The sequence below is a fragment of the Taudactylus pleione genome, unplaced genomic scaffold (assembly GCF_031769625.1).
Source record: "Taudactylus pleione unplaced genomic scaffold, aTauple2 ptg000529l, whole genome shotgun sequence".
Lineage (NCBI taxonomy): Eukaryota > Metazoa > Chordata > Amphibia > Anura > Myobatrachidae > Taudactylus > Taudactylus pleione.
This window is the reverse complement of record NW_028284931.1, coordinates 4,781,143-4,853,231: the sequence shown is the minus strand read 5'-3', so window position 1 is coordinate 4,853,231 and position 72,089 is coordinate 4,781,143. Positions and strand designations below refer to the sequence as shown.

General features: G+C 43.6%; 1 protein-coding gene across 1 annotated transcript; it reads left to right on the top strand.

The window, feature by feature from the left end:
* Window positions 1-15,235: 15,235 nt before the first annotated feature.
* On the top strand, window positions 15,236-55,207 carry REST (RE1 silencing transcription factor). Its single transcript, XM_088450836.1, has 4 exons — window positions 15,236-15,442; window positions 25,814-26,692; window positions 33,460-33,543; window positions 53,109-55,207. The coding sequence occupies exons 2-4, from the start codon at window positions 25,816-25,818 to the stop codon at window positions 54,860-54,862; spliced, it is 2,715 nt and encodes a 904-aa protein (XP_088306962.1). The 5' UTR covers window positions 15,236-15,442; window positions 25,814-25,815; the 3' UTR covers window positions 54,863-55,207.
* The last annotated feature ends 16,882 nt before the right edge of the window (window positions 55,208-72,089 follow it).

Genomic DNA, 72,089 nt, shown 5'->3' with positions numbered 1-72,089 from the left:
AGTAAAACATTCAGATATTCATCTCGTTAAAACAGAAATGAAAACCATATATGAACTCATAAACCTAGAACCGTGTAATAGGAGTAACAAAAATTTAATTTTCAAGCCATTTTGATGTTCAGTGCTCTGTCGGTTTTGCAACATATACAGATTGTGACACAGTCCAATATATGTCAATATGTTTTAGAATGCTAACTAGTTAGCTATTACAAAAATATTGTTATGAGACAATATATACTTAAGCCTGTGTCAACATAGTTTTACCTTCAACTACACACCATAAATGTACTCAATTCCTATATTCATAATTGAGGCAACAGTGCCCTCTACTGTCTGTTGATATTTGTGTGTATTGCGAAAGATGACCTTTATACCTTTTAAAATGCCTATATTAGCTGTACTGTGTCAATGTGGAGGCAGCCTTATTCCTGGAACCACACTGACTGCAGAAGTGCCAGGAGATCCCGTTTGAAAATAATCCAGTTTCTACATGCTGAGAGAAATAATCCAGTTTCTACATGCTGAGAGAAAGGCTCCTGGATTTTGCTGATGTGATTGCTGTATCTACTGAATGAATCAACAATTGTAGCTAAGTATATTAAATTTACACTTTTATATTCATTTTGTTTGTTTAAGTATCATTTCTGGGAATCACCCATCTGGGATCTTTTAGATTGAACCCACTTGTAACAAACCTCTAGGGTTAAACAGTGACTTTGAGCTGAAATGGTTTTAATTAGGGATGTGCGCCGGACCATTTTTGCTGGATTTGGTTCTAATTCATCGTCCGGATTTGGATTTGCCAAACTGCGATGAATTTTCTTCCTAGAGTATTATTAACCTCAATAACATTTCCAGTCAATTTAGAACACCTCACAGCTTATAATATTGTTTTATTGTTTTCAACATTATTGGCCAAAGGTTGCAGTGAGCTGGCTGGTTACTAAGCGACAAAGCAGCGGCACAACGACACAGACACCACAGTATAAAGCACATCTATGACACATTGCCACACAGCAGTGGCAGAAATGAAAAGTAGTGCACCCACCCAGTGGGGTATGGCCAGCAGATTCACAGTACTTGTTTACAAAGTGGGCTATGGCCCAAGGAGTCACAGTGCACAATCTTATTCACATTACACTGCACATAGTGCCCCTGATTCACATTACACCATAAAGTAGTGTCTCTTATTTATGTTACCACACAGTAGTGCCCCTTTTACACAATGCCCACAGTAGTGACCCTTTTACACAATGCCCACAGTAATGACCCTTTTACACAATGCCCACAGTAGTGACCCTTTTACACAATGCCCACAGTAGTGAGCCTTATACACAAAGCCCACAGTAGTAATGCCCCTTATACAATGCCCACAGCAATAGAGTCCTTTACACAATGCCCCTAGCAGTGGTGTCCCTTACACAATGCCTCCAGCAGTGGTGTCCCTTACACAATGCCCCCAGCAGTGGTGCCCCCTATGCAGTCCCCTTAGTAGTAGGGCCCCCTATGCAGTGCCCCCAGTAGTATGCCCCCCAGTAGATTGCCCCCCATTAGCAGGCCCCCCCAGTAGTATGCCCCCCATTAGCAGGCCTCCCCAGTAGTATGCCCCCCATTAGCAGGCCCCCAGTAGTATGCCCCCATAAACAGACCCCCAGTAGTATGCCCCCAGTAGTATACCCCCCAGTAGCATGCCCCCATTAGCAGGCCCCCAGTAGTAGGCCCCCCCAGTAGTAGGCCCACCATTAGCAGGCCCCTCCATTAGCAGGCCCCAATACACACATAAATGACACAATCCCCACAGTAGTGACCCTTTTACACAATGCCCACAGTAGTGACCCTTAAACACGAAGCCCACAGTAGTAATGCCTGTTATACAATGCCCACAGTAGTAGTGTCACTTATACAATACCCACAGCAATAGTGTCCCTTACACAATGCCCCCAGCAGTGGTGTCCCTTACACAATGCTCCCAGCAGTGGTGTCCCTTACACAATGGCCCCAGCAGTGGTGTCCCTTACACAATGCCCCCAGCAGTGGTGCCCCCTATTCAGTCCCTTTAGTAGTAGGGCCCCCTATGCAGTGCCCCCAGTAGTAGTATGCCCCCCAGTAGTATGCCCCCCATTAGCAGGCCCCCAGTAGTATGCCCCCCCAGTAGTATGCCCCATAAGCAGGCCCCCAGTAGTATGCCCCCCAGTAGTATGCCCCCCATTAGCAGGCCCCCCCAGTAGTATGCCCCCCATTAGCAGGCCTCCATTAGTATCCCCCCCAGTAGTATGCCCCCATAAGCAGGCCCCCAGTAGTATGCCCCCCCAGTAGTATGCCCCCCATTAGCAGGCCTAAAGTAGTATGCCCCCCCAGTAGTAGATCCCTCATACACACATAAAAAAAAAAATCTTACCTGTATCCCCACTCCAGCCGCTGTCCGCTCTGCTGCCACGCGACGAGGAGGAAACCGAAAGACGGAGCTCCTGAGTGAGCTCCAGCCGGCTCCCTCCGTGCAGCAGCCAATGAGAGTCTGTGTGACTCTCATTGGCTGCTGTCACAAACACACAGCTGCCGCTGGCGGCTGTGTGTTTGTTCTGTGTAGGGCAGACCGCTATCACAGTGGTCTGTCCTACACTCGAGGAGCCCTGATGTCGGATTATCTAGCGAGAATCCGACATCAGGCGGCTGCCGTTCGGCCCCGAATGGGGATCCAAGTCAGGCGGGGAGAACACCCGAACAGGGTTCGGGTGGACTCGGATCCCCTATGTTCGGAGCGGTTCGGATTCCACAGAATCCGAACCGCTCATCTCTAGTTTTAATAGTATAATTCACTTGATTCCCTGTATGGATGATTTTAAATTGGGTTTTTATTGTTTTACTCTTACTCTCTGGTCCCCATTGTACATTTTTTTAATTTATGCTAAGTATTTTTTATATATTTATGCCATGTATTTTATATTATATAGTTTATTGTGTTACTGTCCCTACATATGGTTATATGTTTTTATGTTGCAAATTTCATTTTTCATTTTTGGCTTTATTGTATAACGGTTGGTCCTTTGTAAGAAAGCAAGAATCAATGTGTGTGTATTTTGAAAGAGGTTTGTTTCCTCTTATCTATTCTTCATATGAAATATTAGCCCTTAAAAATATTAATGATGTACAACATTGGGAAGGATTTCCGCTCTCACAATTCACGTGACCAAGGGTTTACAATGTCACATGTACATGTGACATTGTTTTTCCGAGTATAGAATCACGTGAGCAGAGCAATTCACGTGATCACATATGTCGGAGGATCATGCAGAGTCGATGACGCATTTCCGGGAAGATGCGTTCGATGAGGTGGAATGCAAATGGCGTCCCTGAGCCGACCAACAATTGAAGGGGATAATGAAATCCCCTTCGCAATGTGAAAGACAAGAGAAGCCCGCGATGTCCACCCAGGTCATCTCAGCATGGTATATCATACAGTTTGTTTGTCTGTTTTTTTATATAAAGTAATTAATAATAGACCCGCCCACAGGTACACCCCTTAGGGGAGGGATCTATACCCAGACAGTATATAAATCTTGATGGGGAACCACCACCTCACACCTTGATAAAGAACAATCGGTCGAAACGCGTTGGTATTAGGGGATTGACCCATATACCTATTGGGACCATTAGGACTAGGACCACTGCAAGGAGAGAAAAGTACCCGGGCTCATCACATCTATACCTCCAAGTGTGCCTTTCCTAAAAGGCCCAATTTGGTACGGGTAAACCCCATCTGGTGGTTTTTATTCTTTTAATATTGGATTGCACCATTGTTTTATTGTTTGCACTTTATTAAAATTTGGAAAATTGGATCATACACTATGTGGGGCTCTATTCCATTTTTTTGAGGTACTGCACTGTGAAGGATAAAGAGACCTTACCTGGAGTAATATATGACCAGGAGACGTATATTTGGAGGAACACATAGGGGATGAATAATCCATGATTCCCCTTGTGAGAGATTGACTGAGACGTTGGTGGATTCTCAATATACATTTGGAGTAACATTTAACTCAGTGATATACTGTGAGACTGTTTATTATGAATGCTGAATATCTACTTTAATCTTAACAATTAGGAGCGCAGATTATTAATTGTTGTTTATTGTTCAGATCACTCAGCGGTTGGTGTTTCTCCGCTTAGAATTATCTGCTGCACCTTGATTTGAAGGAGCGTGATCTTCACACATTTACATATTTAAAATTTAACCTTTATTTAATAATTATAAAATCACAAATTTGTCTCTGTACATGAACAGCGAAATATAAAAAAGATAAATATAAATAGTGAAAAAGGTAGAAAATTTGTATAAAATTACACTGTATGCCTTTTTATGGAATCTTCCTATGGTGCACTGTAAACCTAGATATCCGTCACTTCATGTGCTATAGTGTAATTCTGCAAATTGCATCAAAAATACTGTATATATTGCAGGAGTGTAGTTATACTCAGCATTAAAATTATGCTCATATTATACCATGCTTTGAAGAGAAAATCGCATCCATCATATTGCTGTATTAAAGTATTTTATGTTCAGCTTCGAAGTTTATACATTCGATAACTCTGTGGTTCTTTATATTGTGTTTCCTATACAGGCTTTATATCATTGTCAGTATGGTTTTTAATGCAATTATAAATATTGTTATGATATACCAAACAAATATGTATCAGAGAAAATTATAGTTCTCTGATTGTTTAGCCCCAATAAATTGTTACAGGATTAAATCTGTTTGAATACTGCAACATATTTAGTATCCATTTTGCTGCTATTGACTTGTAACAGCAACATAATGGATACTAAATATGTATACTAAATACGGTGCTGCAGTGGGCTAGCCTGTAATTGGCAGAGGGTCCCGGGCTGGAAAGCTCAGCAGCACCGCAGAAGATGCTTCCAACCAAAGAGGGAGGATACCGCCTTGTCCACTGATCCAGGTATGTCTTCCATACGAGGTTCAGTTTAAAAACCTTTTTCAGGAACGGATGTCATACCTTTAAAGAAGGGGGTTTAAATACCTCTACTCCAGATCCGGATGTCAGCTCGTCCGGTTATGATGTTTGTGCTCCAATTGCGGTCCAGCTTGGGCGAAAACCAGAAGTGACGCTTATCTTCTAACACATCTTCCGGTTATAGCGCTCATCTTTTTGGTTTCCATAGCAGACTACAATCCAGCTTGGGCAAAAACCAGAAGTAACACTTATATCCAATTACATCTTCCGGTTACAGCGGCCATTTTTTTGTTGTGCTCAGCTATCTCCGCTTTGTACTGAGGTTTCATGGTAACTTTACTTCAACCGGTGGCCATCTTTAATTTGGGCACATCTTTAGTAATTTTATTAAAATTCCAGATGACGGACATTTTTTAGGAACAAAGGAATAATAAGCCCGATATTCTCCATGTCTTAAAGAGTGGCGCTCCTCTCTCCTCCAACCCTTTGAACTACTGTCATACTTTTAATTCCCACAGTCTTACCCTATACCAGAGGAGAGAGTTTCTACACTCCATGTATTCCATGGTAGAGATCCTTAGATGTACATAAAATATGAAAGGACAAAATAGATAAAAAAACAGAATAAGAACTTTTTATAAAAAACACCGTCCAATAAATAGATATAAAAAACATTAATCTAAAAACCACTTTAATTCAAAATTAAAGTATTGACCCATAGGTTTCAATGTGTTAAATTCAAATATCCATCTCATTTCATTTTGGGCCAGTACTTTTATTATTCCAATTTGATCTAATTTGTTGAATCCCCAGAAAACATTTTATGTGGCCCTCACACTTAGCATGTGTGAGAGAAAAATGTTCCGACAGAGGGTGCAAAGATAATCCTTTTCTGATGTTATACACATGCTCCACCGATCTTGTCTTGAGGGGTCTGGCGGTTTTCCCCATGTAAATGAGTCCACAATTACATTCCGTGAATGGCAACTAATAAAATTTAATTTTATACTTTTTTTCCATTCACCTCTCGCTGTTATTTTCCTGTCAATACTTGGTTTAGTAGTAGTTTTACACATCAAACACAATCTGCATCTATGGAATCCCTTACTTTGCACTGTTCTGATGGTATTGTCTGGTAGGCTACTTCTCACTGACTTATTCTTCAAAGATTCAGCTTTTTTATATATAAAAACAGGCTTCGATGTGTTGTCCTAGGATTGGGTCATCCTGCAACAACCTTCAATTCTTCCTAATAGTCTGTTCGAGTTTATCTATGATGTGCACCATGTTTAGGAAGTAATCAGTTGACAGGAGAGGCGGTGTCCATTTGTTGAGCAAAGAGAGAGGATGGGAGTGTGAAGGGAGATGAGGTCAGAGATGTTAATGGGAGAGGGCTTTGTAAGTGAGTGTAAGAACCTTGAATTGGGTTCTGAAGGGAAAGGGGATCTAGTGGAGGGCTTGTAGGAGAGGGGAGACAGATGTAGTACATTTGGAAAGGAAGATGAGCCGAGCAGCTGTATACATTCAGTAGCAAATACCACTCACTATTTGATATGTAACTTAGATATATTAATAGACTAACTGCTTATAACATTTATACCTTTCATTATGATTCCAATGCTATTATACTACAATTATTTCCTCTTGCAACTATAAAAAAAAAATCTAAATGGCCATTCTTTCTATGGTATGCTTATTAGTCTGAACCCGGTTTCTTATAGAAAATCCTTAGTATAATGAAGTATGGTTTCTTTGCAAGTAGCTTCAGTAGGATCTTTTTTATTTAGTAGATATGGATTACAGTATAGTTATGGATGCATATATTATTATATTCCTCTATTTGTCATTTTAGCAGTAAAGTACTACATTATTGCTAGTCATAGACTGTTGAGAAGTTGCGTCTTAGCCTGAGGATATCACTAAACCAGCTAATATCTGAGTAAGGCTGACAAACTACTTTGCTCCTTAACACATTTGTAGAAGTGACAAAATTGTCGAAGGTTGCTGTGGCCGGCAACTGGGTGGTCGACGGGGGGCCCAAAAACGCAGACAGATGCACTGTGCTCCAGGGCCGACCTAATATAACTGTGAATAACGTTGCTCACAGACATATCAGGTGTACACACCTGCCGGTGCACTATCAATATATCGTCTGTCCATCGAACGAACGATATATTGACAAGAGTGTACCCAGCATTAGTCATTTGGAAGAGATCCCTTTTACATGATTTATGTAAATTGCTAGTGCTGTCCACCAGGGGAGCAGCAAATCAAGCTGAGCATGCTCAGGAGGGGGGGGGGGGGCAGAAGGAGCCAGCTGTGGGGGCACTGGACAGTCAGCAGAATGAGATGGCCCGGCATATGCTGGATCACTTCATTAGTCGATACACAATCAGCAGTGAAGTGACCCAATATACAATTGTGTCCCCATACATCTGGTGGTCTTGTGCATTAAACAGAACTTCTAGTTGCGCCATGACATGCCGTGACTCAGTAGTGCAGTGCATCTTTTCGTGCAACTCTTCCCTTCAAATGTGTCTTATTCACAAAGTGATGTGAATAGGAGGCAAAAGAGGCTTCTGCTGATTACAATGATATGTAGCATGCCTATATTCTGTGTGCGGCTGTATCTGCATGCGAAAAGCTACGTTACAGTATCACAGCCAATGTAGCATTTTGCATGCAGATAGGAACGCAATCGCACTCAGAATATAGGCATGTTCCATATAATTTTAATCAGCACATTGTGAATAGAACTCATTTTAAGGGAAAAAGTGGCATAAAAAGACGTTTGGCACTTCCGAGTTGCGCAACGCTCACGCATTATCTGTAACGCGACTTCTAACGCACAGGGATAGATGTATGTGGAGAAATCTGTATGCCAGATCACTTCACTATTATATACTCTATGGCAGGGCCGGACTGGCCATCTGGCACTTCTGGCAAATGCCAAAAGGGCCGAGGGCCAGATGGTCCAGTCTCAAAACCCGGCCTCCCAGCTCCACCTCCCAGCACTCTGCTCAGCCAGGATAATGAAAGACGGGGGTATGCCATGAGGCCAGGTCCCTGTGACTTGCACCACGTCCCTGTGAGGCGTAACCACACTGCCTTTTGCAGTAAGGTCATGCCCCTTTTGCGGGTACGCGCACAGGAGGATTGCCATGGCTGATCAGAAGCCCCAGTCCATCCCTGCTCTACGGGAACATCTTATATCATACATGCAGAGTTTTTCTCTCTCTCCCACTTTCTCCCTGGACAGCAATGATTGGCCGGTGTCAGAGAAGGGGGAGAAGCTGTCTTCCCTGTTTTTCTCCCCTCAGTCGGAACACTACCTGAGATGGAGAAAACAATTTAGAAGTGAAATAGAAATCTGAGCTTTCTGTGTTTCTATGAATAGCTCTGCAGGAGGCGTGGTGGTGGCAATGATGGGCGGTGCTGGGGTGGGGAAGCGTGATTGCGTTCCTGCCCTCTGCTATACAATGATGAGATTTCTGGCATTGTAAAGCTGAGGCGGGCTATGATGATGAGATTCAGCGCAAATCATCTCATCGGACCCCTCCGGATTGCCCACTTTCACTAGTGTATTTTCTTCATTTAATGAACATAGGGTCCTATTTAATAACAAGTGAAATGCTTTTTATCACTTGTTGCTAATCTGTGTTCACACTCTGATAGATATATCGCCCATTCCATTGAACGGGAAATATATCCATAGTTCATCGCCGGGTGTGGACGTCGTTCACGGACGTATACGATCTGCTGTGCAGCACAGCAGATGGCCAATATATCTGAAAGGGAATACGTTCAGTATCCCGGCACGCGGGATGCTGGCGCTTAGAATAGTGGTGCCGAAATCCCGACATCTGTCAAAATCTCGGTGCTGGCACCCCGACGGTGTGTAGCGGGGTTAGTGGTAGGCACTTAGGGGAGGTTTAGGCACTAAGAGGGGAGGTTTAGGTTTAGAGTGCGGGCAGGGGGAGGTTAGGTTTAGGCACTAGGGGGGAGGATACTTTCAGGCACCAGGGAGGGTTAGGGTAGGGACAGGGGGAGGGTTAGGATACCGACCAGTGGCGTAAATTCATCCCAGTCGTTCAGAGGCAAGTTAGTTTGGTGCTCCCCCCTCCAAAAAAAAGGAATATAAATATGGTGCATATATATCAATCTATATATATATTGGTGATAAGAAACTTCAATTATCGGGACTAGGACCTATAATTAATACATATAGCCACTTTGGGGCCCCATATTAATGTATATATAATTACATACAGTATATATTTCCCTCACACAGCTATCCCCGCCTCATATAGCTCTTCCCAGGGCTGCCATCAGAAATTGTGGGGCCCGGGACTGACAGATTAGGCAGGGCCCCCCCTCACTCCTCACTTTCCCTGATTCGCAGCAGTCTGTGCCCTTCTTTTTATTTTTTAAAACCCCTACCTCACTCTCCGAGTCCCAGCAGTCTGTGTCCTTCCTTTTATTTTTTAAAACCCCTACCTCACTCTCCCTGAGTCCCAGCAGTCTGTGGGCCTGATTCAGAGCTGAACGCTCTGACCAGAGCGCTTGCTCTGAATCAGGGCCCTCCTACCTGTTTTTGGAGCGTCCTCATGGACGCTTGCATAGCTGTGGGTTACCACCCACAGCTATAGCGAGTGTCCATGATGATGGTCGCGATGGTCAAAGACCATCGCGACCATCGGGCTTGCGACGAGACCCTGCGGTAGGGTCTCGCTGCCGCAAGCCCAGGAGTGATTTTGGCTCTATCAGAGCCAAAGTCACTCCCACTGACATCATTACTGATGTCAGTGGGGCCGGACTCAGACGGTAGGCGTTCCCATGGGAACGCCTCCGTCTGGCCGCCACGCCCCCGGCACTCCCACCAAAGGGGGCGTGCTGTCAGTCACCATCGACAGCACTCCCCCTTTGGTGCGAGACCCCGAGCGACGTATTTCTCGTCGCTCGCCGGGTCTCGCGCATGTGCACGACGGAGCTCCCTCCGTCGTGCGCATGCGCATTCTCACAACATTGACCCGCTAGCAAGTGAACTTTGCTCGCGAGCGTGTCTGAATGACCCCGTGTCCTTCCTTTTATTTTTAAAACATCCACCTCACTCCCAAAAGCCAGCCACCCCCGCCGCATGCCTTTTTTATTTTATTTAATTAACTCCCTCTCCCCCCCGGTTGTTGTGCACCACTTACCTTATTGAAGGATCCGGCTTCTTCCTCCTCGGACCACTGCAGCTCACTCCTCTTGATCCGCAGCTCCTCTGATGTCGTCCTCGCCCTACAGTGGCGCGCCGTGACGTCATGACGTCACGCGCGCTGACTCCAAAACAAGCTTTATTGAAAGCTTGTTTTGGAGTCTGTCGTACTGTAAGCTGGTGGAGGAGCGGCCCGAGCAGCCGGGTAGCCTCCTCCAGCTTCATCATTAAGTAACGGGGACCGGGCCGGAGGGCGGCAGCAGCAGCGGCGGGGGGGTCCCCTTCCCTCTCTTCTATGGGGTAGGCTGCAGGCTCTGCAAAGGTTAGGTGGTACCGACCGTGGTAGTAGCTAACGGCGCCGGGCGGGCCCCCTCCCGTTCAGCCAGAGGCTGGGCCCGGGACCCCAGTCCCGGCAGTCCCCCCTGATGGTGGCCCTGGCTCTTCCCTGCTCACACGGACCCCTCCTCTCATAGTTCTCCCTCATACAGGCCCCCCCCACTCACACACACACAGCTCTCTCCACTCACTCAGAACAGGTCAAGTGAGGGGCTACAGCTCTTTAGCCCCTCACTCTGCTCACACGCATCCACCACCTCACACAAACTCACTCACACACTCAGCTATTCCCAATCAGATCCCCCTCACATAGATTTCCCCACTCACTCAGAATCCCCACACAGTTCTCCCCCATCACACACACACCGCTTCACCCACACATAGATCTCCCCCTTCACTAACACAGAAAATTTTCCTTGTCTACACCGATGTCCCCTCCAGTCCTCACTATCATAGAGCTCACCTAGCCACGGGGGGAATCACCTGTTGAGCCTGCAAAACATTGAGAGATCAGTGTCTCCATACTGGGGGCCATGGTGTGGGCAAGAAGGGAGCCACGAGTGCCGCTCCACCAACACAACACGCCACCTGCCTGGAAGCACTGGTCTATGAATGTGTTTCAGGCTCTGCAGTTGTTCCCTGAGACTACCCTCCGCCCCCGCTTCTGGACGCAGAGTCAGATAGGCAATTAGGGTATGTGCTCACAAATTTGTGGTCAGCCCATACCTCTGTAACACCCCAAAAGTTTGTGCAAGTGATGCGGTATGGTGTCTCGACTCTTACCGGATCCTGGGTCTCTTAGTTCTTTCGCTTTGTTTAGAGAGGTAAGAAGGAGTATTCAGGCATGTATAGTCACCCATTAGGTTTCAAACACAAGGTGCAATTTATTTGAACAGATGATATTACACAATAGATAATCACTGGTAAAAGACAATTTACAATATATTGTTAACACTCCTGCTAGAGTATCACACTTGAAAATGAACAAAAGTTTTATTCAACAGGAATATTTGTAGGGTTAACTACTCTCTTTCTCAGGAACACAGTCCAGGTAGGCACCTGTCGGACTTAAAGGGTTAACTCAACAAAGAAAAGAAACACATAACATATTTGTGACAGTATCACATAACAATAATTCACCAAACACTTTGGTAATAACCGTAAAGATATATATCAACCCCAGTTTGTCTTAGCTACTCAATTAACTTTCCTGCATGCATGCAAGCTAAGGACCTCATTCAGAGTCTCTTGCTAGGGCACGCTCGCTCGCTGGGAGCGATAATCGCACATCTGCGTATGCGAATAATTCGCAGTGCGCAAGTCATTCGTTGCGATCTGATTTTGGTAGCTCGCAAGCCACTTTCAGGTCGCTGCTTTGAGTGACAGATAGTGCTGTTTGTGGGTGGCAACAGGGGAAGGTGCTTGTGAACGGGGGTGTGGAAGTGCGAATGCAGGCGTTTCTGACCGTCAGAACGGCGTTTAATGTTTGTGCATAATTAGCAAAGTAGCATCATTGCACACGTGACTTGGTTGTTTTGTAGCCTGAACTGCTTGCAGTGCTTGGGGTAGGTTAGGTCAACCCCAAGCGCTGCGAGCACCTCCGATGGCCCTCAATGTTCACGATTAATCAGACTCTTCCCAGAGATGATGTGTGCTACGAATGACAGGTGGGAGGCTTTATAGTCCAGCATACGCTAACTGCCGTCGTTCACTAAGACACGGAGGGCGTCCTTACAGCGCAAAGAGCGATCGCTTGATTTGCATACCTGGCCCCTTTTTGCAAGCAAGCAATCTCATCCTGCGAGAGACTCTGCATGAGGTCCTAAGTCCATTGAATAAGTCCAGCGCTTACTGTAGAGTTGGTGCACTTTAGCTGGGTTGCCCGGGTTAACTGGTTGAGAGATTGTCTAGTCCATTGTATTATGTTTTTATAGTCCTGACTCTCTCTCTTTCTCTCTCTCATCTGCCACAATACGACACTGTCTACCTCTGAGCAGCCTGACAGTTGGAGGTGCAGTGTTATGTTATGCAGAACTGTGCTTGATGTGGCTAACTGCAGTCCCTGTGCTGAAGAGATATACATTTTATACTAATATTTGCAGATAGTGACATAATAGCTCTGTCCATAAGAGGTAACTGAGGTGCAGGGCTGTGGGGAATATGGTGCTACAGACTTCTCTCATGTATGGGATCTGGAGGTCCTAAGATGAGAAGTTTGTCAATGAGATATTGCTGTTCCCTCTCCATCCACCCCCTTTTAGTGGGACAAAGCTCTCTGCATTGCCATCCTCCGGAGGGGTAAGTCCCAGCCGCTCTCTCCCCTCCGCCCACCTCTGGACTACCTGCTACTGCTGGTGAGTATGGAGGGAGGTTGAGTCTGCCTGATTGGTCACAGCCGCGGACGGCGACGTCCGCGGATGTTGGGAAGGATGTCTACACTCCCGAAGCCCAGCGATCTCTTCGCAGCCTCTCTGACTGAAGTCCCAGCCGCTTTCTGCTGGGACCGTGAGCTAGAGCAGCCAACTGTCATTTCCAGTCAACTGTCAGTTCTGCCCGGACGCCTACTTCTGAAGTAGTCCTCAATGTCCACTGTCACCAATGTCAAACAGTGCAGAGCCGCATGCTCTGCACTGTAATGTAAACATTACATATTTAGACACTAGGCCATACTAGCATAAGTGGTACTCCCAGTTTCTGGGGTACCACACCTCCTGCGGGTGAAGCTGGAGATCTGGTGCCTCCATTGTCTCCCATAGTTATGCCCGATACCGACCGACATATGTCAGTATTCTAACCCTGTCGGGATGCCGGCCTCGGTATTTTGACCACCGGCATTCCGTACCCATACCACTGAGATATGAGTCATCTGCTGGTGTGTACGGGTGACCCGCTGATCGTCCATACACATTCTGCAGGGTTCCCGCTGTGATTGAAAGCTCGAATGGGTGGGCAATTTAAATGTCCACTAAGTTGAACCATCAAGCCCTGCACATCGGGCAGTCCAATGGCTGTGTAGACACTTACGTATCGTCAAATAAAATGATGGGTCGGCCGTTCGACCTAGTGGGTACCCAGCTTTACATGGTGCCCCAACCACTCAGCTCCTGTCATTTTTCAAATACAGCCTGTAAAATTACAGCTAGGAGCTGATTGGTTGAAGCACCATTTAAGATTAGCAACGAATGATAACAAGCATTTCACTCGTTATTGAATTGGGCCTTTAATATAGTTATTTAAACATAACATTTATTATATTAGTATCATGCATATACTGGGCGAAGAGTGGGTGACCTGGTGATCAGTAAACAGCAAAACCCCAATGGGTGCGACCGTGCGAGGTGCCATCATGTTACCGTCACCAGCACCCTCCCAGCTGCAGGGGGCACGGAGTCACTGTCAGGTAGGGATGGGAATCATTTGATGTTTCATCGGAAACATCGGTCAGATGGTTCCAATGTTCGATGTTTAACCCTGCAATGTTTAGGATCCAATGTTTCATTACCATCGCTAGATTTCTCCCCCAATGTGTTTCCAATGTTTATTTTTATTTTTTTGTGACAATGTGTGACGCTGTCACTGCTTTGGCCTGCCAGCTGGCTCTCTCCTTGTTTTATAGTCAATCACAACTGAATAAGAGAGTACAACACAATAACCCGGCTACTGCTATTATGTGCATGATGCTGCTGGTGGCTGACAGAGTGAAAGACACTCTGATCAGCCAATCAGCTGCAGCACATAGGACAGTCCCACCCCTGGCTCACTGTCACTGTGCTCAGTTAACACTGGTTGACTGCTGGGGTGTCTGGCTGCTGCAGCTTCTCTTGGTAAGCAACAGTGAGCTGTTTAATTGAAATTTTAATAGTTAATGCATAACGTTTTATTTCTTCTATAACAAGTTTGATTTACCACAAAACATGTTTTACTTCTAAAATTGTTGACATCCTTAGAATTTTTGCTGTATATATAATGTCCTCGGGACTGCGGTCTGGTTATTCAAAAACAGCTTACTCTCGTGCCTGAATCCTCATACACAATGTCCAACATAAAAATGGCACTAGGAGACGTCATAGATGTAAGAACGCTTGTTTTGTAATAATGACATTATTTCAATACATGCCTTTTTGCATCTATGACGTCTCCTAGTGCCGTTTTTATGTTGGACTCTATATATATATATATATAGTTTGCCTCCATGGAGATAGATGTATAAGAATTTTTAAAAAAGTTTATTAGTCTATTATATGTTTAAGTACAGAGTTAGATACAAGAAAAAAAACATTGGTTCCAGGGAACCAATGTTTAGATCTAAATAATGTTTTATATTCAATGTGAAAAACATTGGTTCCAATGTTTTCTTTCGATGATCCATCTCTAAGGGTGCATACTCACCTGTACGTTATCTGCCCGATTTGGCTGATTTAGCCCAATCGGAACAACAAATCAGTGATATTGTGCAGTGTGTATGCCCAATTTGCGCGTACCCACGGTCGCATGTGATATTGTGCAATTGGCTGTGCTGCACGGTCAATCATACGCTATCGCATGTGACCCTGTAACGGGGGACGGAACAGTGATTGTTCTGTCTTTCATTACATCTTTCAAGTGTGTACCGGCAATCATGCGATGTCCAGGGTGAAGTCAAATAGCCGTGAACATCGGCACGATTGCCGGTCGTTTAGGTGTGTGTACCCAGCCTACTGTCAGGGGGAGGAGAGCAGCAGTAGGAAGAAGCACGCTGAGCACTGGCGGCGGGGGCGCGCACGCTGGCGAGTAGTAGTGGCCGTGCGCGCTCCCTGCCACCGCTGCACAGGAGAAGGGAGGGGGGAGTGCGAGTCGGAGTGCTGCAGCGTGTGTAGGAATGTGAGAGTGGACTCAGACTCCCATACCGAGAACGCCGATCCGTCCTTCGGGAGACACGGTGCTGAGTAGAAGGTGAGCGCGAAGTCCCCTGTTTGCTTAGCTGGTGAGGGGTAACGCGGAGCTTAGTTGGGGGACTGCAGTTGAGTAGAACTTTTGTGCAGCAAGTGAGCCCAGGCCAAGTCACAGGAGGCGCCCCACTCATACACCATATACCTACACGAACACACCCTATATATCCTACATCTACTTACACCCTGCCCTGTGTGTGCAGACAGACGCTCCTGTAGCCGCCGCGGTCGCTGTCCATAGTTAGCCCTCTGGCTGCTGCTGGTGATAGGCGGCGGCGCTGTGCCTGCTGGGAGAGGCGCTGTCCAGGGCTGATCTGGGCACCTCTGCAGGCGGCCCTTCTGTGCCCACACCAACACCGGACATTGTATAGGGGCTGATGCGTTGGGCGCCCGTTCTCTGCAGCTGTGTTACATCCCATTAACAAGGGGATTGTTGTGCACACACAAACACGGGGGTCGGTGGCTACTGCCCCTGGTGGCGGTGCTGATCACTAGCTCCGGGGATATAGGTGCTGTTGGCACTCCGAGAAAGGAGTCTATAAAGTTAGGTATCGGTCATGCCCGCTGTCACCGCATGCTGCGATCTGCATGGACAGCGCCGTGTATGTGTGCACGGTTACGGGCCATGGACTGCGGGCGATGAGTGCGGCTACTGACGGTCACTGCGGCGTGTGGGTAGCGTTGCACATTTCGGGAGGATAAGCAACCGGCAGACGGTACTCTACACGGAGGCCGGAGCGGGCGCTGAGTCCTCGGGTGTCAGCACTCGCTCAGTTAGAGTGAGAGAGAGAGAAAATGGCCGGAGCCGTCTGTAATCTGCTTCGACAAACCTGCACCGTAACATCCGGGTAGCTGGCAAAAAAAAGTTTTGAACAGCAGCACCCACACTAACTGCTTAAATAGTCTTTAGAGGTTTTTGGTGAACTGGAAATTCTTCTGAACTCTTGTCAGACCTATTGCTATTTATGGTACTTGTGTACTTTACGGACTCATTGCAGAGAGAACCCAATGAATGTTTTAAATGGTACACGAGTACCGAAAGTTGTCCCCACCTAAAGAAGAAAGTTGTCCCCTTGCGGGCTTGCTGTGCTCGCCACGATTCGGGCTCGCCCCAAGGTTATATTCCCCCTCTATGCCCACTTGGATGGTAGGGAATGACGCTGGACACTGGAAATGATGCTGGACACTGGCTGATGAGTTCAGGGTCCTCTCTGTGAAGGGGATTTACACATTACCATGATTGGTGGTAATAGTGTGTGTAGCACACTTGGGTTCTCTCTGCAATAAAGTACACAAGTACCCTATTTATATTACTTTTCTGTGTAATTAGCAATATGTCCCACTGGGATTGGTTAATAGGAAGTGCTTTAGGTGACATCTGCAATAAATAGGGAATAGTACATATGCTGTATGTACAGGGTCTCACAGAGAAATCTGAAATGACAAGTGTTCCATGGATCCAAATAAATGTGCAACTGATTGAGGGGAAAGCAAATTACATACTTGGGACAACTTTGTCCAGTAGCATAGGAAGTTCTTCCAACTTAATGAAAGTTTATTGAATCCAATATAATATACTTAAGGTGCGTACACGCGGTACAATCAGATAGCGATATCTATATCGCTGCCTGATCGTCCTGCTGGTCCCTATAGTAACCTGGTCGAAATCGACCAGGTTGACCTGCATGCACGGCCGATGGACGATATCTTTATTGTCTGTACGTGCCCATGCATCGGAGGTAGTCGGTGGGTTGGAAGGGCCCAAAAACTGTACGATATTAACGATATAATCTATCGTTCATATTGTGCATTTTTATCGTACCATGTGTGCGCACCATTAAGGCAATAAACAAAACTGCACAAACATGAAATTACCTATTCATTATCAGAGGTCTATTGGCCCCCCAATAATTAAGTAATTCATAATTGCTCCATTGCGGGATACATCTGGCTCAACAAGCGAGTTGTCCCCATGGTCCCTAAAGCTAAGGATACACTAGACGATATGTCGTCTGATATAGCGGATAGGGTGACATATCAGCCAGTGTGCATTCCCTCCCGCACGTCGTCAGCAACGTTGCCCAGTGGACCTGCATGCAGGTCCGACTGGCGATACAGTTGGCGGGGGCCATGATGCCAAATCCAGCATGGCCCCTGCTGTTGCTGCCGGCATCGGCAATTTTGTATGCACTTGCCAATGCCAGGACCTGCCACGGACGACATTGTGCCGGGTACACATTGATAAATTTGTACTTGGCATAACACCTGCAGTTATGCCCATAATTAGTAGCGACGTAACTTTACACTGCTGGGTGAGCCGGCAGTATTAGTGCCATGCGTGACCCAAGTTCACGCACTTGCAAAGTGCAGGCAGCATGGGCAGAGGGATCCTGACTTTGCAAACAGGTGCTCCTTCCCATAAGAAAGATCTGGGGGTAAATTTACTGAAGTGAGTTTTAAAAGTGATGTTGCCCATAGCAACCAGTCTGGTTGCTATGGGCAACATCACTTTTAAAACTCACTTTAGTAAATTTACTCCCTGGTCTCCAGGAACCAATGCCATTGGACTCTGAAAACTGTAGGTTTTTGGAGTTTGTCTAATATTAGTTGACCCTTTTGGATTCCTAATTATGAATGGGTCCTTTACTAAAAACCTGCGGAAACTTGTGTTTCGTCATGTGCTCAGGAATAGGCCCATAATCTCTACTGCCAACTAGAGCTTTTATCCCTAGTGGGCAATAACCAGGTTACCATCATCTATATAACCTCACTTTGCCATTTAAACCTTCCTGTGCGTGTGGTACAATCTGACAAGAAGGTAGTAGCCAGTTTGTTAAACCATTATTATTGGTGCTTGACACCCCTGATCTTGCTACAGGCCACTGTTGGGAATATTGCAATCCGTCTTAATTGGCCTCTATTTATAAATAATCTTTCTTACTATAGAATGATGGACTTCAAATTGTTTGAAAATTACCTTCCATTCCTGACTGAGCAACAAAAACTGCTTCTGGGATTATTGCAGGTGTATATCCTGCCCATCATTAAATTAACATACTCCTGTGTGCTCCAGACCACACTGCCAAAAGCACTGCTTTTATCTATAGGTGGTAGCACTTCTAATGTTGAAATAACGAAGGGCAAGTGATTACCTATTATATGGCTTCTTCATGTTGCCTTATATTTTGATGAATAATGAGAAAGTGAAAGCAGTTATGGGTTATTTGGCAAATTACATCAGATTTATCAAATCATTGGACTTTCTGATGCCTAAATGTTAAGGCCCTCATATATCTGCAATGTATTTGGGGTAATTCCCCAGATGACGGGTTGGGGCGTCTGTGAAATCCAACATGTTGGATTTGCCAATCCCGACCAAAATATGATTGGGATCAGCAAACCGGGAATTTTTAACATGAAGAATTTCACCTGTTCCCCGACTGATCGGCTATCATCGATGGGCACCGACCGGCTTTTCCGACCGGCGGTTCCGGTATGTAAACACTGATTTAAAAGGACAATTAAGCAGATTTAGGTTGCAATTCACTGTTTGCATGGACACAGGACAACCAAAAGCAAGCTACATCTTCTGGGGAGCCAGCTAATGGTGAACAAAAACATCTGCATATACAGTCAGATGACTGCTTGTGTCATTGTCTGACCATGCTGTTGGAGCTCCATAAAATGATTTGGATGTTTAGCCTTGGCCTACATAGATTTGGTCACCTTACAGCTGTGCTGATGGGCATAGGCAGAATCGGCCAGTACATGGCCAGGTTATCTCCGTAGGCCTTTTGCTCAGCAAGTAGTTTCCATTAAAAGCTTGCATTTGTGTGGCCCTGAAGCAAAATCTCACCAAGGGCATCTCCTCAAGCATCCACAACCCTGTTCTGTATTTCATGAAAACTACACCAGCAGTTTATCTTAAAAAAACTAGGATATTAAGAAAATTATAAATATGCACACCTGCAGTCCAATGTATATGTGACTGCATGTTGGCTGTAATTGATCCCACATTCTCCTGCACAGAACTAAAGGGTTGATGTACCAAGCAATGAAAAGAGTGGTTGAAATGAACCTGTGGATAATTGCCCATAGCTACCAATCAGCCTTGAGGTATCATTTTAATAAGAAAAAAATGGTAGGTAGAAGCTGATTGGTTGCTGTAGGCATCTTCTCTACTGGTCAAGTTCTCCATTCTTTACACTTCTTGATACATTAAACCCATTATTCCCCTTATGCAGAGTTCTATTGATCTCTGAGGCCAGACTGGCCACATCTATACACGTAGTTTCATATCCTTGGTGAACAAGATACTTCTGAAAACAAACATATTTACGTGTACACACAACTCTACATAGCCTGCAGTTCCATCAACATGCTCTTATACTTTGCGCACAGGCTAAATTTAATAAGTCGTCCAAACACAAGAATAAGGTGCACCTTGGTCAGGAACAGATGAATATCTTTTCTCTTTCATCCACTAGGGGACACTGGAGCTTAAGACACAGGGGTATAAACTGTGTTAGACTTGAGCCTGACACTTCAAATTTATTTAGAAGTGTGACTGGCTCCTACCCCTCTGACCCATCAGCCCCAGTTTTAGAAATGTGCCGGATGGAGCTGGTGACACATTGAGCTGGCTCTACAGCCTTTGTGATTTTATTATTTTTAATTATGAATTCACATAAGGACAGACAGAATGCCTGCACCGTGGGAGCTGCTGGGATGGACCCGCCATGGCTTACTGCGGCCGCTGTCCTGGAGTCTGGGGCTCTATTAGAGAATGAGTCAATGGACTCTGGAGACCACCTAGCTCCCCTGGTCGGCCAGCAGTGGTGAGTATGTCCTACCACACTTGACTAGCAGGGGTGGTGGGGTTGCTAGGTCAGCGTGCAGCGGTAAGTGAGCTGGGACCTCTATAAACATGCCCCTCAGTAGACCTAACTACTATTAGGGTATTCTAACTTAACGGCTCTAGCGACTTTATATTCGGGTCTTGGGCTGGAGGGCAGTGGTGTGTCTAATCCTGCTTTGCCGCTTACTGGCCAGCGCTGGGAGGATCACTCCCAGCTCTCTATTGGTCAGTCACTCCTGGGGAGACAGCTTCCTTTCTGCTAGTGCGCGCTCTCCTCACAAGAAACGGTGCCATTTTATCTCCTGCGCACATACAGATCAGTGCTCACATTCTGCTGCTTTATTAGAGCACAGCTGCCTCTCATTTCTGCAGTTATTTATTACAAGGAAAACAGATTGCTTCAGTAGCCCAGTAGTGAGACACTGTTTCTACTGCAGGGGTCTGGTGGGTTTATTGTATTACACCCTTTTTGTGTGTATTATTCCCCCACCCCCCTATATCACTGTATTCTTTCTGTGCTATTTCCACCTATGTGCTATCTGTAGTCTTACCTACATAGCACTTTACCCTTTAATAACTGCACGATTATGTGTAAGTGTGTATGTCCTGTCATACTTTTGTGTGTGATGCACTGGGGGCACAATGGCAGGAAAAGCCTCAGATATGAGCATTTCCCAGAAGGTGTTTGCTTGCTCTAAATGCAAGAAGATATTTTTAAATGCCCAATCTGAGGGCTCGGCACTGTGACTCCTGCGTGTCTGAGAATTCAGTCCCTACTGGGGCTCAACTTAGTCAGACTATAACTCCGCCTTGTGTAGCCACCTTAGCTGGTGTAGTGTCTGAATTGACTACAGAGTTGTCGGCTTCCCATAGGGAACGAGGTGGGAAGGAACCAGTGCTACTAACTTGTTTTCTTCCAAACGACTAAGCCAGCCTGGGCCCAAGGGCTAGCTCGTTCCGTTTAAGGGTTGGTACAGATAATTGGGTCCTCTTCTAGAGATTAGAGTGCCGCAGGTCGCTCATCTAAGAAAAGACTCCTACTGGAGGTACTTGAGTTGGGGGAGAAATTCAACTCTGTTTGCTCTTCCCAGGAGGAGGGTGGTGAGTGTTTTGAGAAATTGGACGAAGAAGATTTGTCACAGCGTACGGGTGCACTGGGGGTTGAAGCTCATATCTTTGCAGTTCGTCAGTTTCTTCAGATCTCCGATTCGGAGCCTGTGGAGTCTCCGGAAACCTCGTTATTTGGTAGACTAGCTGTTACTTTCCCCACTTCGATCCAATTAAATGAGCAGTTGACTGCAGCTTGAAAAAATCCGTATAAGAAGTTTCAGATGTTCAGGCATTTTTTCTCTTTTACCCTTTTCCCGCAAATAATAGGGTCAAATGGGAAACTCCTCCACCAGTGGATCCGTCGGTTTCTCCGTTCTCACAGAAGACAATTCAGTCTGTCCCAGGGGCCATGACTTTTTAAAGGAAAGCTCTGAGCGTAATTGGAAACTAATCTCAAGTCCATGTACATGACAGCTGGTGTTTTACTCAGGTTGGCTCTTGGGTAAACAAAGTTGTTGAACAATGGGAGGGACAATTAGTAGCGGGTCTGTGGTCTAATACTCTGCGAGCTGATCTCCTAGCTGAACATATCTGGGATTCCGCTATTTACCTGGGTGATGTCTCCAGAGATATTGGTCAGGTAGGTTTCACAACCCTCAGCAGTTGCCGTCCGCCGTACCCTTACACATCAGCCATCTAGGGAAGGCTGATGCATAATCCAAACAAGTTGTAGAATCCCTCCCATTGACTGGGGATATCTTCTAGGGTACCGAACTGGACAAATGGATCTTACTGTCCACAGGTGGCAAGAGTACTTTCTTGCCCTCTTCTGCAGCTGATCTGCGACGGTTTTACTTGGTCCTTCCTTTTGTTCTTTTCGTGACCTCACCATGTTTCGAGGTTAGAGCTAGAGTTGCCTAGTCTTCAGTAAGAGGTGGATGAACCAGGGGTCGCCAACCCGGTGCTTCCGTCGTTCGTACCCTAAGCTTGCTGACAAACCGGTGGCATGACAGGCTTCAGTGCCACCTGGGAGCTACACGATTTGTGCCAGTTTGTTTCAGTTCAGGGAGATTTGGTTCCGGATTTGTACCAATGTTTGGGTTTGCAATCTTGTATTCCACGGATACAATATAGTTTTTCTCCTCCCACAGTTCATTTTTATTTAACCGCAGGTCTGCCAGTTGCCCAGTAGAAGCAAGCCATGTTGCAACGAGCGATCTCCAAGCTTTTGACTTCCGAAGTGTTGATCCCGGTCCCAGTCCATCAACGCACTTAAAGATTCTGTTCAAATCTGTTTGTGGCTCCCAAGCCGGATGGTTCAGTACGGCCTATTTTGAATCTCAAATCATTAAATCATTACTTGAATCCCTACACTGTCTTTGTAGGTCTGGAAGCTGCAGAATTCCTAGTGCTCTTGGACATCAAGGATGCATACTTGCACATTCCAATTTGCATCAGGCATTCCTCCGTTTTGCCATCAGGGAGTCTTTTTTTCAGTTTCAGGCACTGCCCTTCGGATTGTCGTTGGCACCCACGGACTTTACCAAGGTTATGGTGGCAATGATTGCCCATCTCAGGTCCCTGGGAGTGACCATTGCCCCTTACCCTGATGACGTTCTCATCAGCGTTCTGGATCAGGTGTCCCTCACACGTCTCTCAACCAACATGGCTGAATCTTCAACTTCCAGAAGTCCAACCTGGTGCCATCCCAACGCCTCCAGGTTCTGGGGACGATTCTGGACACTCCTCTACAGCAAGTGTACCTTCCAGCGGACAAGGCTCTAGACCAGCCATCTCTTGGCGGGTCGCTGCTTCGGTGTTTGGGACTGGATTCTCCTAACTACTGATGCCAGTCTCCGAGGTGAGGGTGCAGTGGTATTGGACAACGAAGTTCAGGGCCGCTGGTCGCGCCAGGAGACGCTCCTACCACTCACCAATCTAGAGCTCAGGGCAGTCTATAATGTCCTTCTGGTTGCGTCTTCACTTCTGACTGGGCTGCCCATTTGGGTACAGTTGAACAACGCCTCAGCTGTGGCGTACCGTGCGTGAATCCAGCCGCATATTACAGTGTGTAGAAAGAAACGCAGATGCGATCTACGCCATGTACATCCCAGGAGTGGGAAACTGGGAAGCGGGTTATCTTAGTCGCCAGGATCTCCATCCCGGAAAATGGGCTCTACACCCATAAGTGTTCCAGCAGCTCATCCTTCGTTGGGGCAGGCCTCGCTTGTTGAGAACTTCTTGGGCTGTACATAGGGGTACTTCTGCGTTGCAGATCTGCCGTATGGCTACTTGCTCCACGGTACACATTCATCTGGTTTTACTGTTTTGATACCTTTGCTGCCACGGACTAAAGTTTTGACTGCAGGGTTTTGCAGGTTTATCAGCACACTCCCACCTGGGAGGGAAGCTTTGGGATATCTCCAGTGTCCCCTAGTGGATGAAGGGGAAAACAGGATTTTGGTACTTACTGATAAATCAATTTATCTGATTCCATAGGGGCTACCCAGTGCTGCATTACGTGCCATTGTTCAGTTTTTTTTTTCTGGTTGTGACTGCATATTGTTTGTCTGCAGTGTGTTTTGTAATTTCCTCTTCTATTTGGGTCTTTGGACTGTTTACGTGTAGGTTCCTCCTTCTCTGCATTTTCCTTCTCTGTTGTATTTATCTCCCGTCTCAACGCGGGCTCAGTTTTTTTTCTAACTGGGACTGATGGGACATTTAGGGGGAGGAGCCAGTCACATTACTAAATAAATTTAAAGTGCCAGGCTCCACTCTAACAGTCGTTACCCCAGTGTATTAAGCTTCAGTCTCCTCTGTGAAATCGAAGCAATTAATATATCTGTAAGTACCAAAATCCTGTTTTTACTGAATGTGCAGCTCGTATCCCTTTGCATAGTTCCGATCTACTAATAAGTTTTTATTGCGGTCTGTTATGCTGTACCCCACCGTCCACTATAAAGTGATTTGTACCATTGTGTTTGAATGTAAACTACAAGATGTTCATTTCTATAATCTAAAATGACTCGAAACTTAGGCGCTAATCCCGTTCTGTTATGATGTTGTTAAAAAGAAAGAAAACGTACCATATAAATAAAATTTCCCTTAATTAGATGCTTTCCTTTCTTGACACGATGTGAAGGTGTCAAATTATAGATATTAATTTTTCATGTATAAAAGCTAAAAGGTGTGAAAACGCAATATAGTGTAATAAAATATAATACACTTTAATTGTTAATAAATCCACAATATCTTAAAAACAATCTAATTCCTAATACATAAGGTGATTTTACAGAACTATTTAGGTTACCTCTTGCCATTCTAAATCACTTGTTCTGGTGTTCTTCGGCTACTGGACCGCCAGTGACAGCACACCAGTTGTTAGAGGTGCCCGATATGCTGGCTCCCCCACCTGCATAGCGCTGCATGGGATCGTACATCGCATCCCCAGATCAACTAAACCTGCAGTAAGATCTGGGGGTGCGATGTACGACCCCCACGGGTGCACGCACTGGCCAATAATATGCCCTTACATGGTGCGATCTAGCAGCAATATCGATCCCAACCATCGGATCGGCTGCTTTATCGCTTCATGGCCCTGATTCAGACCTGCTCGCAGGGTCTGTGGGCGTTTTTTTTTTTTTTCACGCCGCTCGCAAAGCTGTGGGCGTCCACCCACAGCTTGTGCGAGCGGGTTGGAAACCGTTGCGATTATCGGGACCATTGGGCTTGCGACGAGACTCTGGGGTAGGGTCTCTGCTTCCGCAAGCGCCGAGTGGACTCCCTGCTCTAATGGGGAACGCCTGCGTTTGTGCAGCCACCCCCCTACCTGCCTACAAAACGGGGCGAGCTGTCACTCACCATCTATAGCCGCCCTGTCTATTAGCGAGCTCCTCAGCGACTGAAGCTCAGTAGCTCGTCGGGGCTCACGCATGCCGGATGCGGCGCATGCACAGTAGGGAACCATCGAGCCGCTTGCGAGCGGCTCTGAATCAGGCCCCGTGTGTGGACACCTTAAGCCTTATTCAGAAAGTAAGTGTATCAAATCTTACTTCTAGTTTACTGCTTTTATATCCTAAATTACTTCACATGCATTAGTTTACTGCTGCTGAGATTTGCTTCATTATGTTTCTGATATTGTGAAGTCTTTATTGTACATTTTAATTATTTTCCCTCCTCCACCAGAAAAGCATTGAAACGTTTTTACTTTCAGGTTAGTGAGATTTTCTATAGTGGTAGGGGGCAGGTTAAATGTGAAAATTAAATTTGCTAACATGCAGAAATGTAAAAAGAAACTCTTCAGTATTTGTGATAAGCTTAATTAAAATCGTTTCACACTGAAGTAATTACATTTTTTTTAAGTGAATATAAGTATTGCTTATTATGTCCAATATATCTGGCATCTGACAGACATTTGAATGATTATATATTTTTTTTGTTTGTTTTTCTCTCATTTTTCCCCTGTAGCCATGGCTACTCAACTAGTTAGCCAAGCTAGCGGCAGCAGCTTATTCTGCAATAGTGGATCATTTGGCATTAACGATGTGTATGGCTTACATGACCTTTCTAAAGCAGAGATGGCAGCTCCTCGATTGATCATGCTAGCAAATGTTGCGCTGACAGGAGAAGTTAGAGATGGTTGTGCTGATTATGCCTTAGAAGAGGACAGACAAATGGCTGAATTGACAACAGTTTATGAAAACAGTTTTTCAGATAGCGATAATGAAAGAATGGAAATTGAACAGTCCAGCTTGGAGAATGAGTCGGGCATTTTTGAAACCATGGAAGTAGAACCTTCTGAAGTGCAAGGAGAGAAGTCGTTTGCCCATCAAACTGCTCCCCATGAAACTAGCTCTGAAGGGGAACCAGAAAAGAATGTGGAGACTACGTCTCCTACTGAAGACAAAAACAAGTGTATAAAAAGCAAGCCTTTTAGGTGCAGACCTTGCCAGTATAAGGCAGAATCAGAAGAAGAGTTTGTTCATCATATAAAGGACCACAGTGCCAAGAAATTCATTGACCACGACACCAACAAAAATGTTCAAGATTCTACGTCTTGTGCATCTGAAGAAGTGGATTTTTCCAAAGGACCAATCCGATGTGACCGATGTGGTTATAACACCAACCGATTTGATCATTATTTGGCACACTTGAAGCATCACAATAAAACTGCTGACAATGAGAGAGTTTACAAGTGTACCATATGTACTTATACCACAGTCAGTGAATATCACTGGAAGAAACATCTCCGTAATCACTTTCCAAGGATTGTCTATACATGCTCACAATGTTCTTATTTTTCTGATCGGAAAAACAACTATATTCAGCATATAAGAACACATACAGGTAATATGTAAAACATTAAACTGTATTTGTAAACCTGGTAAAAAGTAGTTTAATTTAAAACTTTCTGATACTCCTACTAATCTTGCATGCCAAATCTGTGACACCAGCTTAAAACATGCTTGCACATAAGTTTAATGCTCCACAGTTGTGTGCCTGTTGTCCATGAACATATCCGGTCTAGACAGTCCCTATAAACCAACACCCAGTAATAATCTGTGCAGGCATCACATGTCTAAATTACTCCATTTGTTGTACTTGCTGAAATTCTCCATAAAAACCTGTAACATTGTAAAATAAAAAAGTACTTTTAAAAGGAATAATAAAAAAAAAAAGTTAGGAAAACAAAAACCAAACTACAAGTTATATTTGGGGCCCTTCAAACAGCAGAATATTGACCTATAAAATGCTGAAAAACTCATGCATAAATAAAGTAACAAGCTAATGCTGGCCATATGGGGCAACTGCCCCATTACTGCACAGATATGTAGGCTTGTCATATCCCTTTAATTTGGGGACACATATGAATTACACAGGCTCTGTCTCTGATTAAAACCAGATGAAATGGAGACTTGAGGTCAGCCAGCCGCATATTCTGTGTAATTCATATGTGTCCCAAATTAAAAAGGATGATATTGCAAGCATACATATATTTCAATCCAACTACAAGGTCCCAGTGATGTCGGAATTAATCTGATCTCTTGGCCCAAAAAGGCCTGATCTCCTCCAGTTTGGCCACCATGGTGTTGTCAAATTGGAATTTGTTTCTGTTGCTCGCCACTCACAGGCTTATACAACTATCCCCAGTTCTCTGTGCACAAGCATACTCGTATTTCAATGTGTTGGGATACAATTGTCTTAGGGGTACTGAACTGTGTCCCCACATTTTTGCCTCAAATTAAGGGTTTTCCTTTTTTTCCACCTAGTCTGGATCTGCAAACTAAAATCTGCGGCTACTCCAATTGAGACCTAATAGGCCAGATGTATTAAGCTCTGGAAAGTGGAGACTGATAAATTACCAGCCACCCAGTTACTAACTGTCATGTTGCAGGCTGTGTTTGAAAAATGACAGTTAGGAGCTGATTGGTTGGTCGTTTATCACTCTCCACTTTATCGCTTCCCAGAGCTTAATATATCTGCCACTATGTTAGATTGATGCGGATTTGTAATTGAATATGGAAAAAGTTGCGGCTGTGGTTTTTAAATTGCATTAAGCAATTTTCATCCAACTTGCAGCTTATTATTGAATTGCCCTCGCAGTATATTCATTCACTGGAGGCAATGAATAGCAAATAATGCATCATCCTAATTTGCTTAAGAGGCTCTTACACATTAGCCAATAACATAAAGCCATATAGAATAACATCACAGAACATTTTTTAATTTAACATTTATTTCATAACTTGCCAAACTATATTATTTGAGCAAAACATATTCCTACACCATGGACAGCGCAGATTGTCATTTATTACAATAAACTGTTGCTTGGGACCACCAGTATCAGTTTTGGCCTCTGACTCTTAATAGATTGTAAACTCAAAATTCATGCTTAACTGTGCCTGCTACAGGTGAATGTATATGATAGAGGTGGTGTTGATGATGTAACTTCTGTTTACAAGCCTAGGAAAAATAATTTTGTCTGATATATTTTCTGCCATTTCTTTCCAAGCCACCAATGAAGTTGTACCCTGTCCCCTAATCGTGTTAAATATATTGCTTGCAACTAAGTAACTGTTGTGATCTTAGAGGGTTATCACACCTTAATAACAGCATAGCTTTGCAGAAGATAACGGTATTATGGGGAAAAGGAGGCAAGCAATGCAACTGTAATTACATCACTTGGTGAGTAGTTACAGAATGACTTGTGCTATTGTATAAACAATAAAAACACTTGTAGCAATATAGTGTTAATTGTAGGTCCGGAGCTGGGCAGACCGTAAAAAGGGCACTGTCACAGCGGCCCAATAAAGGGCGTGAATGGAGAGTATCCTTAATATGCGCCCTCTTTACGTCACTCTTGAAGACGTGCCAAGCACTTATGGACATGCTGGGCTGCCCCAAGCTCTCTCCTCGCTGTGAATAGATGCCGTGCGCATGCATTGACGGTGAGCGCTGCTCCGCAATCCCCTTCCTCCTCCTCCTCACTGTGGCTACAGGTTGAGTCTCCCATATCCAGAATGCTTGTGACCAGGGGTTATTTTGGATAACGCAATTTTCCGTATTTTGGAATATTTGCATACCACAATGAAATATCATGGGTATGGGTCCCAAATTTAAACACTGAATGCATTTGTGTTTCATATACACCTTATACACACAGCCTGAAAGTAATTTTATGCAATGTTTTTAATCTTGTGCCTTTTAAAGTTTGTGTACATTGAATCATCAAAAAGCAAAGGTTTCACTATCTTGGTCATGCTAGAAATATTCCGTATTTTGGAATATTTGGATATGGGAGACTCAACCTGTGTGTGTATGTATATGTGTATATGTGTATGTGTATATATATATATATATATATATATATATATATATATATATATATATATATATATATATATATATAATTAGGGATAAAGAAATGATGGGTAGGGGAAGAGTGGACTTTTCTGTTTGCAGTTGAAGGCAAATTTAATTAAAGGCTGATTTTTGAACATTCAGTTGATCATCAGAGAATGTATGAAGAGGCTCGAAGTGTTTTGCTGGGATGGTAGCATCTCATTTAATGGCTGATAATGGGCACTCTCAACATTTAACTGCAGAATACAAAATGTTTGCGGTCACATCTGCAACAGTTTCTATTATCACAGGATCCATAATTATACTGTTGCCAAGGCTGTAAACATGCTGTGTACATATGTTCATATTATTTTGCAGCTTTTCCACCTGCTGGAATTATTTGAAGTTATAAGCAATTTCTGTACCCAAGAAAAATGGTTCCTGCATTTGCTACATTTTGGATAGAGAATTTTATACCATAAACCTCTAAAAGCTTCCTCCCCTTGCATAGGCATGGGTGAGATTCTTCTGGCACTGTTCAGTGCAGGCTCATCAATCATCTGCAAACTAGCTCAACCTGATGTTATCGTCAGGTTGACCAGCATGTTTGCACGATGATAGATGCCTAAACGACCAGCAAGTATGAGCATCGCTGGTCGTTTTAGACATTTTTGCAAACTATTGAACGATCATAACCTCTCAACTTAATCATCTAGTGGATGAGCACCTTAACTGTTATAACCAAAACAAATAAAGCAACTAAAGTAAACTAAACACAAAAATAACTTGATTCTTATAAAAACCTGCTATAAAATTATGGCTATTGCTAGTACAGTAAGTGTTAGAAGACGATTATGAATTTGTATACTTTTGGACACCAGCCGGTCAACAAGAAAGGAAATTTGTCTATATTTAGAGAGATTTAGAAACATTTGAGTAATTTATTTTGTAATTTAGTTGTGTACTATGAAATATATACGAATCTATGCAAGGTCAATTCAAAACAATATAGAACATATATCTTACCTATGTGCACTACAAGTCACGTTAAACAACGCGCGAGCGCCATGCAACTCGGTAGCACAGAACTTCGATTTGTGCAACTTTTTACCTTCAAGTGCATCTAATTCACACAGTGAGGCAAATAGGACGCTGAAGCAGCTTCTGCTGATTTAAATTATATGCAGCATATCAGAACCTGCTTGTGGATCCTATTTGCCTCACACTGCGAATAAGATACATTTGAAGGTAAAAAGTCACAAAGGCTATTGTCGTGATTGGGTGAAAAAGATGCTTGGCGCTAGCAGTTGCATGGGACCCCACAAGCTAAGAGGGGCTGTTTTGCGCTACTGGAATTGGAGGACACATCTGTACTACATAATAAAGATCTACTGGTTAAAAAAAGAAAAAAATCTATATCTGAAGAATGTTAAGTACACTACAGTGCTGTATATTTTGGTTTAAGGACTCCAATGACAATTTTTTTTTAAAGTAGAACAACATTTACAATTACTTCATGATGCCCCAATAATCCTGTGTTTAAAATATCAGATTTAAATGTAAATAAAAAAAGATTGTACTTTTTTTTTTTTTTTTTCTTTTACACACAATTTTTGACCTGCTTCATTGGACATCTGTACACATCTCAGCTTTCTTTTATTTTTTATATTTTTTACCTAATTTGATTCACTGTGGGACAACTTTATTTACAGTGTTGTTGACACCACATTATACCAGCAGCCTCTTTTTGACAATATTATTGCTGCTGGCAGAACAATTTTTTATTTCCTCATTATGTAATCTTTATACTGTTGTAACAACTGCAGCAGTTTAACTGTCCTAAACAACTGCCGATTGTTTATAATTTTCAACTGATCATTTGCAAAAAAAGAGTGGTGCATACAGTACATAGCGTTCCCGCTAGGCTGTTTTAGCGGGGCGCGGCGCCCTGCCCTCCTTCTGGAGGGCACAAAGCACCCTGCCCTCCAGGAGGAGGGCAAAAAGCACCCTGCCCTAACAGCCTGCGGGAGCCGTTCTCACCCGCGGGACGCAGTGTCCCGCGGGTGGAGAAACATGCGGTGTCCCGGTCACCGCCGGAGAATAGACGCCGAGCGCATGCGTCCGGCATCTATTCTCCCTTTCTGCAGCGCTTGGGGGCTGCCCGGCATGTCCGTAAGCGCCGGGCACGCCCCCAAGTATGACGAAAAGGGGACGCGTCTTATAGACAAGCCCCCTTTTCATAACCACGCCCCCTTTTCGGACGCGCGCTCCTTCGGCGCGCGCACAAGATTGCCCTCTCTAGCTCCGGCGCCCTGCCTGCCGCCAGAGCTAGAGGGAACACTACAGTACATATGGATCACCTGTTTACCATAAACCTAAATTCTCCTGATTAGATCAGTGGTGGTTGTTGCAAAGTGAATAGTGTTTTATAATATTAAAAAAATTGTGCTTGTTTACCCAAGTCCTTAGGTTGTTCCTCTACTATATCTTTATTCTAGCCCAGGGGTGGCCAACCTGCGGCTGTTTTGTTTTTCCGATGCGGCTCGGCAGACCCCCACTGGAACTGTCAACGTTTGCCTCTGAAGCGATTGGAGGCTAAAGACGCCTCTGGTTGCTTCAGAGGCCAGCGTTCCCAGTGATGCAGTCCAGTTAGATCCAGCAGGAAGTCGCAGTGACGGAGGGACTCTGGAGTCCGGACGGCATGGAGCGGTGCCAGCATGAATACAGGGGTGTGGGCGGGATGGGAGAGCTAGTACTTGGGGCACGACTACAGGGTGCATTGCAGAAGGGGCACAGCTATAGGGGGCATTGCAGAAGGAGCAAAACTGCAGGGAGGGCCTGCATAAGGGGCACTACTGCCTGAGAGCCAGTGGGGGAGGCAGTCTGAGAGCTGGGAGGATGATGCCTGCTTTCATGCTTATGGGGGCAGGGTGGGGCTTTTGAGATCTCCGGTAGTGGTGATTGGAGTGGCATATGGTGGGTGGCTGTAATGGCACATGAATGTGGGCTGGAATGGCAAAGGAGGGGGCTGGAGTGACACATGGAGGAGCTGAAGTGTGTATTATGTGAATCTTACTTTTTCAATGTATTTTATGTGGATTTAGTTTCTAAAATGTATTATGTGGATCTGGCTTTCGTAGTGTATCTTATGTGGTTCTGGATTTTTCTTTCATTTCAACAGTGAAAAAAATTATATTGGGAAGATTATGTAAGTTGTGTATTTTCAATGTGCTGTGCTCACCCCCAGCGTGACTAAAAATGGGGGTGTGACACAAGGTCATGCTCCTGCAAATGTCATACCAAATGCGTTTGCACAAAAATGGGACGTGACCTTGTGACAGCTAGGCTACGCCCCTTATTTGCGCGTGACCACCCGCAGACTCGGGAGCTCTTCTCTTACGCAGAGGGCTCTCATACTGTGTGTGCACTCGCAGTGGCTAATTTATGCATGCCTATGTAACTCAGTTTAAACGGACAAGCATGTCTGCATTTTTCTGCCACCACCCCCAAACACTGACAACCTGTCAATCACTGTGCAATGCATTCCGAAGTGCGTCAATCGCAATGTGAATGCAGCACATGCGCAGTGTGGCTTATATGCATGCGCAATGGTTAACAATCGCTAGATCTGCTTACCTAATCGCCATTGCATTCATCTCTGAATCGGGCTCATAATACCGACAGTCGGGATGCCATTACCTGTCAGAATCTTGGCGCTGGCATCCCGAGAAGGTAAGTACTGGGGGGAGGGGGAGGGTTAGGTGCACGCGGTTGGGGAAGGGGTTTGAGTTTATGCAGTTGGGAGAGGTGGAGGGTTAAGACACTGACCGACAGATGTCAGTATCCTAACCCTGTCGGGATTCTGACCCCGGGAGTCTGTACCAAACCCGCTCATACTGGGTATAGCTTATTATTTACATTGTTCACTATGGTCCAAACTTGCATGAAAGGGATTTTTATAATATGCTTGGGAATTGGTGATTAGTTTATACGTGTTGGCAGTGTGGGTAGGGATTTTTCTGTTTATGCATGGGTACAGCTGGACAACTGCTGGCTAAACTGAGCACAAGCTCATTACATCTCTCTAGCAGTCATACTAGATTCTAAACTGATCTGACAGCAAGTGAGCGCAAAATAAATATTCAGTTTGAATGTTTCTCTGTTTCTGTCTGTTTTTAGAACAATAATTTCATATCTTTTTAGAAAGTTTTAAAGCGGTTTGAATTATTTGTCTGTTGTAGTGTTTTAAATATAAATCTGTTTTATTTTAGGAGAACGACCTTATCAGTGTATAATTTGTCCATATTCAAGCTCACAGAAAACTCATTTGACCAGACATATGCGGACCCACTCAGGTTGGTTGTAATATAATATACACATGAATGACCTGCAGGGACAGTTAAAACAAAAAAAAAACATTTCAGTGTGACTATAAGGCATCTAAGGTATGCCAGTTTTTTTTCTTTCCCAAATAGTTTATCACAGTGTCCAGCCATCACTCCACTTGTTGCACCAAAAAATATGACTAGGAATGTTAAAAGTAAAGTTTACCTGCAGTTATACAACAGGACCTATTCAGCAAGGCTTTTGGTGCTTGTTTGCCCGTTCAGTTTTTGCTGTGGAGGGCTACATTAGGTAATGGTCTGATAAAGCCTTCGTGGCCTTTCAACTACTGGCATCGTCTTTGACACTATGCATTGGTCAATGAACCAAACCTAAGATGCAGGGTAGCCCAAGAATGCACATTTCTTTTAATCTTTCTTTAGTGGTTCATCATAGCAGCTTTGACCTTGCTCTGTCTGTCACAATTAACTCATGACTTACTCTGGAATTGATAATGGAGTTCCATATAGATGATAGATGTTGGAAATAATCATGCCGTAGTAACGCATTTGACATTTCACTCCCCCACATGTGTAGAAATGCAATCCCTCCCTCACACCTGTAGTAACACATTACTCACTCACACCTGTAATAACTTATTCCCCTCACTCACCTCTGGAGTAACTTCCCCTCCCTCACCTCTGTAGTAACACATTTTCTTCTCACCTCTGTAGTAAGTGTCCCTAACACTACACTCCATACTGTACATTTACCCACTAACCCTGAACCTACTACTATATGTTTACTCCCCAACCCTGCACCCAATACTGTGTCCTTATCCCCATAACCCTGGACCCAATAATGTGACCTTATCCCTCAACACTTAACCCATAAACCAGCACCTACTACTATATGCTTACCCCCCAGCCATGCACCCAATACTGTGTCCTTAACCCTTCACCCAATACTGTGACCTTACCACATAACCCTGCACCCAATATTGTATCTTCACCCCCAACCCTTCCCTCACTATTCAAATAGGGGAGTCACACCAACTGCCAGTGACGTATAGCAGCACTTGGGATGACAGTTGGTTTTTGAATATTAAACTGTTATACAGCCACAATGAGACAGTCAATCAGGACATTGCACAGGGGAAGCAGTCGGGAAGCCGACGGACGGAATCCCGACCGCCGGCTTCCCGACTGTCTAATCCTGGCAAGGGTTAAATGACAGGCGTCGAGATCCGAAGCCCCAAAGGGAGGGTTAGGGGGGTGTTAGGCTAGTTTACTTACCTTTAGCACAGTCGGGATCTTCACCTCTGCTGGGCTTCCGTTGTCAGGAATTGAACAGCCGGTGGTAATTCATACCGATCCCTTGCACAGGGGGAGGACACATTTTAGCCCTTTTCACCTCCTTTAGGAGTTGAATTTCAAAAACTCCATCCTTAGTGGGCACCTACGTCATGGAAGGAATATACTGCCCGATTTTCATGTTTCTAGGTCCAGGGGTTTGGGCTGGGCATTGATCAGTCAGGGAAATTTAGATTTTATTTAGATTTAATTATGAATTTTAATCTGTATATTATAATAAAGAATGGAGTCCCCTAGACTTAACCTACTGTAAATAAAACGAAAGTATGGGCACAATTGGCTATGTTGGCTCCTAGATATCAGTTGTTGCATCAGTTAAAACATCCAAAAACCCAGTTAAAAAACATTAACCCTAGACATAAGTGGGAAGGAGAGGGGTGAAATAAGTGGTGGATGTGAGAATTGGGAATGAGACAAGGAAACAAACAATTCATAAAAACAGACCACAAACGTCCATATATTGTTAATTACAGTGGTATCCCACTAGTATAGCTGATCCTGAGAGTATGTGTCCTATATATGACATGGGAATGAAGTTATGATATTGGTAGTCACACAGAGAAGTAGAGACAGCAGTCAATTCAATTAAGATAGCGAATACAGAGCAATTGAGTCCTATGAATGTCTCTGTCCCTGACTCGGGCTTCCGGCATTTGTCAATCTTTTTCCAATGCATGTAACACAGGTAGGTAAGCTATTAGATACACTACTTGTATGCACACAGATTTAATTGACCGCAGTCAATTCAATCAAAATAAATTACATAAATTTTTTTTCCCCAAACATTCACATTTTATTTGCAACACAGAGTAATTGAGTCCTATGGATATACGTGTCCATATGCTGGACATCCAGTATATGCAAATCATTTCCCAGTGTACCACAATTATTAATGTAAATGTATATTTGTTCAATAACTGTGCCACATGTTATTTATATTGCAAGGATCTCTGCAATTAAATTGGCTTAACCACTTGCCTGGCACAGTCGTTTCAGATACAACCATACCAAACTGGGCTTTCCCTGACATGGTCGTATCTGATAAGACTAGTCAGAAAAGTTCTGTGGACCGCTGCTGGAAGATCATGTTCTAGCAGTCTCCAATCACAGGAGGACCTCCTGGTCCCTCTGCAGACTTTGTCCCTCCCCGTGGGCCAGCGCCGTCGCACCCACCCCTGGCGGCTGCAAACAGGACAGAGCAGCCGCCGGGAAAATGGAAGCTAGCAGCACTGACAGCCCAGCGTCTGTGCACCCACTGGGCAGAGAAGGGTAGCACTGCGTCGCTGTCCTCACTCCCTCAACTGCTAGCAGCAGCCTGGCGGCTGCAGACAGGTCAGAGAGGGCAGCGCTGATGTTGCTGTCCTTCTCTCTCTCCCCCTAGCAGTGTGTATATGTATATATATATGACACACACGAGTACATCTGTCGGGGGTACGTGATGGTCCGGCGTCCGCAAGGGGTTCTGGCTTGCATTGCGGGGGTCCGGCAGGTGTGTGGGAGGGTCCAGTGGCGTCTACACGGGCCTTCCGACACTGGAAGAGAAGTAGCTGGTGAGAGAGTGGCTGCAAAGCCACTCCCATGGCGACAGTCATTGGACAGTGACCTCATGACACCAGGGCACGTCATGATGTTATGGCACATCCAAAGTATTCTGGTTTTATTTATTTTTAACATTGATGTTATAGGTCACTTTATTTTTATTATGGCACTCCTGTACAATCAAGACTCTATATAGGGCCTCTGCTTAGAGATGGTATACTAGGGATTAGAGATGTGCGCTGACCCACATGTTTTGGATCTGGATGTCCCCAGGTTTTGGATCTGGATTGGTTTTGCCAAAACTCACCACCGTGTTTTGTTTTTCGGTTTTGGATCTGGATTTTTCTTAAAAAATCATAAAAACAGCTAAAATCACTGAAAATGGGCCTTTTTTTGTTCCTACAGTATTAACCTCAATAACATTTATTTCCACTCGTTTCCAGTCAATTTTGACCACCTCACAGCTCATAATATTGATTTTTTTTTTCATCTAGTTAAGGGCCAAAAGGTTGCATCCAACTAGCTGGCTCAAAACCGAGTGATAAATAGAGTTGAGGACTGTGTAAAGATGATGGTTGGGGTACCCCTTGAGCTTTGAGGAGTTGATAATTTATACAATCACTGGCTGAAGTAAGAAGAGTTGATACTTGATAAATTGGCGCAGCCCCTGGCTAAAGAATTGATAGTTAATTGTTGATGCAGCCTCCAGGCTGAGTAGTAGTGGAATACAGAGCTATGATTAGGAAGGAACCAGTCCTGCAACAGCCTTGAGGCCTGGAACTCTTGGCAAGTTGTGGCCATTACAGCCTTGAGGGCTGGTGAGGAGTGATGACAGGTGGCCTTTGGGCCGTGAAGCAGGATGCGGCCTTTGGGTCATGTAGCAGCCTTAAGGGCTGAGAACCTTTGGCTGAATGTCACTGTTGTGCGATTTGTGCCGTTGGGTTGACACAACAAGCAGCAATTGGTTCAGAATTTTCTGGACATAAACCATAACATTAAAAATGTCAGGCAGCAATGCCCCAACCAGCACATAATGGAAATAATAAGGTGCAAGATGGAGTTGTCCTTGGGCCCTCCAACCCACCCTTATGTTGTGTATATGAAACAGGACATTCACAGTTTAACAAACCAATCACTTCAGCGACAAGGACTGCCACTTGTGGCTGAAATGATCGGTTTGTTTGGATACCCCACAAATCAAGCTGCCAATGCGCAGTGGACATTGGTGGCAATGATCCCATACACAAACTGGCTTTACAATACATTAGATGTCGTCATCGTCATTTCCATCAGTGCATCCTCCTCTTCACACAATATGAATTTGTCCCCAATGGAATCCACCGTTACAGACGCTTCTGTATTTTTTGGACGTAACATCCTATGACGATCACTGACCAGGTTTCCAGCTGCTCTGAAAACTCTTTCAGAGTACACACTGGAGGGTGGGCAACTTGTGTACAGCAAAGCCAGCTTGTGTAAGGGACTCCAAATTGCCTCTTTTTCCAGCCAGTAGTGAAACGAATTGTCTGAAATGCCTATTTGGATGCTATCCCTAAAATAGTCATCCACCATTCTCTGAAAGGTGACCGAATCAAACAAAGTCATGGTAGACATGTCACTCATTGTAGGTAGTTCTTTCAGACCCAACCAGATGTCATTAGATTTTGCTGACTGATCTGCATCATCGCCAGCAGTGGGTGTCTTAGGAAAAGTTAGTTTTTTCCTGGCAGCTGTAGAAACTGAAGGAGGAGATGCTGCCGTGTCACGTTCTGCTTGAGCTGACATTTTTTTCATAACCAGCTCTTTGCATCTTTTCAGATTTATGTCAGTCAGAAAGAAAGGCACAAGGTGTGACTTAAACCTAGGATCAAGTATGGTCGCCATATATAGTGATCTGATTTCAAGAGATTGACGACCCTTGGATCCTGTCAAAGTGAATGAAGGGCTTGATCTACATGTCCCACACACTTAGCGGAATCACTTTGTTTCAGCTCCTCCTTCAGTTTCTCCAACTGCTTTTTGCAAAAGTCTTATTAGGGGAATAACCTGACGCAAGCTGGCAGTGTCTGAACTAACTTCACGTGTGGAAAGTGCAAAGGGTTTGAGAACCTTGCACAACACAGAAATTATTCACTACGCTTGACTAAGGTGCATGCCCGCTCCTTTCCCTATGTCATAGACCGTAGTGTAGCCTCGGATGGCCTTTTTCTGCTCCTCCATCCGCTGAAGCATATAGAGGGTAGAATTCCTCCTAGTTACTACCTCTTGCTTCAGCTGATGGCAGGGCAAATTCAACAGTTCTTGCTGGTGCTGCAATCCTCGACATGCAGTTGCTGAATGTCGATAATGTCCAGAAATCTTTCGGGCCACCGAGAGCATCTCCTGCACACCACTGTCATTTTTAAAATAATGTTACACCACCAAATTCATTGTGTGAGCAAACCATGGGATGTGTTCGAATTCGGCCACATGTAATGCTCACACAATATTGCTGGCATTGTCAGAAATCACAAATCCTGAGGAGAGTCCAAGTGGGGTAAGCCATTTTGCAATGATTTCCCTGAGTTTCTCTAAGAGGGTCTCAGCTATATGCCTCTTTCTGAAACCGGTGATACACAGAGTAGCCTGCCTCTGAATAAGCTGGCATTTGTTATCTGCTGTTTGCACTGTTGGAGGCAATACACCTACCCAGTGGGCTGTCGCAGTCATGTTATCTTTAGTTTGCCCAGTCCCACTTGCCCACATATCTGTGGTTAAGTGGACAGTGGGCACAACGGCAGTTCAGAGGACATTAATAAGGGTTTTTTTAATGTCCTTGTACAGATTGGGAATTTCTATTCTAGAGAAGTGGAATCTAAAAGGGACATGGTAGGGGGGACACATGACCTCCATTAACTGTGTAAAACCCATTGCATTAATGGTGGATTCTGGACACGCATCTAATACCAGCATAGCTGTTATGGTATCAGTAATCCGCTGTGCAGCTGGCTGTTTGGGAGCAGCTTGGTGACACTGGACTGATTATTATTTTTTTTTTGTCCCCAAAGTTTCAATTTAAATACCCTTTCCAATTTGATGAATGCGCTGCAAGTGATGTAACAGGGAAGAGGTTCCAAGATGGTTAAGGTCCTTACCTCTACTCACTGTTATATGGCAACGGTTACAAATGGCTTGGCAATGGTTGTCCAGATTTGGGTGGAAATGATGTCACACATGAGATGTGGATTTTATGGTCCTTTGCCAAGGCATGCCAACAATGGGATTTTTCCCACCATGGGCAACAGCTGTTGCCTGTTTGTGATTTTACAGTTTTTGCACAAACATCCTCATCAACATCCATGTTGTTATCGCCAACTACATAAATATCCTCCTCATCCTCCTTGTGCAATTCCACAGAAGCATCCTCGATTTCAAAATGTCAAAATGTTGATCCCCACATTTGCAAAGGGCACACAAATGGTGGAAGTACGATCCTCTTCAAGTACATTATTAGAAAGGTCAGGCTCACACATGGCAACCGAGGACACACTTGGACACTCCTCGGGGATCTGTGATTTTTTTTGGAGACCATTTTTTTTGGTACCACTCTATAAGCAAGGCCTTATCCTTTCCTTGCCACTTCGTGTAGTGAATGGCATATTGCCAATTTTATGTTTATCTAAAGCTAACTTATGGTGCATACACACGATCAGATTTTTTCTTCAGATATGGACGATAACGATTTAAAAATCGTTCATATCTGATGAAAAATCGTTCATATCTGACATGCCTGAACGATGGACGATCAACGATGCGCGTTCCCGTTTGTCAGATAACGATATCTGACATCTGATGGGTTTGCAGTCAGACTTGGACGATTCCATTCATTTTAATGCAGTTAAAAATCGTTCAATCGTTCAAATCGTTCAAAACTTTGGTCAAATCGTCCAAATCGTTTAATCGTTCAGTCGTTCATCTGACAAATCTGACAAATCTGACCGTGTGTACGCTCCATTAGCTTTTAGATAATTTTTTTTTTTTTTGGCCTGACTTGAGCCCTGGTTCATAGATTGACGGCCTTGCATTGTCGTCATGACTGCTGCCGGCAGCTACAAGACTGGTATGTGGATCCTGCTCTCCGGTCATGTGACTGTCCTCCATATTCACTGCGGTCTTACAGCAGTGTCACCAAGCAATTATATAGCGCAGCTAAGTTGGGGCTAACGCACAGAACCACACACACACAATTGTTTTGTTTTTTTTTTTTTGTTTTTTTTTCCACACTGGGGGTGAAGGGCACCCCTTATGGACAGAGCACCCCCTGGACAACACAGCACACTAGCCAGCTCCTATGGGCTACAGCCAGCCAGCCCCTATGGGCTACAGCTGGAATGAAAAATGGCGGCGATCGCGGAACTTTTATAGAATCCAAAACCCGCGAGAATTCGACAGCGGGATGATGACGTTTTGCCTAGTTTTCAGATCAGAGTCAGGCGGGAAAATCAGAGTATGCTCGGATTCCCCAAGTTCGGTTCTCAGGGAACCGAACCCGCTTATCCCTACTAGGGATGGCCATCAACCAACGATGGTTTGCAAACTGATGTTAATGAAACATCAGTGGCTGTGGTCTCAAAGCATTCAATTGTTTCTATTGATCTCATCGCCCATCAATGGTACAGCTGTCAATGGCCATCATTACAGTATACCATAACACTTGCTATTTTTATCAAATACAATGTTTAAAAAAATATTATTTTTTTTATAAAATAGTGTTGGATAAGTTTTAAAATGATATTCTTGACCTAATTCAGTCATTAAAAAAACCCGACAATTTCTGAGTGGTTTTTGGGAAAAAAGTGTTGGTTGAGTGGTTGGGACTCTTAATGTTGCAGGGAAATTAGACCATTAATGTGCAACATGCATTGAACAGAGGAGCTGATTCAGAGCCGCTCGCACGATGTATATGCAAATTGTGTAGGCAAAGCTACCACACAGCAATGCATTTTGCACGCCCAGTATTTCTTGGACAGCGATCACATAGTGTATGCAGACACCCACCAGCCTGTCTTAAGACGCCCACTTGTGTACGTCATGCCCAGGAAGTGTATGCAACCATTGCTACATCAGATGCTATCGCAGCGCTTGAGGTTGACCATACCCTTCCGCAAGCACTGTGAGCTCTTCAGTGTAAAAACAAGCCAGGTGACATGTACTATGATGCTTTCTTTTAATTATGCACACCTCTAAAACGCTGTTGAAATGCTCAGGCATGCCTGTGTTTGCACCACTCCCCCGTTTTTAATGGCCAGCCCCTGTTACCACCTACAAACGGCTTCCCCTGTCACTCTCTGCTGGGCTGTCTATGCGCAGCAAGCAAATGCATTGTGAACTTTCGCTCTGTGATGCATGCGCACAATGCATACACACTGCATACCATCGGCAGCAGCGAGAGTTTGCATCTTAGCGAGCGGGTCTGAATGAGCCCCTTACAGGTCTCTGACTGCTACTGTGCCTGAGTATTGAAAGGACGATGAGCTGGTAGGCTCAGTGAAGGTTAGTATTAGTAAAGTGCTGCATCTGTTGTAAGGTCCAATCGCCGTGTAGCGTCCTGATGCAGCATAGGTTAGACAAGGGGGTGTTCCTGATGAGGTTAGGTTCAGTGGATATGGCGCGTTGTGTGGGGAGCCATGATGGCTATAAAGGTTTGCTTTAATTGCATTAGCTGTGTTTATGGTATCTAGTTCCTGTGGTGTATTGGGAAAAGATTTGCAAATGCTGGAGGTCCAAGTCATGGACAGTGAGATTCATATGACTCAATTGCTCTGTATTATACAAATTTTTGGCAACTTTGTTTTCAGAAGTTTTGAATTATGGAACACCATTGATATCTAGGAGCAAATATACCAATTTGTTGCCTTACTTTTGGTTTATGTATGCTATGTCTAGGTGAGTCCATTTTATATAATAACATTTTGAATTTTAAAGTGTATATTCTGCGTAAGTGTGCCCCATAGAGAAGTACTTTTTTCTCCGTTTCTTTCTACTGTCTTAACATACTTGTGGGAGCACCTTTCACAAGTCACAACTCATCTTCAAATTGAAGCTAATTTGAACCATTTTTACATTTTGTGCTGGGGCCAGCCTCCCTTTTCGTCTCCATATCTGCTATGCTGTCATTTTGATGAATCCAGTATATACCTTCAATCATGAAGACTTGATTAGCAACCAGATCATGAAGGCATTATGAGCTATTAACCAAGTATAAAATGGCAACTGAGCCAAGGGCTGTAGAATTAATATATATATAATGATGTTTTATAACAAATTCTTTATTTTCAGTGTCTTACACACCAGACAGGTTTTCCATTGGGCCTGGCCTGCTGTATAATAAATTTGAACAATCAAAATACTAGCGGAAATAATTTAATTAGACTAAATGGAAATTAAGACACCCCCCCCCCCCCCACATGTGTTTTGCCACAGATGACACTGCGCGCACATCATCATTTGGTTAAATCATCCGATTCCTGACAAAGCTGATAAAGTCCTGTAAATAACACACACTGGGCCTGACTCATCATGGATTGCACCAGCAATACGCAGAACGGCTGACGGTGCATGCGTATGCTTAGCAGTGTATATGCGTGAGTTAGCATTGCGATTGCACTGCAATCACCTACGCAGATACAAAGCCATCGCAGACCGAGGGATAGAATGTCAGCATTTTGGAGGTCGTGACGGAGGATTGGTTGGAGAAACGCAGGCATGCTTGTTTGTCACTTGAACTCCGCTGCTTGGGCTTGCATAAATTAGCCCCTGCGACGGCATACGCATATTGTGTACTCACTGCGTGCAATGAGGTTAGCCATTTCAGAGTAAGGTCAGACCTGTAATTGTGCGTGAGGGTCCGATGTTACTCCAGGGCTCGACAAAATCTAGGAGCCACGATGAAAGTGTAGGAGCAAGGCCACCGTTCCCTCCAAAAAATTACAGGAGTGAGTAGCACAGCTCTGTGTGTTATGCAACTGTTATACACCCTATACTAGTCCACAAAATTGTCATAGGAGAATGGCTACAGTAAAATGGAGACCTCACTGCTCTGCACAGCTCCACCCCCCCACCCTCCAGTCATAACTGACCACATTAAAACAATGGTAGCAGAAAGTACAACAAAACCCCCCCCTCCCCTCATGGTCACACCACTATCACTCTGAAGCTGCTCCGCAAACCCTGGCCACGCATAGACCCTACTACAAGAGAGCCCTATGCAGCCGGAGGGGAAGCAGTGTCTAAACTGGATAATTGGCTGAGACAAGATCAGTTTAAAATTGAAGCGTGCACGACGCCATCTTGCGAATGGCAGCTAGACTCCATTTTAGAAACAAGAATCTACAAGATGCCATTTTGCGACCAGCGCCATTTTAAGTTACAACTCACAAGCTAAGTACAGATGGCAATGTTTTTGATAATCTATCAAGGACAACTGGAAGAACAGCCTCCTGAGAAAAAGTAAATAGAATAGACAATGAGTGTTTTACATACAAATTGGGAATCCCTGTATGCAGACAAGTATAGTTGTGGCAATTGTAATATAACCCAGGCATTGATCTACACAATTGAATTTGTCTGAATCCTGAACAGGTTTTAGTCCCGCACCCAGACAGAATGGCCCCAGCTTCACATCTGGGGGTAACACATTTGCTTTCACACAAGAGTCTGGGAGAACAAAGGACTTTTCTTTTGAGCCTGGGAAAGGTGGGGGCTGCTGAGAGGGGGAGCGTGTGGAACTATAAGGCTCAGCATTCCACACTGCTAGGTGTTCACATAGTAAGTGAGATTTAAGTGCACCATTTCTCATACACACATTAATACGCACAATTGTGCTGGCAACTAATCGCATATTAGCGACTGCATAAGACGTTGTATAAAAACACTGTTTTATTAGCTTCATGCGCACGCATCTGCCCCAAGTTAACTAGCGTCTTTACATCACACCCCGCATACTTACACATTACATATTCACATAAAAGGTTTAATAAGCTTTAAGGTATAAGATTTAAGTTTGCTCAGTATAAATGCTGTGAAATAAAGATTATTTGGTAACTAAGGTTTTATACATGCTAAGTAAGCCGTGTTTGGTTTTGTACTGATGCGTACTCTTTCAACAGAATTCCGGTATTATCGGTGTGGAGATCGCATCATGCATTCTCAATTTATGGACCGCAGAGACTTCAAGCAACAAAATGTATATTATATGAATAACTGTTAGGATGTTGCATGGGGCGGGAGGGCAGAGACCCCCAGTTGTTGGAGGCTGGCTGTGTCTATTTGAACCAGCCTGTTAAACGCTCTAACAGATGCTTCCTCCTTGGGAACCAATGGCATAAGCAACAAACTACTCTATTGTTCTGTCTATTCCGGGGGGGTATAAATGTGTGCTCCAACACTAGGTTCTTGTTCTTCTTGCTGAATGCTGACGGACGAGGGGTTTCTTGCTGATGCCTAACATCTGGACCAGAGAGCGCTGTGTATGTATACTGTACTTGGGTCTGTATAATTCCTTTGCGCCGAATTGTGTATGGATCAATAGCGTGTAACTGACTGTACTTTTACTTGAATAATACTTTGTGCTTTGGAACCACAAGTTCCAAGTCTGGAGTCTTTATTTACTGTATGACTGCGTACGCAAAATAGCGTCATCCTTAGAGGTTTATAGGTAGGATATTAGAAGGTATAGGCAGGGGTATATAGAGGTTCAAATATAGATTCCTTAGTTGGGGGCTCATCGTGAAGTCACTTACCTACTCATACGGTTATCGATATCTCAGCAAAGGGTGGAGTGGCCACATGCAGGCTTTACCTGCAACCGCTTTGTGCTGAAAGATCGCGATCCGTTTTCGTGTGAGCCAAGGAAGCTGACTAGAATAAAAGGACAAGAGAGGAAAAAGTTTGTTTTCCTTTGTTGCTAGAACCTAACGTTTAAAGGGGTGCCGCAGTATTGAGTACGCGGCTGAGTCGCAGTTTTATGCACAGTAAAGACGCACTTTTGCGTACGCAGCTAAAAAGTCAATATACGGTTGTGTGGTCGCATTATTGTGTATGCGATTGGTCGCACAATAGTGTATACGTACTTCCGGTTGTGCTGCCACATGTTTAAATAAAGCCGTTGAGGTTTACATTTTTCAATTGTTATCAATATGTGGGTTAACGTGTATTTTTCTGCGCAGGAAAAAAGTGTGTAACAGTGAATATTTGTTGGTAGGGGTAACTTGTTCCCTACAGTTAAGGGTTTCGTATGATCCTTAAGGGCTAGGTGCAAGGGTTAGTCTAGCCGCTCGGTAAGTAGCTTTACCGTTCTATGCACAGTAGCAGGTGTACATGTTGTCTTTGTTGTAGAGAGGTGCGTGGAAGTAGCCGACATACAAACATATAAAGGTGTGGAAGTTGCCTTACTAAATCTTATCCAGGTGTGGAAGTTGCCTTTTTCAAATCTTATCCAGGTGTGTGGGCGCCGCCGACTTAAATCGTCCACAGGTAAGTGAAAGTATCTTGATTGTCTTTCACCAGTTTAAATCTTTATTGAAAAGTGTAGGATTTTGTCTCAGAATGGGAGCCATGCAAACAGTAGAGATGTTAGACAATGATGTGCTGCTAATGAAAGCTCCGATTGGATCGGCCCGTCGTATTATGCATACTAAGTACGGTACTTAAGCAATAACGTATTGTGATGTATGGTTTAAAATGACGATGAAGAGTGTTAGACCGTTTCCCAGAATTGGTAGTTTTGATAAAGATGTATTAGATAATGTCCGGGATCACATCAGTTTGATTCGCTCCCGAGAGAAAAAGGTAAAATATTATGAATGTTTAAAAGTGTGGCAGCATGAAGGGGATGCGTGGCTTAAAAATGTGCAAGCGACGCAAACTAGCGTTGCGAGCGCATTGCCAGAAAATACATCCGACGCTAAATTGCAATACGGGAGAGCCACAATATGGTGCGCATGTGCGACAAGGTAGCGTTGTGGAGAGTATTACCAGCAGTTCACGCTCACCTCCCCCACCTTATGTGGATGGAGGTGCAAGTACAGTTACCAAAAATACCCATAAAAATGTAACAAGCAATTTGTACCCTCTTAAACAACCATAAGGAAAATGTTTATGATGTGGATGATGAGCCTATTGTAATGTCTGCCATTTCCCATGCTGTGCAAATGATAGATGCTGGATTACCACAATCACGAGTGGTGCCGCCATCTTCATCGGTAACAGCAAGGGAAGTGCTAACACCCTCTGCACCCGTAGAGGAAGTTGTTAATACCATACGTAGCAGCAGCAGATTAAACCCCCAGCCAAGTAACAAGGTCAAAGGTAGCAGCGCTGCCGGTATGCATCCCATTCGGACAATAACCGTTCCGAATGGAAATGCAGATGCAAACGGTGTAGTGCCCACGAGGGAAGTAGTAATGCATTGTCCTTGGACAAGAGCAGAACTAAATTCCATCATAAATGATTTCCCCGATCCCTAAAAGGAACTAGCCAAAAGTTGAAGATTTTTGAGGAATTTGGGTAGTTCACATGAGCCAACTAATAAAGATTGGCGAGTGGTGTTAAGGGCCTGTCTGCCACGCAATACCGACGTGACAAAATTTATCACGGATTGTGTATTGGATGGCGACGTTTCCTTAACAGACCAAGTAAACCAAGGTAACATTTCCCGCATTGTAACTCAATTGGGTATATATTTAACAGTAGTAGTTAACTGGAACAAAGGCCCTCATTCAGAGCCGTACGCTCTGAGCAGAGCGCACGCTCTGAGGGTCGGCCTCCATGAAAATGGAGCGTCCTCCTGGACGCTCGTATAGCTGTGGGTCACCACCCACAGGCTATACGAGCGTGCATTTTGATGGCCGCGATGGTCGTGACCATCGCGACCATCGAAATTGCGAGCCGGAGCCTGCGGTTGAGGTTTTCAACCGCAAGCTCCGGAGTGATTTTGGCTCTATCAGAGCCAAAATCACTCCCACTGACATCACTAGTGATGTCAGTGGGCCGGCTTTTGACGGGAGGCGCTCCCGTGGGAACGCCCCCGTCAGGGAGGCACGCCCCCGGCACGCCTACCAAAGGGGGCGTGCTGTCAATCAACATTAACAGCACGCCCCCTTTGATCGGACACAACGAGCGAAGGACTTTCCTTCGCTCGTCGCGTCTGGCGCATGCGCACGACGGAGCTCCCTCCGTCGTGCGCATGCTCAGTCCATAACATCGACCCACTTGCGAGCGGACAGCCGCTCGCGAGTGGGTCTGAATCAGGCCCAAAATTTTCACCATTAAGCAAAAGGAGAGAGAATCTGCAGAAGGTTAATGTGACCGGGCTCTGCAGGCTATCACCCAGTACACTGGGTTAGAAGATATTAAAGATAGCACTCACCACAGGGGAATGATAGTCACGGTACTCATGGACGGTCTGAAAGACGACTTAAAGACTCTGGTTCAGACCTCACAACCTGGCTGGAGGGGAGTCACAATAGATACACTCACAGAATCTGCCATAGAACATGATAAAAATATCACAAAGAAGAGAGCGACCCAGAGTGAAAAACTAATGGCTGTCAGTATCCAAGCTCTGGAAGGAATGACAATAACATCACAGCAAACCGACACACCTGCACCCACACACACACCTGCACCTGAACAATTACACGTCCTCACCAATCCCACCACAGCAAACGCATCCTTACCCCACATATCATACACAACCACAGGCCTCATACTACCCACAAACTTCATACCTCCCACAATACCCTTATCCTTCACATCCTTACCCATACCCACCAAATTTTCCTCTTGCTCAACTCCCACAACAATCCTTTCATGCACCCCATTCAAAATTATGTTTTAACTGTCACCAAGTGGGACACATAAGTACTGCAAAGTAAAGAACACCACACATGACCACGGGTTTCCCATGGGTTCATAGGCAACCCCAGTATCTTCTCCCAGCCTTTATATGACTGTTTACAATCTTTTCAACCTATCAATGGATCTGTTCTAATGTAAAATGTGGACGATTTATTGTTGTATTTTAGGTCATGTTTAGATGATATTAAACTGTTGTGCTTTATCTCTCACTCACAGGACACAAGGTTGCTAAGGATAAAACGGCAGCCATGCCAGGCTAAGGTCGAATACTCTGAATACTATCCAACCCAGTGGCCCAGGCATTATTTAGAGCAGTAACTATTAATAACAAGATTTAATTGCAGGAACCTGTATGCAGATAACTATATCCCTAGAATTATTAAAAATGATAGGGGGACTTATTTTACTGGTGACATTTCCAAGAACATGTGTAAGGTGATGGGTAACAACACTAAGATTATCCCAGACTGTCTTTTCCTTTATTTGCCCCCGTTTGAGATACTGTTCAAACAGGCAGCCTCATGTGAAAATATGATAATGAGGTTACTGTGCAGGGTCTCACGAAGATGAATGCGAATAACCGAAATTGAAAGTGTTATTAACTAACATGTCTAATGCAAACTGTCATGATGTCAAACCTGGAGAATTTGTTATGATCCAAATTATTTTTAGCTCAGGTTTTGACTGATCAGTGGAAACGTCCGTATCTGACGATACCACATCCTCAAAGGGTGGCCGAGGAAGATACGTGGGTCCATCCCACTCGCTATAGGGAGGTTAACCGGTGGAGATACAAGGCAGAGACCAGGCCGATAACGTGGACCTGTCGATTGCGAGCGTGTGCTGGAAGGATTAAAAATGTGCCGGTGAGATATCTGAGCTAAAGAAATGTGTAGATCAGTGCTTCCAGCAATGGAGTAGTCTGCTGTGGTCATCCTAGTTCTTTCTTCCAGAAGTTTCTGTCATGATGATCTGTTTGGGGATACCCAGTTTCTGTGATGGGGGACCGATAAAGTAAATGTGAGCTGATGGCAGAGCTGATGGAGTGGAGTCAGGAGGAGGAGTGCTATACCAAACCAGGGGAGTGTCTGACCAATCTTAGTATTGTAATTGTTATGTTATTTGGGAAGAATACTTCCAGAAGTTATGACCCTCACACATGTTGAAATGCTTAGTATACATAAAAACACACCATCACCATATCTTCACACGCAATATGAACACAGAGGCAAAATAAATATGCCTTGTGACGTGCATAAAGCCACTCAGTTAATTAGTGAGACAACTGGCTTTAAAGTTTTAGTAGCACTGGATCCCACCAGGATCGCTCGGGGAACACTAAATTTTAGATATATTCAGGATCTTGCTAAATTGATAGATAATATCACCGAGATGTACGATGACACATTCAGGTATACAGGGAGAGAATTGCAAGCGTACAAGAAAGAACACAGGCTAGTGTTAAATGCTGTTACCGGAGGGTATTGCGTAACTTTAGCCCCCCAATTTGGAGTGAAATGTTGCACTTATGTCTCCAATGATACCAGCGACCCCAAGGAGGTGATAGACCGGAAGATGGATGAAATTCTGCAGCTAAAATGGGAATTTCGTAAGAACCATAACGCTTTAGTAGGGGAGAAGATAGAAGGATGGGTTTCATGGCTGAACCCAGTGAAATGGTTCTCAGGTCTAGGGGAATGGGTCCAGAAAGTGATTGCCAGCATAGACAAAGTCTTGATCCTTCTACTAATTGTCATCATAATAATTGGCATATGCGTCCAGTGTGTTCCTATTGTGTGGAAAATGTAAAAATAGAGTAAAACGAAAGAATGAAATTATGATGGTGGTCAATATGAATACCTAGGTAAATATAGAACTGCATTACAACCCTGAACTAGGAAATACCATCATTTAATGTATTCTATTTAGACATGCATAGAATGTATTATTGAAATGTTATTTTTAAAACACCTCAGATAATGTAAAGTCTAAATTCCCCTTCAAGACTGCTTTTATAAGACTGGTGCATCCCCACATCTTTCACATGATCTTCCAAGATCCGTGGTGTGCGTATAATAGTAGTTTTATGTCCCCACTCAGAGACACATTATTGATGGAGTAAGAGCCACCTTGTGCCATCCCATAATAACACTAATATGTAAATGTAAGCCTAAATTAAATTCTAATAGATTGTGATAGCATGTTGTTCGCTATCAAAGGGTGGACTGTCGAAGCTGGATAAAGATCAACTGGACAAGATCAGTTTAAAATTGAAGTGTGTAGGACTGCGAATAGCAGCTAGACTCCATTTTAGAAAGAAGAATCTACAAGACGCCATTTTGCGACCAGCGCCATTTTAAGTTACAACTCACAAGTACAGATGGCAATGTTTTTGATAATCTATCAAGGACAACTGGAAGAACAGCCTCCTGAGAAAAAGTAAATAGAATAGACAATGAGTGTTTTACATACAAATTGGGAATCCCTGTATGCAGACATGTATAGTTGTGGCAATTGTAATATAACCCAGGCATTGATCTACACAATTGAATTTGTCTGAATCCTGAACAGGTTTTAGTCCCGCACCCAGACAGAATGGCCCCAGCTTCACAGCTGGGGGTAAAACATTTGCATTCACACAAGAGTCTGGGAGAACAAAGGACTTTTCTTTTGAGCCTGGGAAAGGTGGGGGCTGCTGAGAGAGGGGGGGGTGTGGAACTATAAGGCTCAGCATTCCACACTGCTAGGTGTTCACTTAGTAAGTGAGATTTAAGTGCACCATTTCTCATACACACATTAATACGCACAATTGTGCTGGTAACTAATCGCATATTAGCGAATGCATAAGACCTTGTATGAAAACACTGTTTTATTAGCTTCATGCGCACGCATCTGCCCCAAGTTAACTAGCGTCTTTACATCACACCCCGCATACTTACACATTACATATTCACATAAAAGGTTTAATAAGCTTTAAGGTATAAGATTTAAGTTTGCTCAGTATAAATTCAGTGAAATAAAGATTATTTGGTAACTAAGGTTTTATATATGCTAAGTAAGCCGTGTTTGGTTTTGTACTGATGCGTACTCTTTCAACAGAATTCCGGTATTATCGGTGTGGAGATCGCATCATGCATTCTCAACTTATGGACCGCAGAGACTTCAAGCAACAAAATGTATATTATATGAATAACTGTTAGGATGTTGCATGGTGCGGGAGGGCAGAGACCCCCAGTTGTTGGAGGCTGGGTGTGTCTATTTGAACCAGCCTGTTAAACGCTCTAACAGATGCTTCCCCCTTGGGAACCAATGGCATAAGCAACAAACTACTCTATTGTTCTGTCTATTCCGGGGGGGTATAAATGTGTGCTCCAACACTAGGTTCTTGTTCTTCTTGCTGAATGCTGACGGACGAGGGGTTTCTTGCTGAAGCCTAACATCTGGACCAGAGAGCGCTGTGTATGTATACTGTACTTGGTTCTGTATAATTCCTTTGCGCCGAATTGTGTATGGATCAATAGCTTGTAACTGACTACTTTTACTTGAATAATACTTTGTGCTTTGGAACCACACGTTCCAAGTCTGGAGTCTTTACTGTATGACTGCGTACGCAAAATAGCGTCATCCTTAGAGGTTTATAGGTAGGATATTAGAAGGTATAGGCAGGGGTATATAGAGGTTCAAATATAGATTCCTTAGTAGTGAAAGTAGTATGTCTCGACGCCTGCCATTTTACCTACGTCGGGAGCCTGACACCCCTCTTACCGGTCGAAGGTAAGCTGGGTGCAGACAGCCGCGGGTTGTGAGGATTAGGTTTAGGGTTCCCGGGGGGGACTTGGGGTTAGGCACTTGGGGGGAGGTTAGGGTTAGGCACCCCTAAGGGAGGGTTAGGGGGTAGAATTAGTTTAGTAAATACTTACCTTTGACGATTTCCTCTGCCGGGATGCCGCTGCCGGGATTAGGTAAATCGTATGTATTCCCAGCCGGAGACAGTAGACAGTCGGGACGTACAGGAGGATCAGCGTAGACTGGGACAGACAGCAGGGATCAGAGCAGGCCAGGATGGAGAGAAGTCGTCAGCACAGGTCGGGACAGGCACAGCAGTCACCGCACTCGGCACATTCACTCCTGCGCGTGATATGAACACCGCAATACTATTGGCACGAATCTCCGCCAGAGCTGATGAGGATCTGCTTCCTCCCTCACTGCATAATCTGGTAGCCAGACAGCAAAATCTGGTAGCCATGGCGACCTGGCCCCCGGGATTTGTCGAGCCCTGTGTTACTCGATGTATACGTAGGACTGCAAGGTAGTACTGTTGAGATAGCGGTAGTGGGCGTCTCTATGATGGCTGTGCGACGGCTTTGCGATTGCATTCATTACCAGATTTTCGCAGCAGACCTGCGTGCGTAATCGCAGTCGCCGTAGCGATCCGTAGTGAATCAGGCGCACTGTTCCATTCCGTCCTTACTAGTGAACAAGTGTATAATCCATTACTGGTGGAAGAGGGTAACATCAGGTAGTTTTTAAAACCTTTAAATGTTTTGCCTACTAAAATCTGATGACATTTAAGCCTAATTGTCATGCGCCTTCTAACAATATATATATATACTTTTCTTTCTTAACGCCTTCAATGGAGCAGCTGGGTATGAATTTTATATTTTTCCATAATTGTGCATGTTATCTGCTATTCTTTCTGTTTTGTATTGTCGTATTTGAAAATAATAATGTGTTTGTCAGGTGCAATTTTATGTTTTGATATATTAAAACTGTTTTCATTTGTTTAGGTGAAAAGCCATTTAAATGTGAGCAGTGCAGTTACGTAGCTTCAAACCAGCACGAAGTAACACGACATGCCAGACAGGTCCACAATGGACCAAAACCTTTAACGTGCCCACACTGTAACTACAAGACTGCAGACCGCAGCAACTTTAAAAAACATGTGGAACTGCATGTTAACCCGCGACAGTTCTTGTGTCCTGTGTGTGATTATGCTGCGTCAAAGAAGTGTAATTTGCAGTATCACATCAAATCCAGGCACTCAGGTTGTGCTGACATCACCATGGATGTTTCCAAAGTCAAGCTAAGGACAAAAAAAGGGGACATAGCTGGTTCAGACCTTGACGCAAGTAAGCAGGAAGAGAAAGAAAACTCTGAAGTAAGACCAGAGTCCACAGAAAGAAAATCTGATGGAAAAGTAAAAGCGGATAAGGAGAAATGTGTAAAGCTTAAACAAGTTGCCAGTTCTTTCATTGGCCAGATAACCACACGGAGCCACAAGCTGTCTTCTCACAAGACCGATCAGGATGCTAATAAGGGTAAAAAAACTTTAAAAGCTAAATGTGCTAAAAGAAAATCTAGTGTGGTATCTGAAAAGCCTCTCAAAATAAGCGATGCACAAAATACCAATATAAAGAAGAGGAGATTGGCACAGATAATCCAGCACACGCATGACTTGCCTAGAAAAAAAGTCGGAGCTAAAAAATCCCAGAGGCAGAAGGCGTGCCTGACCAAGAATAAACAAAGTAAACCTTTCAAAAATAAATTCAGGAAGAAAACCATAACGCGCGCAGCTGAAACGACAAAAAGCAAATCTAGTAAGCAACCTAAAGATCATGATTCTGAACATAAATCGTTACAAAACGAAACAGAGAACAGCATTGATATTCCAGCGGTGGTAAACTATCTTCCGTCTGCTCCAGTACCAGCAGATGATCAAATCATAGCCTCAGAAATAGTGGAGAGCAGTGTGCAGGAAGGAGATGATAAAATTGAAGACCATATAGATAATGATTTATCCGATACCAGCATTGTTCTTAATTCAGTGCCCGGGGAAATAATAAAGGAGCCCAATGAGTTGCCCTCTGAACTAGAAACTGGGTTGGGTATAAAAGATATTGAAGATTCAGATAACTCTATAATGAGCTCAAACACTGACCAACAAGTTATGGAGACTCAAAGCTCATCAGGAATACAGACTTCCAACAATACATTTCAAGCAGATGAATCTCAACAAATTGCAAAAGTAACAGACACTTTTCACTTGCATGACTCTCATTGTGATCCTACAATTGATGAATCTGGATATAAATCAGATCTAAATAGTGTGGAAGTAAGTGAGGAACAACTAGAACAAAATGCAAATGACATGGGAGAACTTCCCTCAACACCTATTGTACAAACTCAAAATGATCACAATCCAAAAGGCATTGCGCACGCTCCCTGTGATGCCTCCAAAAATGAATCCACAGAAATTGAGGAGGATGAAGGAATCCATAGTCACGAAGGCAGTGATATAAGTGATAATGTTTCAGAAAGAAGTGATGACTCTGGCTTAAATGGTTTACAGTCAGCTCAAGAAAACATAGATGCACAGCCGGCTGTGGCATTGTCTTCTGTTGGTGCGAGCCTCTCCACTGAGAGTTTTGTGTGCATTTTCTGTGATCGTGCATTCAAGAAAGTGGAGGAATATACAAAGCATTTGAAACGCCACTTAGTTAATGTGTATTACCTTGAGAAAGCAGCACAAGATCGGCTCTAAATTCTAATATAGTAAAAGTGGACAGTATTTTGCTGTGTTTTTATACAATGAATGGGCTCTGCAGAACACCATGTGAAATAAATGACTTATTTCCTTGTTGTAGATGAAAAGTGCCAGTGAAACCATTTTGTGTGGCTATTTTTGTAAAGCTTTTAGCAGTCCTGTTTTGGGTAAGGCCTGTTTATTACCAAACTGAGCTTTTACCAAGTAGCTTTAAAAGATGTCTAGTTAAGATCACATTTGTTATTTACAAAGAAAAAATGCATTGTGGTGTTCAAGTTACATATGTTTGTTTTTTATTGAATTCAGCAGAATCATTAGTGTGGTTTATTTTAACTTTATAGTGTTGTGTTTCTAATTCTATCTTTTGAATTTCCTTCAACCTAATTGCTCTAAAATTCTTCAATAAAATAAGAACACATTAATTTATTTTGAACAGGTAGCAATATTTATCTTATTTTTTTTTTTTGCTATGAATTAAAGTAGCCATTTTATTTGCATTGTCAAGGTAATCTAAGACCTTACCCTTGGAAAAAAATGTGGTTTTAGCATTCAGTTTATAGTGGGGTTTTCCAGTTTAAATTTTTTTTGGTTTGTTTCAGGGTAGTTTTGCATGTCCATTTCATATTGTATATGCAGACAGATAAAAAGGCATACTTGCCTACTGACCCAGTATGATTAGACTACCCAATTGTGGGGAGTAATCCAATTACAAAGAAATTAGGTCACCTTACCAGATACTGCCCACTTCCATAGAGAAGTGGGTCAGATTTGGGCGTAATAATGGCTCATTGAGCCACACACACCCATCTAATGATTACAGAAATCGCAGCATTTTATAGTGGGGGGGGGGGACTATTATGGCATTAATGTCTTCACCATCGCTCCAAGATCTCTCAAAGCAGAGCCCCAGAAAGTAGGTCAATATTAATAAATGCTGAATAATTACAGATGTAAAGTGAAAAGTAAGCTCTAGGTACATTTATGAGTATGTGTGGGTGTGTATGTATATATGTGTATATATATGTGTGTATGTGTGTGTGTATGTATATATATATATATATATGTGTGTATGTGTATATATATATATGTGTGTGTGTGTATGTGTGTGTATGTATATGTATGTGTGTGTGTATATGTGTGTGTGTGTATATATATATATATATATATATATATATATATATATATATATAATGTGTATATAAATTTTTACTTTGGGACAACTTTTTTTTTTAAATTAGGAATGTTCATAACAGTGGTATTAAATGAAGTGAGGTCGGAACGTTGTTTTTCCTAACTCTGCAAACTCCTGCTTATATTGGATTGTCTGAACGTACAGATGTGTCCTCATACATTATGGCAGCAGTCACTATCCGCATTAGGTGTGTGTGTTTTGCCTTAAAATGCGTCCTAGTTATATTGCATTCGGTTAAGATGCATCAGGAGACTGCGCTGATTAATTTGATTTGCGACACTTGTATATCTGTGTGCGACTAAGGGCTGTATTCAATTACTGGCGAAAACTGACGTTTTTTGTCAAAAAAACAGGCAAAAACACAATTGACAAAAAAAAACTGGAGAGAGGTTTTCTCCAGACCAGGTGAATAAAATGCAAAATCCCTATTTTTGGCTAAAATTGTGGGGATTTCTTTCAGAACACTTTGGACATCCCCCCTAATGATAAATGACTCAAACAATTTCGGAAGTTGCACACTTTGAAAACTGACCGGTCAAATTTTGGGTAAAAAAAGAAACGTTGAAACTGGTTTTAATGTATTGGGTCTGATTTTTCGGGGGCGGTATGGATGCATTAAGTGTTTTAAACATCGCACGCTGTCGCAGCAGGCAGGTTTTTAAAATTGCGTATTTACGACACGAAAATATACTTGCACCCATTTTAACATGCCCCCAATTATGTGGAATAGTAAATTCTTTGGAAAAAAAAATTGCTTTTGTATTATTTTCAACGCTATTTTTTTTTCACCCAAAATTCCACGATACTTTTTCGCCAAAGTGCACAACTTGCGATATTTTTTTGGGGGTAATTTATCATTAGGGTGTCCAAAGGGATCTAAAATAAATCCCCACATTTTTAGCCAAAAATAGGGATTTTGCATTGTTTTTCCACCTTGTCTGGTATGGAGAGAACTTTTTCTCCAGTTTTTTTTTTTTTTTTTTTTGCCAATTGCATTTTCGCCTGTTTCTTTGTTAAAATATTGCCTCTCTTTGGGCGTAAAACGTCTGTTTTCTCCGCTAATTGAATATGGCCCTAAGTCTCAATCAATATACGAAGTGCTACAATGCAGTTGCCGCTACTTTTTTCCACGCCACGTTCCATTGTGCTTTGTATTCAGCCTCAGCAGCACACAGATATACAAGTGTTGCATATCAAATTAATCAGTGCATCCTAGTCCCATCACATTATTACTAAGACATATTTCTTGCACAAAAAACTCTCCGGTGCTTGCAGAGTTGCATGGGACCTGGCCGCTACAGGCATCTCACGCCGCATGGCTTATTGAGGCTAGATGTATGAGGACACATCTGTATAAACTAATGGAGTGAGCAGAAGGAAAAAACCAAACCACTTGAGAGATGCCAGTATTGTGAGGGGGAAATCTGTAGGTAACACAACATACAGCAACAGCGTTGTAAAATGAGTCCAACTCATTTTCCATTAACAATTTCCAACACAAGTGTGTATTATATTGATACGGAATTACCTAAGTAGTACTATTAGCATTGCTTTCTACAATGAGTTTTTCTTAAGTTTCTTGTTTTAAGCTTAGAATTTAAAACCATTTTGCACGCCGGAATAATTTAAAATAAGAATTTAACAACGTGAAAATTACTATAAAAATTTATTAGGGTCTCCTAAAAGTTTAACTTTGCTATTAAAAAATATGGGAAAGGATCTTGTAGAAAAAGATAAATGGTGACCCTTCCAATACTGTAGACTCCTAAAGCGAGCAAAGAATATAACTGGATAATTTTGCATCTCAAGATTATGATTTGAAAAATATGGTAAACAAGTATGTTAAAGTGGGCTAATCTATACTTAAATTATTTTAAAACCATTTAATAAATTGTGGATGTGCATTACACACAAAAAACAGATTGAGTGTGAATCTGCCAGAAAATATCTGTTGGCTATTTTGCACTAAAGGCAAGTAATCAAGGCTTATTAGTTTGTGAAGGCGGTTCTTTTTAAGCAAAGTTTTGCTTTTTATTACCTTTTAATAATACAAGTGAAAGAGGTTCTCTAACATTGGATATTGGATTTCTTTAGTCTGACTACACTGATTTCATTGGTTGCCATGGGATACAGCATATAACTGCTTTTTGCACTTTCTTTTCTTACATATGCTACTTAGTGCTCAGGCATGTTTTTCCTTAAAACTAATATTGGTTTGAGGGTTTGTAATAATCCTATTTATTCTTCCACATTTCCATTGTATCTTGTGTGTGTAGCAGAGTTTCTGCATTTACCTTATTGGTAATTTACGGACCTTCATTATAATGCTTTAAGGGTATACAATGTTGCACATTAATTTTTAACTATGCAGTTTGTACAGTTTTTTTTTTTGTTTTGTATTTAGCAACTAAAGCCAAAGTTCTCTTAATTGTTTAGTTTAGTATATCTCATTGTATATACTGTAATGCAGGGAAGCATTCTCCAATTATACAGTAATAGACACTACTGTAGAGACATACTTTTACAACAGTTATGTAAATATTGGCAGGAACATCAAACTTATACATAAATTGAAGGAGATGGGAAGTAAGTTTGTCAGTGCCCAATTTAGTTTTTGAAAAATATAGGCCCTGAAGTGTGCTAGATATTATTGGTTAATAAATGTGTCTGACTGAAGTTGCCAGCAATAATCTAGGGTTGACTCTATTGCATGAAGTCATTCTGAAGGGATGCGGTCATAATACTGACCGCAGGGATTCTGTCACTAAGAATGCCGGCACCAGCATCCCGACCGCCAGCATCCCAACGCTAAGTAGTGGGGTTAAGGGGAGGGTTAGGTTAAGGGTGTAGGGAGGGGAGGTTAGGTCTAGGCACCATGGAGGGTTAGGATACCGACCGACAGGTATCTGCATCCTAACCCTGTCTGGATGCTGCAGTCGGGATTCTGAACCGCCGGGACCCCAAGCGCCAGCATCCTGTACCCAACCCGTTCTGGAAACCATGTTTTATTTACCTTTTCTTCCTAATCTACTTTGTAATTGAACCAAAGGTCTACAAAACTGGTTACATCGGTGTAAGCAATTAATGCTGGTCAAATTGTTGCCACTGGTCTACTTAAAACTGCATTGGCCATCCTGTTTTTCCCATTCTGTCAGTTGCAGTCATGTAGGATTTGATCCCACAGGAATGTATTTGTAGTTACTCGTGCTTCAATATCTTTACGTTTGTATTGTGTTAGATGCATATTCTAACAGAATCCTTGGTGTTCATGAAGGCTGGTTGTCACAGTTTAATGAAAGACTTTACTCTAAACGGCATGATCTTTGTTGGATTTCATATATTGTATTTTTTCTTTTTCTTGTCTTTTATTGACTCATGCATAGTCGGTAAGCTGTTATGCAGACTGACAGCCCTGTAAGAAAATAAACCTTATTGTTAATGCTGCCATGATCTAAAAGTAGTGAAATTAAATTTTCAGTACTATGCTGTAGCAAGCAGAAAGTCAGTTTATCTGTGTATAAAACAGCCTTCATGACCCCCTGCTTTGTCCTTTAATAACCGTGCATAGATACATAATTCTATTAATATAATTGGCAGAGAAGTTAGCAGTGTTTAATGGGATACATATATTTTTCCCAGTCCTACTACAGCAGGAGGGCTATTTCACACCTGCCGGTTTTGCCAGGCCTCAGTGCCTTTCACAAGCATCGGGCCGGCGTGTGTGTGTGTGTGTGTGTGTGTGTGTGTGTGTAAATTTTACACCCAGCAAAAAAAAACGGCCGGTCAAAACCGGCAGGTGTGAAATAGGCCTGAGACAGCTGTTATGGAAAGACTTGTTGGTGGATTTTCTTTGTGTTTGTTGTCTGCCTATGTTTGTACAAATTTGGAGATCGAGTTCACATCCTTCAGTTCTTATGACAGTTGTCACAAACTGACCAAAACTTTGCCAGAAATGTTGTCTGCTCTTTTTCTGTTTGTTTTTTGCTCAGACAATCAAATCATGCATCAGCTCGGTGAACCTTAAGTAGCAGTTGCTGCTTTGTTTTATCTGATATAGATAAAAAGGGAAACATTGTCTAGTCTTTAAAAAGCCAGTGTATATAATAATAGTGTTAATTCTAGCACCATGCACCTGTTTCAACCTGTTCAGTTCCTCTTAACTACCTGAGGTGTTGCTTTCTGCTCTGGTGCTTCTAGCACACAGTTGATGCAACAAACTGCTGAGATTCAGTGTGTTGCATCAGCTGTGTGCTAGAAGTACCAGAGCAGAGAACGACACCCCAGACCGCATAGAGGAACTGCATGGGTTGTGACAGGTGCAGAGTGCTAGTATGAAGATTATAATAGAATAATGCTCATGTGAGGCATGAAAAGTCTTCCTTGCAATCAGCACCAACCTTGTGAACACAGCACTCCATGGATTTAGAATTTGTTCTCATAATCTCCTATAGTTGTGAGCATTAGTAATTAAATCGGAAAATGTTTGTTTCAGGCACTTCTGCTCTTTCCAAATAACTATTTTATTTTAACTTTCTTTGCATAATTTTAATACTTTATTTTACGGATATCAGGAAGTAGTGTTCACTCTAGCTCCGGCGTGGCCATTGAAAAGGGGGCGTGTCTATAAGACGCGTCACTCTTGGGGGCGTGCCCGGCACTTACGGACACACCGGGCAGCCCCCAAGTGCTGCTGACAGGTAGAACAGGTGACGGGCGCATGCGCCCAGTGTCTACATTTCCCCACCCGCGGGACACTGCGTCCCACGGGTGAAGACTGCACTCGCAGGCTGTCTTAGCATTGAGGACAGGGTGCGCTTTGCCCTCCAGAAGGACAGAGCGCTTTTTGCACTCCAGAAGGAGGGTAGGGCGCAGCGCCCCGCTAAAACAGCCTAAAACAGCCTAGCGGGAACGCTATCAGGAAGTACACCATAGGACAAAGCTCCAGTTTAATTTAATTTTGATGACCCTTCCTAGCAATGACACAAGTGTATTTCAGTGCAGCTCATGTTTTGGAGATATTTCTGGTCAACCATTGCCCTAGATTGAGTTTTTAGTGCTGCAATAAGGAGCCACTGCATTTGTTACTGTTTTATTCAGTTTATTTCACGGTTTTTATCCTTATTTCAAGTGTGAGAAAATGTATCCCAAGATTAGTACGTAAATATAATCTCATTAGTAGTGTAGGTTCATTAAATATTTTTGTTTTTATGCAGGTTTGCAAAAACCTGATTAGGTAACATCTGGAAGAAAATATAACCAATAGTGACCAAAACCTACTAGGACATGTCACTAATGTCATGCTACAGGTTTTAGTAGTAATGTCTATTTCACACAAATGTATTAATATAACAACCACATTAATTTTGAAGTAGGTGTTAAAAATTTTTATTATGTGAAGTTTTAGCACTTTGTCTTTAGGTTACATTTTCCGAGTGGCTATAAATGAGTAGCATTTTAGTAGGAAAATTATTTATACAGACGTAAAAAAAAAATTCAGCAGAATATAATAATTGGATAAAAAAAAGTTAGCTTAATTGATTAGTTCTCTTAAATGTCTTCCTGTTTTGGTGATTTCTTAATTAGATAAGGTGCAAAAAGCCATATCGTGATTTTACCAAGCAGTCATATTTTGTAGCATCAAAAATAGGCTCCTCAACTAATGGCCTCAAAGTATAGTTTTTACCAGTTGTATGGACAACATGAATTCATAATGCAGTTATTTTTGTACGTATATTTATTTCTATGCATGCAAAGGCGCACTTGTATATTGATTCTTAGGTTTGCATGTCTTTTTTCTTTTGCTTTGTAAATTATACATATATATTGTGTGATATAGATATATATATATATATATATATATATATATATATATAATTATACCCTTTTTTTTTATTTTAACAAACCAAAGGTAATGTTGATTTGTAGTTTTCTGTGCTGAGTAAAAGTATTGGTGCAGTTTGTAATCCAGTCTAAGTAGTCACATTAGATTGAATACTGTTTAAATTCTTTATGATCTCCTGTAGCACACGCGTTTAAATATGATTGTATGCATTTATATAGTTTAATAAAAGTTCATTAAATGTTTCTCCTTGTATTTGTTATTGGTAAGTAACACGTTTTATTGAATAACTTAATATACACTTTATTGTGCTATGAATAATAGATAATTTGGTATTGCTTTTTATTTATTTCGAAATATTGGATGGCTGAGAATTCAAAACACTTTTTGACAATATGTTCAATTCTTAGCTCAGATTTACATCTCATATACAGTGATCGCAAATACGCGCTATAGCACGTATTTTACCCGATAATGATGACTGGGGACCCACTTTTGCAGAATGGGTGGGTCCCTGGCTCCTGATCATATGGCTCCGCCGCGGCCAATCCCTGGCTCCTGATCATATGACTCATGTCTCCCTAGCCTGGCCAGGGATGAATATAAAAAGTGGAGGTGGAGCCGGCGTGAGGACAGCCCCAGCATGATGATGGCCATGGCACCCTGCAGGAAGATGGCTCCGGCACCCAGCGGTATGCCCGCCCCGGTGGAAGGGCGCTGTGCAAGTAAAGTTAATAAGCGGGTAGGGGTTAAGTTGGGGCTGCAGGTTAATGGGGGTTCTGAGCAGAACTTCCTGTGGTTGCTGGCACTGCTGGTGCTAACGGTAAAGAATGGCAGGTGGTCAGCCAAAGGGGGGTACATTTAGCAAACAGTGTGGGAGTCAGCTGCTGCTAATGCTACTTTTAGCTACCTTTCGATCTACTCTGACCCCCCTTCCTAACCCCAGCACTGTCTGCCCCTAACCCCTCCTTGCCCACCCAGTGCTGCACCAGCTATCTACTCTTACTCCCAACCTATTCCCAGGATTGCCTGCCCCTAACCACCTCCTTGCCCCCCAGTATTGCTCCAGCTGCTATTTACCCTCACCCCTTCCATACCGCCAGCATTCTGCCCCTAACCACCTCCTTGCCCCCAGTGCTGCCGCAGCTATATCTACCCTTGCCCTCTCCCAACTCCCAAAACTACCTGCCCATAGCCCCTTGCTCCCCAGCAGTGTTATAACTTCTGTATAGTTACCCCGTCCCTACCCCCAGCGCTGTATGCCCTTACTCACCTATACCCCCAACTCTACCCCATCTTCTGTTTGCCCTTAATCCCCACTGTCCCAACTGCTGCTTGCCCTCACCCCCATAATAAGTAATGGGACCCAGAAATCGTGGAATAGGACCCCAATTTTTTAACTTACCTCAGCTGACCTTACACTATATGCAGTGATCACGCGGAGCGAAAAAAAAATTGAGTCCCTGGGACTCTGTTTTTTCTGCTCTGCGTGATCACTGCATATAGTGTAAGGTCAGCGGAGGTACGTTAAGGTCAACTGACTGCAGAGTCCTACAAGAAGGTCTTCTGAGCTTGCTGTCATTTTTCGTTTGTGCATGTACACCCAGGGAGGGAAAGATGATCTTTAGGTCCTTGTTGTGAATCAGTCCTTTTGGTATATAACGGAGTAGTCACAACCATAGCTGGGGACTAAGATGCTTAGACAAAGTTTTATCAAATTTATAAGTCTCCAGATGTATGAGGGCTGATTGTAAAGTAATGAGACTGCCTCTGTTTTTCTGTCCCATAGGTAGACGTGGCAACACTATGCTGGTTATTGTGACACTCATACATCGATGTGTCTGAACCTGCAGTTGGACCACCGTAGTCGTCTTTTTTTTTTGTTTGGTCACAGCGAGTGGAAGATCTTCGTACGTTTCATCGTGGCGGATGTGGAAGACTTGTCAAAGATGTGTGATTGAATTTTGTGTTGCACTTTGAAAAAGTGGAAATGAAACTCATGAAATGTTACGGCAAGCATATGGTGGAGAAACAATTAGCCGTGCTGCAGTATTTCTGTGGTGGAAGCCCTTCAAAGAGGGTAATGCGCAAGTGACTAAATGCGTTCTGGGAGACCATCAACTGCAGTTAAAAATGTCAACGTTGCCAAAGCTGTGGAGATGTTGCAAAATGACAGTTAACTTTACCTGAACTTCAGCTTCACTTGGCATCTCATTCAAATGGGTTCAGCATATTGTGAAAAAGGAAATGAAAATGCATCGCATGTGCGCCAGGTGGGTACCCAGACATCTCACAGAAGCAGATGCAACGACGAGTTGAATCGTGCAAGACCACTATTAGAATGTTGGAGAGGATGACTAATTTCCTGACATACAGTGGGGCAAAAAAGTATTTGTACAGCCACCGATTGTGCAAGTTGTTGCACTTTAAAAGATGAGAGGTCTGTAATTTCCATCCTAGGTATACTTCAACTGTGAGACCAGAATCAGATCAAAAAATTCAGGAAATCACATTGTATGATTTTCAAACAATTTTATTTGTATATTCTTTCTGAAAAAAAATATTTGGACAATCAAAAAGTTTAACTCAATACTTTAAAGTAACCTCGGTTGGCAATTACAGAGTTCAAATGTTTCCTGTAGTACTTGACCAGGTTTGCACACACTGCAGCAGGTATTTTGGCCCATTCTTCAGTGCAGATCTTCTCTAGATGTGTCATGTTTTGGGGCTGTCTCGGGCCAACACGGACTGTCAACTTCCTGCACAGATTTTCCATTGGGTTGAGGTCTGGAGACTGGCTAGGCCAATCCAGGACCTTGAAATGCTTCTTACGGAGCCACTCCTTAGTTGCCCGGGCAGTGTGTTTGGGGTTATTGTCATGCTGGAAGACCCAGCCACGTCACATCTTCAATGCTCTTACTGAGGGAAGGCGGTTTTTCCCAAAAATGTCACGATACATGGCCCCATTCAGCCTCTCCGTAATACGGATCAGTCATCCTGTCCCCTTTGCAGAAAAGCATCCCCAAAGCATGTTTCCACCCCCATGCTTCACAGTGGGTATGGTGTTTTTGGGATGCCACTCATCACTCTTCTCCCTCCAAACACGGCATGTGGAGTTTATATCAAAAAGTTCTATTTTGGTTTCATCTGACCACATGACATTCTCCCAATCCTCCTCTGGGTCATCCAGATGGTCACTGGCAAACTTTAGACTGGCCTGGACATGTGCTGGCTTAAGCAGGGGGACCTTTCTGGTGCTGCAGGATTTGAATCCATGATGACGTAGTGTGGTTACTAATGGTAACCTTTGTGACTGTGGTCCCAGCTCTCTTGAGGTCATTGACCAGGTCCCCCGAGTAGTTCTGGGTTGATCCCTCACCGTTCTCAAGATCATTGATACCCCACGAGGTGAGATCTTGCATGGAGTCCCTGGTCGAGGGAGATTGTCAGTGATCTTGTATTTTTTCCATTTTTTAATAATTGCACCAACAGTTGATCTCTTCTCACCAAGCTACTTGCCTATTGTCGAGTAGCTCATCCCAGCCTTGTGCAGGTCTACAATTTTGTCCCTGGTGTCCTTAGACAGCTCTCTGGTCTTGGCCATGGTGGAGAGGTTGCAGTCTGACTGAGGGTGTAGACAGGTGTCTTTTATACAGTTAACCAATTCAAAGAGGTGCCATTAATACAGGTAACGAGTGGAGGATAGATGAGCTTCCTAAAGAAGAAGTAACAGGTCTGTGAAAGCCAGCATTCTTGCTGGTTGGTAGGTGTCCAAATATTTATTTTCCGCCTGAATATACAAATTGTTTAAAAATCATACAATGTGATTTCCGGAATTTTTTGTTCTGATTCTGTCTATCACAGTTGAAGTGTACCTATGATGGAAATTACAGACCTCTCATCTTTTAAAGTGCAACAACTTGCACAATCGGCTGTCCAAATACTCTTTTGCCCCACTGTAGATTGTGTCGTGTGACGAATCCTATAGTCATGATTATGATCCGGAATCCAAACTGTCCAGTGTATGGAAACACGCAGATTCGCCTCTGTCGTTCTTTGATGCACATGGTATAATCCTACAGCACTGGATTCCCTGAGGACATACAATTAATGGTGACTACTATGCAAATGTCCTAAAAACCCATTTACGTGGAGCCATGAGAAAGAAAAGATCACATTTGCTGAAGTGTTTTTTGCTCAAAGACAATGCCCGACCACATGTTGCTGCTGTTGCATTGGCAGCACTGACTAAAATTAATGGGACAGAACTGGAACACCCTCCATATAGCCTGAACTTAGCGCCCTGTCAGTCTACTGCATGTCTTTGAATCGTTGTTGAAATGCTGCAGAAAATGTATTGAATGTGAAGGACGCTACTTTGATTATTTTTTTTATTATTCAGAATCCGTTGCCTCCACAGGATCTGAACACTTCTTTTTCAGTCTCATTACTTTTCAACCAGTCCTTGTAATAGGCAGCAAGTTCTGAAGTTGCCAAAAAATGCACCAGAATAAATTGTGGAAAAATAGACAGGGCTCTGGGCAGCCACCCCTCCCCCCCCAACAAGCTGCACTAAAATGCACTCCTGCCCGACCCCCAATTTTTCCATGACCAGCAACAGCTGGAAGCAATATACCAGGGATGGACATTGGACATAGGGCTAGTATCCCAAGGGAATTAGGTCTTGCATATACAATGTGCTCACCCCTCACCTGAGGTGTGTCAATTAAGAATGGTTAATCGTTTACATTTTCATCTTTATGGGCACACTTTGGCTCGTTCACTAATTTATTACATACAAAACTATTGGGAAATGTATTCTTAGATCCATGTAGCCATCCTTAAACTTGGCAATAAAAAAACCAATGTAAGATATTGCACTACTACCCAGCACATGCTTGTACATACCGTGACTTGTACAACTTGTTATGATTTTCTGCAACTGAAAAGTTGCAGAAATATCACAACTTATTACATTCCGATCCGTCCCTATACTATCCATCACAATTAGCTGAACCAAGCGGCTTCAGTAGGCAAAACTCGTAATAACATATAAGGGAAACAGCATTATCAGTGATACCACAGTAAAGAGCACTGTCCTCCATTCCCCTGACCCCAAAAGCCTTTTACAGTTCTGCCTCTCCCAGTCAATAAAGCAGTGGCTATACCCAAGAGTCTCCATGGTTTTGGCAGAATAACTTTGACAAGCCTGGCCTTGAAATGGAAACCTGTGTGTCTCTCCAGGCTCTCACTAGCGCACTATGAGCACTATAACCAAAATCCAATCCCCTATATTTCTGGAAATGCGACAAACACTGAGGATAGTATCCAGTAAATAGTTGAGAAGTAAAAATCACATCCTAATGTGGCTAACTCATTGGAAAATGGAATATTAAACGAAATCTGTTGCTAGTATAGTGTTTTAACAGAATGCTGATGTATGGAAGGCAGGGCTTAATATATCTACATTCAGTATATTTTATCACTCTACTAATTACTCAATACACCCTGCTAGCTAAGTATATCACCCAGCAGTCTGCCACCAGTTTCTGAAAAATGTAATTACTCACATAGGATACGATTTTGTTCAATTATAAGGAAAGACACCCTTTGTACTATAATACAGTGATCAAAAGAGTGGGGGGTATGACCACAGACAAATATAGTATCCGAGGCGAAAAAAAAGGGAAGAAATTAATTGTTCTATGTGGTGCACTGAATAGACAAATTATTTAGATATAACTTTTATTTTGTACAATTTAATATTACTTACATGTTAAAAATAGGGAAAAATAGGTTAAAAAATAGGAATAATTAGAGGAAGAAAATGTGATATTAATTAACACCACATTTTAATTTCCACTCAATGTCATCAATAAATTTGTTTTCTAAATGGCCTCTTGTATTTTAATGATTTATGTCTATTCATGTATCACAGATATCCATTCATTTTTGTGTGATGCTGAAGTATGTTGGTGAATTAATAATTCTTCAGGGTCCACAGGATTTACCTTTTGGGGGGGTATGAAGTTGGAGCGATCCAATGCACCAAACAGCTCAAGCTTTGGGGCTCCCTACATGCACTGGTCCTCCTCCCTATATACCTCAGCCACAGGCATTCAGTTGTTTTGTTTGGTGCATGGCAAGTCGCACCTGTTATGCTTTTTTACTTTTATGATTTACCTTTAGAGTTTAGCGGTACCAGCTGCCGGTAATGACGCTGTTCCGCGACTCCGTCTACTTCCGCCGATGCCGAAACACCAGTTCCTCTATATGCCCTGAGGTTCTCGGCAGGTCTTAGATAGCAGCTTTCGCTGAGTTCTGGATTGCAGTCGGATAATGGAGATGTCGGGTAAGCGTTTTCTCGGTGAATCGTGCGCGGCAGTCCTAGCCTCTAGTGTTGAGACGCATCGGAGGCTGTTGCAGATGAAGGTCTCGTGTAACATGTCCTCACTAAGGCGTCCGGGGCCATGTTGCCGAGGACGGGTGGTAAGACACACTAGAGCATAGGTTCTCAAACTCTGTCCTCGGGACCCCAAACAGTGCATGTTTTCCAGGTGTCCTCACAGAATCATATGTGAATTAATTAGCTCCACCTGTGGATCTTTAAAATGTAACAGTGAGTAATGACTACACCTGTGCACCTGCTGGGTGACCTGCAAAACGTGACCTGTGTGGGGTCCTGTGGACCGAGTTTGAGAACCACTGCACTAGAGGCACACTTGTCAATGTCTTACTACTCTCAGCCTAGGGGACATTGCGCTCCTCCCCGCCAGACGTAAACTTCCGTACGGATTCCCGCATGTGGTTTACTTGATCTGACCACCTCGTGTAATGAGATGCTCGCAGTTAGCGTTTGTGTGTGGGTGATGCTGAAGCTGTTTGGTCTCAGAGGTTTGGTCTGTCTCTATATGCCTCTCCCCTGGGTTTGGCATATAGCGCTCTATATTCTACCATAACCCCCTCGGGGCTGGTTAGTTGAGTCTATATTGCTTTAGCAATTGTGCATATTTATGCATTGTAGGTGACTATGCTAGCTGCTGTATTTATACTGCCTTTTGTTTTCCAAACTCAGTTATATCACTGTTTCTCCTCATCCCTCTGAAAAGGTGTGTGGGGTTTTTCATTGAGAGGTCATATTGCATTTATACTGTAAGCCATATAACTTTCATACATTTGTCATGTCTAAAGGTAAAAGTGGGAAGGATGACCCGCCAGTGCTAAAATCCTGTAAGTCCTGCGCTGCAGGCTTGTCTGAGCAGGATGTGAACCAGGATGGATTGTGTAGTCTCTCTTGTAAACTGCTGCCTAGTGTATCCGGTACATCTGCACCAGCACTAGAGCCACCTGAGTGGATGGCCGCTTGATCTCAGATTTTGTCGCACTTAGTGGACAAAGCCGCAGAAGTGCAGGCTGCGGCTGTAGTACCACATGCTATGGGGTGTTCACAGCATTGGTGTGCTATGTCTATGCCTCCCATGAATCCCTATTGGGTTAAATGTACTGCACTCTAGTCAGAGTATACCGCCATCTACAGCCTCCCCGCAGGCAGATAGAGCAGTGGCGGTGAAGCAGGGGCATAAAAGAGGTGCTCGTTACCTGTTGCCTCAGGAGTCTGACTCTGCCTCATCAGACTCTGATACTCAGAGTTCTGGGTCTGTCTTGGAGAAAGAGGACCATCAGTTCATTGTGGATGTTTCCTCTCTAGTGAGAACAGTTAATGTCCTCAGTATGGAGGAAGAGGAGGTTTCACTGATGTCTAAGGAACCATTCAGAGAGTGACTAATAATTTCCCTCAGTCTGGGCAACTGACAAATCTCATGTCTGAAGCATGGAGTACTCCTAGTAAGCATTTTCATGCTACAAGGAAGATAACCTTTCAATACCCATTTGCACCAGGGGAGTGTAAGAAATGGGAAGTTCCCTCAACGATAGATGCTCATGTTACAGGATTGATCAGGAGCGCTACACCTTACCCATTCCTGCAGCATCCTCTTTGAAAGAGGTTACAGATAGAAATTTTACAATTATTTGAAATGTTTTCATTATCTGGTGCGATTACCAGACCAGCTACGTCTGTAGCCTGGGTAGCCAAGGCTATGAAGGATTGGATAAAGTCTTTGGAAGATACTATGCCTGATGCAACCAGAGAGCAGCAGTCTCTTCTCAGTTAAATGTGAGAAGCAGCTGTCTATATTGGGGAAGCGGTTATTGACGTAGGTATCCTGGCTTCTAGGGTCTCGGCAAACTCAGTTGCAGCCCAAAGATCCCTTTTGGATAAAGAACTGGAAGGCGGATGCAGGGTACAAAGAGGCTCTAGAATCTTTGCCTTTTTAACGGGAAGGTACTGTTTGACCAGAGCTGGATGACATAATGACTTCTTTGGCAACACCGAAGTCTGCTGAATTGCCATTTAAGACTACTCTTAGGAGGCAGTGGTCATCTCGGCCCTTTCATCTACAAAAAGACAAAAACAGTCGTCCTCCAGACAGTTATTCCTACAGGAAACCGCAGCCCAAGAAATCTTGATCAACCAAGCACCCTGCTTTTAAGCCAGACGGTAAGCCTACTGTCTGATGGGGTGGGCCTCCCCCTGGGGGATCTCAGGGTTGGAGGCTGACTTCAACAGTTCACCCAGATCTGCCATCAGACAACTACAGATTCCTGGGTGCGAGAGCTGGTCTCTTGGTTATGCCATCACATTCCTGAGGTATCCTGAGAGGTTTGTGGGTACAACCCTTCCTGCAGACCTAGTCAGAGCTTCGGACTACCCGGAGTCTATTGGGGCCCTCCTGAGATCGGGAGTCCTAGTCCCCATTCCTGTGACAACAGGGAAGGGGTGGTTATTCAAATGTATTTTTGATTCAAAAACCAAATGGGTCACATCACCCTATTCTGAATCTGAAGTCTCAACAGATTCATCAAGGTGCCCAAGTCCCATATGGAAACCCTACGGTCAATTATGCTGCCAATGGAGCCTGGTGACTTCATAGTCTCCCTGGACATACAAGATGCATATCTGCATTGCAAGATCTCACCAAGGCTTTCTCGGATTGGCAGTAGATCATGGCAAGATAATGGCAGTCATGACTACTCATCTCAGACGACAAGCAGTCAGGATATTGCCATATCTAGACGCCCTGATATTAGCACAATCTCAGGAGATGTTGCAATGTCATCTGCGGATGACCATTGTCTGCTTACAATGGCACGGCTGGGTAATCAATTGGAAAATATTTTCTTTCTCCAACTCAGCAGATGGTGCACTTGGGGGTGCTCCCTGGGACAGAAGTTCTTCTACCAGAAGACAAGATTGTGGCACTACAATCTCATGTGCGCAGTCTACTCTGCAAGCAAACAGTGTCTGTTCACTTGGCAATGCAGGTGCTGGGCTCCTTGGTAGCCACATTTGACATGGTGGCTTATGCCCAGTTCCACTCCCAGGTCCCTGCAGCATTGGATCCTGGCTCAGTGGGATGGTCCGTATCATCAGATAGTATTAGATGATTCGCATCTCGCTAGAGGTCCGGCTCTCCCTAGCCTTGTGCCTGGCGACGACTCATTTGAACAAGGGTCATCCTTTATGGGTACCAGATTGGGTACTTCTCACCATGGATGCAAGTCTGCGAGGATGTGGAGCGGTGACATGTCACCACACCTTTCAAAGAAGATTAACGGTTCAGGAAAGTCACCTGCCAATAAATATCTCAGAGCTTTGTGCAGTGCAGAAAGCACTCATACTGGTGCAAGACCTGCTACAGGGCAGGCTTGTCCAGGTTCAGGCCGGCAATGCGACAGCAGTGGCCTACATCAATCATCAAGGAGGCACACAAAGAGGAAGTGGCAGAAATTCTGCTGTGGGCAGAATGCCATCTTCCAGCAATCATCCCAGATGTACTCAACTGGGAAGCTGACTGTCTAAGTCGCCAGGACATACATGCTGGAGAATGGGCTCTTCATCTGGAAGCTGGTGGACAAGTGGGGATTACTGGACGTAGACCTCATGGTGTCGCGTCACAACCACAAGGTCCCCAGGTATGGGTCCAGAACAAGGGACCACTCAGCCACCTTTGTGGATGTTCTGGCAGTGAGATGGAACTTCAGGTTGCTGTACCTGTTTCCTCCAATCTCTCTCCTTCCAAGAGTTGTCAGTATCATCCTGCCACCTTCCTGCTTCAACTTTCTAATAGCTC

Excerpts from the sequence above, each read along its gene's own strand:
- REST (XM_088450836.1), top strand. The coding sequence starts at position 25,816 with ATGGCTACTCAACTAGTTAGCCAAGCTAGCGGCAGCAGCTTATTCTGC. Across the intron at positions 26,693-33,459 it reads GCATATAAGAACACATACAG|GAGAACGACCTTATCAGTGT; the intron begins GTAATATGTAAA and ends GTTTTATTTTAG. Across the intron at positions 33,544-53,108 it reads ACATATGCGGACCCACTCAG|GTGAAAAGCCATTTAAATGT; the intron begins GTTGGTTGTAAT and ends TCATTTGTTTAG.